Genomic DNA, 72,089 nt, shown 5'->3' with positions numbered 1-72,089 from the left:
TAAAGCAACTCTTTACCCTATCAAGAACGCAGGCCATCTTGTTCAAATAGAGCGACCATTCCTTTACAATCGCCTCCTCAAGAAGATTCTTCAGGACTCTCCTAAAAATAATTAAGACTATATGGTATTATATATAAGTTGTAATTTGTTTGTAATTATTAATCCCTAATTTGTTTGTAATTATTAATCCCTCATTTAGCCCAAAAACTGTGACAGCCTCAGCCTGAAAAATAGTATGTATGATTTATAACAAATATCGACGGTTAAAGTCGGATTAATGTACAAATTATAGTGATGCTCGATGAAAAAATTGGGCAATGTAATTAAGTTTCAATCGATAAAAATCAGTATAAAGTATTTACTTTATTTGAGAATTTTGATAAAAATATGATTGATTTGGATGATATGACTCTTTTGACTAAAATACCAATGAAGACCAAAATAATTGAGAAAGTTATGATTCTATGTTTGTCGCGGTAGTAACTATATTTTTTTTGACGCAGTGATTTTGTTAGTCTTCAAGGGTATTTTGATCGTCCTAGCTTAATTTTTTTTTTTTTTACACTTTATGTAGAATTAGTCATATTTTATCAAAGTTATTCTCATTTATTTTAATAGGTATTGATTTATATTTTTTTTATTATCAATTGTCATAACTTTCGGAGTTAAGATCAGAGGGTTTAATCGAGGAAAAAAAAATTGGAAGTCCTTGATGGCAAGGACTTAAATGTTAGAAAATTAGGAGAAACGCCCTTAATTGCGAAGATTCCCCGCGCTGCTTCTCTCCGTCTCATTATTTCGTCTAACACTTTGAAATTATATATATTGCAGAATCTTGTCTCCTAGCTGACTCCCTCTTTTTCTTTTTCGTTATCAGTTATGGGGCTAGGTGATATTTCATTTTTTTGGGGGATCAATATGAATTTTGTCAATGAAATTCGTTTTAAAACTAATGATGTTTGAGAGGGGTAAAGCTTGAGCTAACTCCATAACTGCTTGTAATGCACTAACTCACTAAGGGTAAAGTCTGAAGCTTGAAACTGAAAGGAGAAAAAAAAAAAAGAGAATCTTGTTGTATCGTTGGTGTGATGTTTTGCGTTAATTTTGTTTCTTCGAAGAATTATAAAGTTTGATGTTTAATAAACCTAGTTATAAGTTATAACTATGTTATGTAAAGAAAATATGACGTCCATTTTTTTAGTAGACAAGACGACGTCCATTTATATTAACATATTTTTCATGTATAAGTGATGATTTATTATAAAAAAAAAAGTTCAATAACTGACGGCATTTAATTTGTCCGGTGACGGGCCTTGACAATAAAAATTTATATAAATTATATGAATTGCCTTATTTTGAGAATAGTAGCTTTTTATGCCTCTTTCACATTATTTTTCTTAGAAATGCAATATATTTAGTATATAAACATATTTTTCCATTAAAAAGAGAATTGATTTGAAAATAAAGATGAAATGAGACATAAATATGTACAGCTAAAAAAAAAAATTGTACAACCGTATCCAAATCCAAAAAAAAAAAAAACACTTTTAAAGCTTTGAAGTAATTTAGTCATGAATCGATAGTTGATACTTGATACTACTGCGAGTTAGTTGCTACGTTGACTTTGTTTCTCCTCAAAGTCAAAGGTCAAAAGGCGTATGCTAATTAAATGTGTTTAGTTAACCAGTGTGTAGACATAAATAAAAGTAGATAGCAGTTAGACACGCATTCATGTTTTAGTCGCTGAAAATAACTCCTATACGTACGTTACGGTAGATATGAAACCAGTGAGTAAAGCTCTAAATGACCATATCATTGAGATGTCTAAACTTCATTATGAATTTCAACCGTGCACTTCCATGCTCTAAAAACGACACCCTCCCCTACAGAAAACGATAGCAATATTGCACCATCACTTCATGTATCTATACATTACACTTTTTGTACGGATTTAGTTTAGTTTTTTTTTTTTTTTGCCTTTTATTTACCCTAAAAATTAATGAATTAGCCCTTTGAACTTTTTTTTTTCCATATTAGCCCTCCCTAATTCACATTATTATTAGTTCCGCGTAATTCAAGCTATTTGATCAAGTGAGTTTATCGTGGTAAGTGTTGATCAGAAATACGCACGAGAACTCAATCATAACTTTAACAATAGCCCCCGGCCACACCTGCCACACTCGAGATCGACACTATGCTTCCCTTCTTCGTCAGGATCATCACCCGCGCCGCGTGTTTCATCCCCAGGAAGACACCTTCCACATTGACCGCGAACACCCTCACAAACTACGCCATGTCAATGCTACGTATGTCCCTACACTGGGGAGCCAAATGTCAAAACTAAATTTTATATATAATTATAGTAATAAAAGAGTTTGACCTCAATTTTCTTATTAAAAGAATTGACCCTCATTCTTGACATTATTAAATCATAATTTTCAAAATAAGGAAAATTTATTAGATTGATAAAAATAAGAATAAACTATATAAATTAGTCGATTAAATCATAGAATAATTATTCAAATATTAAGAATATAGATCAATTTATGCCTATGTCTCACATAATATGCGCATTAATGGCGGAGCTAAAAATTCCAATGAGAGGGGCAAATTTGAAAATAAAAAATCAGGGAAGCAAATTTATAAAAATATATAAATTTGAGCTAAAATTATAAACATTGATTCAAATTTTAGGGTGAAGATTGTAATTTTCAAAATTTGAAGGGGACACTGGACCCCCTAAGCCTGAGGCATCTCAACTTTTAAATATGCGTATGTGTCTTGGTTTAGTTTGAAGTATTCTCTTAATTAATTAAGCTAAAATTTTCCATGGTCTAAATTCTAAAGTGGTAATATGGTCAATTCTCCCTGAAATAATTCGGACTAAAAGACTACAATCCAAACGTACCTTTTCTGATTAAAATGTCTAAGACCAATTAGCCTTCTTTTGATGGAAAAATCTATCAATTTTGTAGGGGACGTTGTTCTAATAAGGACCGGAACCCAAAACTTAGAACTGATGTAAATGAGACTATTTACAACTTAAGCAATTGAGTTTGACTAAACCTAACAATCGTATAGCACATATGGGAAGGAATGCCATCCAAACACTGTTGCATATCTCACAGAATGAATAATTTTCGTATGCCTTGGAAACGGAAAAAAATTCCGACACACTTGCGGAAGTGACAGTGACGAAAGGTGGCAGTAGCAGGGCATTTGTTTCCATTAGGCCGTTACAAAATTTGGGACGTCAACTGATAATTTTTTTATTTACACTTCCAGCCCGTTTCCAAACATTCACTATAAATAGACATCCTTTTAATTCATTTTTCACAACTCATCTCACAACTCACATTTCAATTCTATAACATTACTCTACAATATTCTCTACAAATATATATGTACAATATTGTCCACAAATTGGTCTATAGTTATTATCTAAAAAAACAGTTGATAATTTTGATATAAACTTTCAAAACATTACTACTAAAGAAATGTTGTCTTATTGTAATATTTTACTCTTAATCTTGTTGTAATGTTTTTACTTTTTTTCTAAGTTATTAATAAAGATGAAATTTATTTTACATATTAATACCTTTTAAAAAAAACTTTAACAGTTTAGTCAATTTCATTTACCATTTAAATTTGATTTTTTTTTAATTACTTAATGGAAATGAATAGAAATGCTAATTTCCATTAAGCCTAACGGGGCAGTAAATTGCCTAACGCAAAAATATCTCATGTTACAAATTTAGTTACGTATTAATACTTTCGCCATTAAAATTTATGTTTGAACTTAACGGTGCAAGTAGTTACGGCGTTACTAAATAGTAACATGTGGTATTTTTGCAAAAAAAAAAAAGAGTATATAAGTAGTGTTTTGTCTAAACATTTAATATTTTTGCCACTATTATTAGTTATTTGTCTCCTTAGGAACCACATTTCACTTATGTTTATGAGCTGAAAGGGGGAAGTGGGATATTTTATTTTTTATTATTAGCATGGAAGCACGTACGTATAGTTAAGGACTAAGAAACGCTGTCTTGATCATTTTTCCATACTTCAAAATAAAATCGGAAATAGTATAAGCATGTCAACGTTTTAGCATGCTTCCATTTTTTTTTTCTATTTTTTTTACTGTTATTTGGACTCTTCTTTCATTGTGAACTATACCAGTTTATTTCTATCTAAAGAAACAAAACTACGTTTTGGCATATTAATTGTATATGATTATCTGTTGATGCAAACAAAAAAATTAAAATTTAAAATGATAAATAATCAGGTAGTAAAAACATGAATGTAAAAATGGAATAAAAATAATACTTCATTGATATTGATAAAGAAATGAATGATATATGAGAGGTTGAGCACATCCCAATTAGGTTGGCACCCACTCAACTCTCAACATTTAACATTCAGTTTGTATTTACAATTACAACCATATATCCAATGGAATGGAAACAAACAACACCAAAAAATCTTTTGAACCATATATCAAAATATTACTTCCTTCTTCAAAGTAACAATACATGATATGGTAATATAATAATATTTTGAACCAAATACATAATAAGACAATGCGATAAAATTAACCGTCCTATTAATGAAATATAAATTATACCTTTATAAATCACATAATCAAATCAAGTTGTAGTAGCAGTAGGAGTTGATATATGAGAAGTTTTTTTAATATATATTTATTTTTAATTAAAAAAATCGGTTAAATAACCGATATCCAGATTTTCCCAAAATCAAATCCGATATCCGGTCCAGTTTTTTAAACCGGATCGGTTATCCGAATCCGAATTTCGGTTAGCTGACGTGGCTCCAAATTTCGGTTTCGGTTCGGTTTGGATATCGGTTTTATCCGATTTTCGGTTCGGTTTTATACAGCCCTACAAAAAATCATTCATTTTGATTTTTTTATTGGTATATTATTACCTAGTTAGGTTTATCTAAAAATTAGAGATAGTCCAAATAAAAAAAAAATAAATGAAAAGGCAAATATTAGATGTGAATAGATTTACATATTGAGGTATGCAATTTATATGTAGTATAGCTGTATAAAAAAATTGCTAAATAGATAAGAATTTTGATTATTTTGATGCAAACTTAAAACAATTGTTATTTTGTTAAATAATTAGTTTTATATGATTTTTTTAAATAAATTGTTTTATTTCTAAATAGATAAGAATTTTGATTATTTTGATGCAAACTTAAAACAATTGTTATTTTGTTAAATAATTAGTTTTATATGATTTTTTTTTAAATAAATTGTTTTATTTTGAAAAATAAAATTCATTTTTAATCATGTAACTCAAAGTTAATCATAGACTTCATCGAGATATATTCAAAACAAATGAGTTTATTTTTATAAAAAAAAAAAGTAAATTATAGAATTATGAGCCGCTATATTGACTTTATTCTAGGTTTCAACTCTTAAAAATATACACAACGAACTCGATACATCCAACAAAATAAAACTAAACTCATTTTTTTATGGTGTAAAGGAATATATATTTCTTTCATTAAATCGTATTTCTTTTAAAAAAAAAATATTAGACAAAATAATCGTTATAAATTGATTGCATATTTATATTTAAATTATTCATAAAAAATTTAATTTGTATCGACACTTTTGAATTTTTATTAAATTTATGTACCTAGAACCAATGATTTAAAAGCCGACGAATTTCCAAGAATTTCGTCCGGAAATTCGTTTCCGACGAGTCAACGGCCGTCGAAAGGGTAATATGTCGTTTCGTCGTCGTTTTTCGCCGATTTTCGTCGTTTGTCGTTTTTACTGTCGTTTTTTTCTGCAGTCGTTTTTTTTTTTTTTAAGTATTATATACAATGTATCAAGTATTACAACAAAATATTATATACAAAATATTATATAAAAAATATTACATACAAAATAGCTCAAATTTATAAAATATTATACATTAATAGCACAAATTTATAAAATATTATATATATATATATACAATTTTCTATTAAAAAAGATTATATACATAATGTATTTTATTTATATATGTTTAAAAATTAAAAATATATGTATGTATTACATGTATATATTTTAAATATATTTTGCCACATTTTTTCCGTTCGGTTTTTCATCGGGTTGTCGTTTTTCCATGGAAAACGGCATTAGAAAACTGCAAATTGAATACCCTTTTACACATTTTTTCCGTTCGGTTTTCCATCGACTTGTCGATTTTCCGTAAATCAGGAAGCTCGAAACGGTAACGAAAATGACATTTTTTTCCTTGCCTAGAACTACTAATTTTTCAATGCACTATTATTAATTTTAACAAAGGTCGGATCTCGCTATCTAGAAATGTGGTTTCTTGGGTCACTCAGCCAACTTTTTTTTTTTTTTTTTGTATTTTATGTCAGTGATTTAAAAAGTATTTTATGTTCAGTCTTCAGACGTTTGTCAAAACAACATAGGCGGAGTTAACAATGCAAGAAACCGTTTCTTTTAGGCTTCAGACCAACTCCACCCAAACGTCATTCCCACTGAATGGCGTCAGGGTGGAGTCCAACCATACCCTATATCCCACGCCAAAATGGCGTGGGTGTTTAATTGATTTTAGTGTTGCGCCAAATATGGCGCAACACTATTCATTACATTAAATTTTTTTTTAGTCCTTGTAAAATTTATAATTTATACATTTGCACATATTTATAAAATTATATCATATTTATCCTTAAATTATTCATATTTTATATTTTAAATTTATTTTCAAATACAACATTGACATTTAGAGTTTGAGAAAAACTAAAATGACATTAATAAATATTAAGTTTAGTTTATGTTAATTTGTATTTTGAATTATTTTATGGAGTAATATTTTATTGAATAAAATATCTATCTGCCCCTGGTACTTTGGCACATGATGAAATGTAGTCGCTATACTTTTATTTCTGCAAATTTCCCGTCTAGACTCGGGCTTTGGGCATTTGATATCCTTCTGTCAACTTAGGAGTCACAATTTCTGTTAGTGGTGCTGCACGTGACTTGTGTAAAAAGGGCATTTATGTAATGTTGTATTTAAATAGAAATCTGATGAGAAGAAGAAATCGTTAAAACAAAACTTAAATCCACATTGCACAGGATCAAATCGACATTGCACAATATCAGAAGTTGAAAAAAATCGATTTCAAAAACCCTAGAATGGTACTCGACTGAACAAGCTTGGAACAAAATGGTGAGGGCGAAGGGCAAATCTCCGGTGAAGAAAACACCGCCGAGGTCTGGTCGCGGCAGGAAAAAAACCACTCCATCTTCGTTGACGTCTCGTCAAACCCCAAATCGTCGACGGAGAGATGAATCCACCTCATCACCAGGGTTGCGAAAACCTTATGGGCGTAGAAATAGAACCCCGATTCAGTGTGGCGCTTATGGTAAGTACCAAATATATGTTTTCTTGTATTTATATCTTCGCTTTTTTGGGACCACTTTCTGGTCGACTTAATTTGTCGAATAGTGTGAGAAAACTCTTTTTGTCGACATATTGGTTCTGTATGGGGTCCATTTTTTGTGGGTTTGTCTCGTATATTGATAAAGTGTGGGGTATGTGGTTAGAATAAACAATTTAAAGGACATTTTTGGTGTTGGTGGGTGTTATAACGATATGGACATGTGGTTGGTGTGTTATTTAATGATTTTTTTTTTTTTTGCTGTGTATGTGCTTCTTAGATGAACTCCTAAACTGCTTCACTATAAATGTATACCATGGAGGTGTAATGTCGTTGTCAGATACTGAAGCCAAGTACGTAGGTGGTTCTGTTGCACACTATGACAACGCTGATTTGGACAGGATTTCTATTATTCAGTTGGATAAGATGATAAGAAGGGATTTAGGTTATGCTGATCGTTGTCTCTACTACATGAGGTACCCGGGGTGTAGGAAGATGGAGATTGTGTATGATGACGCTATTTTGCTTGAAAACTTATCGGACGCACTGAAAACCAGCTGGGAAGTTGACGTGTATTGTGATCACCCAGTTAATGTCCCCACTGTCATTGACGAAGGTGAAGAGCAGATTCGTATGATCACATTCGGTGATGATGTTCAAGAAGAGATTGATGTTGACGATCACGGCGTGTTCTGTGACGATGAACTTGTACAGCAGGACCAAGATGAGATAGTGCAAGAAGAAGAAAATGAGGTTGTTGATGAGACTGATGCACGACAACCACAGCCAGAAGCTGATGAGACTGAGGCACCACAACCACAGCCAGAAGTCGAGGCACGAGAACCACAGCCAGAAGCTGATGAGACTGAGGCACCACAACCACAGCCAGAAGCCGAGGCACCACACCCACAGCCAGAAGCTTATGAGACTGAGGCATCACAACCACATCCACAATACGATGCAGATCAGGATGACGACGACGATGAAGAAGCGGCAACAGACACGGCGGTACCAATTCAACAGGATTTTGGGTTTGAGTTGAGTGAAGACGAAGTTATTGTGGACGGTGAAGCTGTAGACAATGGTTTGGCAGGGTTAAAAGATAAAGGCAAAAGACCTATGCGTGAAGATGAAGACTTTACTCACGAGGGCAGTGAAGACGACATTGATGCTGACTTGCCATTGAATGAGTCTTCTTCAGAAGAAGAAGCACCTGATAACGTCAGGGATAGGAGTGTCAAGAAGAAATTGCCGAAGTTCCAAGAGTTCAGGAATGGAACAGATTTCAGGAATGTATCACTGAAGTTGGGGTTAACTTTCCCAAGTGCAAGTATTTTCAAGAATGTGATAAGAGAGTACTCAATTCGAGTAAGGAAGGATATATGGTTCAAGAAAAATGATCGCGACCGGGTCAGAGCAACGTGCAAGGATCCGAAATGCAAATGGGTTTGCTATGCATCACTGCTTGGAGATACTGGTACGTTCATTATCAAGACATATAACTCTCGCCATACTTGTCCTAGAGTCCCTCGGAACAGGTTTGCAACGCCAATGTGGTTAGCTAAAAAGTATCTCCAGGATTTCAAAGACTGTGAGTCATTGACAGCTGCAGACTTCATGAATCGTGTGCTAAAGGATCACATTCTCGAAGTGAGCAGACAGAAGGCGTATCGAGCCAAAAAGTATGCAACCAAAATCATTGAAGGCTCTTTCAAAGAGCAGTATGCTGCATTATGGGACTACGCTGCAGAACTACGACGTTCTAATCCAGGGTCTACAGTTGAGATCCAAACTGAGTTTAGGAGTGATGGCAAACCTGTCTTTAAACGGATATATATCTGTTTCGAAGGTTGCAAGGCGGGTTTTGCTCATTGTCGTCCTGTTATTGGTCTTGATGGTTGCCACATAAAAGGGCACCATACTGGTCAACTTTTAGCAGCAATTGGAATTGATGCCAACAATGGGATTTTCCCTATTGCGTATGCTGTAGTTGAATCAGAATGTAAAGACTCTTGGATATGGTTCTTAGAGTTCTTGAGAGAAGATTTGAGCATCAAGAATGACCACCATTGGACTTTTATTACAGACAAACAAAAAGGCCTAAAAGAAGCATTAAGTGGATTATGGGATGAGGGTTCTGTTGAAGCTGAACACAGGCATTGCGCGAGACATCTACAGGGTAACTTTACAAAGGTAACGTAAATCAGATTATGCTGTAGTACATATTTACTTATTTAGCCCTACTAATTCAGATGGTTTAAAATGCTCATGCATGTATGCTTATATGTCCAGGTTTTCAGGGGTCAATTTCTAAAGGACATGATGATGTCTGCAGCTATGGCTTACTCAATTCCAAAATATGAATCCGAAATGAATATCATAAAGACTGAAATGCCAGAAGCATATGAGTGGTTAATAGAGAAGCACCCTCAACATTGGGCTAGAAGCCATTTCCGAACGACTCCAACGTGTGATATTTTGCTGAATAATCTTTGTGAGAGTTTCAACGGAACTAGAGCAGTTTTAATGGCCAGGTATGTAATTTCAGTGTATGTTCTAGTAAACCTTATGTTTAAGTTATTTTCAACTGAACTTAAGTTAATCGTTTGAATAACAGACAGAAACCAATACTATCATTGTTGGAGCGTCTCAGACTTTACCTTCTTCAACGATTTACTAAACAAAGAATAGCAGGTGAAAAATGGGACTGTGACTTAGGCCCACGAATTTACAAGATATTAGAAAAGAACAAAGAACTAAGTGCAGAGAACATACCCTACTGGGCTGGGGACTCTGGTTACCAAGTGACAAATATGTACGGTAAAATGTACGCTGTGAATCTGATGACACAGACTTGCTCTTGTAAAAGATGGGACCTATCAGGTAATACTCTGATACATTATCATTAAAATTTCCTTGAATTGTTATTGACGTTCTATCAACGTACCAGGTATTCCATGCTCTCATGCCATAAGTTGCATATGGCAAAAGCATGAGAATCCATTGAAATACGTGGCTGACTGCTATAAGAAGGAGACGTACACAAACATTTACGTCCACAAAATCAAACCAATCAATCCAATTGAGCAGTGGCCAAAGACTGGATTGGAACCCATGGCTATGCCTCCGGATAGAGCAAAGCCAGGTAGACCTAAGAAGCTAAGAAGACTACAACATGATGAGGTGGTTCCAAGGAATGGAACAAGAATGACAAGGAAGTATGTCCAGGTAAAATGCTCACAGTGCGGAGAGAAGGGACATAACATCAAAACATGCTTTAGAAGAAAACAACAAACCGAGGTAATACTGGTCTTCATTATTCTTAAACGTTGTTAACTTGGTTGAGAATTCATATATTAATGCCTGTTGTTGTGATTCAGAGAGAGAATAGATCAAATCCACAGCGACGTTCTTCATCAACACAACAAGCCACTGACCATGATGCACCGGCAGCAACACAGTGTCAGTCGCAGTCTCAGCCAGTTCCAGCGTCACAACCATCTCAGATTAGGGTACGTTCATAACATCACTATATTCAGTCTTTAGATTATTATGGTGGTCTGTAACCCTATCTATTTCAATTGCAGACAAGCCCAAGATTCAGGACTCATAACACCAGAAATCTCCGTCCTATGCGTCGTCGAGAATTATTCCGAGAGTGATCGAAATGGGTTGATCAAGGACAAAGATAATTCAGCCTGTCTGTTGTCCCTTGTTTTGTTAATCTTTTGTGTAAATGTAATCTGTATTAGGGGTTTATAAACCTACAAACATGTCACGTGTAAAAAGCTTGTAAAGCTTGTTTTGGTCTATCTACAACAAGTTAAAAGGCTGTGTCACAAACTTAAGTTGTTTTGTGAATGCAGATTATGCAACTATTTATAATTCATGCAACTGAGACATTATACTGATTCTTTCAACTTCTTTATAGTATAAATAGGCAAATACTTCAAATATGCAAATACTAGTACAATGTCGGTATATATAGCCAGTTATTTGAAGACTCTTCTTATTTGAAATACAACACAACAAGAAAAACAACCAAAACAATAACTAGCATTTTAATCTTCTTCAATTCAGAAACAATAAGCTTCTTCAGTTCAATTCCCTCACTAACGTCCTCTTTGACGTCCATAGCTCGTTCTTCGTCTTCAAGTTCTTCATCAACAATACTCGACATTCTTGATTCGTACCACTTCATTTTCTTCAGCAACATCGGAATGTCTTGAGCGGCTGTTGGGCACTTAGGCGGGTCCAGCCACATAAAGAAATCACATCCCGGTGACTCCTTACTCTGACCCAATCAACAACAATACAGAAATCACCAAAAAAAATAAAAGCTTAACAAAACAAATACATAAAATCATCAGAAGCCATATTTTACAGTACAACTACTCGATTAATTTGAAAAGAATCACCTTATACGCTCGACATGATTGAAATCGCCTTCCAGGGTTATCTAAGGTCCACGCAGTTCTCTCGACGACGCTCAAACCGCAGGTACAAGTCGGAACTCGTCGACGTTCTGCTCCATTGTCGCTTCTTGTCAATCGCGACTTCTGTCCACTTGACGAACTAGAGAAACTCGAATCCATAGCAAGATAGGATTGAGAAGAAGAACCCTAGATCGATTAGAACAACAAATTGAGAAGAAGACCTTGGTTTTAGATTTGGGATTTATGTCGATTACTTAGCTAGGGCTTACAAATTTGGGATTTCGTAAACTCAATTTATAATCGACGAATATAAATTGAATAAGGAATAGATCCAATAACGTTAAGGGTAATAACGTTATTTACTATTTTTTACGTTACCACGTGCAATACATGTGCACCACTAACAGAAATCGTGACTCCTAAGTTGACAGAAGGATATCAAATGCCCAAAGCCCGAGTCTAGACGGGAAATTTGCAGAAATAAAAGTATAGCGACTACATTTCATCATGTGCCAAAGTACCAGGGGCAGATAGATAATTTATTCTATTTTATTATTAAATAATGAATAAGTGGTATAATTGGAAGATATGAAATAAATACAAGGGTATGGAAATAAAAAGAGAAAGTTGAATATAAAATTTATATTTCAATTTTGGTGTAGATAAGAGTTGAAGACTTCGTACTCTCCGAACGAAACTCGCTCTGATCTTTCTTCTCTGTGTCTGTTTCCAAAGCTACGATCTCATCTCTATAGCCATGGAAATCTCGCTCGGATCTCGAACCGCCACAATTTCTTGCGTCTTCGGTTTTTCTTCCTCCGATACTCGGTCCTTCGAGCGCCGGAGATCTCTGATATCGCCGCCGAAGGCTGTGGCTCCCCGCGCAAAGTGCTCTCTCCAGCCACGCCCAGAGGCGAAACGTTTCGCGGTGGACGTTGGCGAGAGGAAAAAAACGGCATCGATCGAGGAGCCGAAGGTGGCTACGAGGTCGATGAGTGGGATTTGCGATGAGATAGAGAAGCTTGTTTCGGGGAAGAGATACGAAGAAGCACTCGAGCTTTTCGGGGTTTTGGAGATCGCTGGCTGTAATGGAATCCGGACCAGTACTCTCGATTCACTGGTATGGGCTTGCATCGAATTGAACTCCGTTAGAGGAGTGAAAAATCTCTCTGAATTCGTTTCCAGGACTGGCCTTGAATTGGATTTGCACATGAGGAAGAGGTTTCTTTATATGCACGTGAGGTGCGGGATGATGAAAGACGCACGCAAACTGTTCGACGAATTGCCCGAGAGGGACTTGGTCTCATCCACCATGATGATCGCGGGCCTCGTGGATTCGAGGCACTTTGCCGAGGCGATCAGTCTGTTCGTCGTGATCCACGAGAAATTCTCCGAGATCGGAGACCACACATTCACCCCCGTGATCCGAGCCTACTCGGGCCTCGGAATCGTGACGATCGGACGGCAGATTCACTCCTGCGCGGTCAAGTCCAACGTGGTGGCCAGCGCCTTCGTGGCCTGCGCTCTGATCAACATGTACAGCAAGTGCAACTCCATTAAAGAAGCTCGGCTCGTGTTCTCCAGGCTGGCGGAGAAGACAACGGTGGCTTGGACCTCGATCATCGCAGCGAACGCGCTCCACGGACACACTGAGGAAGCCCTGAGTTCGTACTACGAGATGAGAGACTCGGGCGTTAAAGCCGACCATTTCACGTTCTCCATAGTCATCAAGATCTGCGCGAGGCTCGCCTCGCTGGCGCACGCCAAGCAAGTCCACGCCGACCTCGTGAGCCACGGCTACGGATTCAACGTCGTCGTCAACACCGCGCTCATCGACTTCTATGGAAAGTGGGGCAGCGCCAAGGACGCCCGCAACGTGTTCGACAAAATGCCGTTCAAGAACGTGATCACGTGGAACGCGATGATCGCCGCGTACGGCAACCACGGGCTCGGGAGCGAGGCCATCGAGCTCTTCGAGAGGATGACGAGGGAGAACAACCGGAAGATCATCCCCGACCACGTCACGTTCCTCGCGGTCCTCTCGGCTTGTTCCTACTCGGGCCTCTCCGATCAAGGCTGGGCGATCTTCGAGTCGATGAGCAGAGACCACAAGGTCAAGCCTCGGGCGATGCACTACGCGTGCATGATCAAGCTGCTCGGGAGAGAAGGCTGCTTGGAAGAAGCCCACGAGATGATACTGAAAGCCCCGTTCGAGCCCATGATCAACATGTGGGAAGCGCTTCTCACCGCTTGCCGGGTCCACGGGGATTTGGAGCTCGGGAGAATCGCCGCCGAGAAGATTTACGGAATGGAGCCGGAATTGCTCAACGGCTATCTAGTCCTCTTGAACATATACAAGGCCACAGGAAAGGCAAACGAAGCTTCTTCCGTGCTTCGGACCCTGAAAAGGAAGGGTCTGGGGATTTTCCCGGCGTACACTTGGATAGAGATTAAGAAACGGGCTCACGTGTTTCGGTCTGGAGACAAGACCCATGCGGAAACCGAAAAAATCTACCGGAAACTCGAGGAACTGAAGGCCGAGATCACAGAGCTTGGGTACGTCCCCGAGGGAGACTCTGTGCTCGACGAACGCGAAGAACGGTCGTCGCATCAGAGCGAGAAACTCGCGATCTCGTTCGGGATCATTAGTACTTCCGACGGGATGCCGCTGCAGATCGTGCAGGGCCATCGGGTCAGCGGTGATTGCCACTCCGCGATCAAGTTGATCGCTTTGGTCGCCGGGAGAGAAATCGTTCTCAAGGACGCTAGTAGGTTTCACCATTTCAAAGATGGAGATTGTTCTTGTGGAGATTATTGGTAATTTCTTTCAACAATTATACTACACCTTGTTTCATTTTACTTCTATTCTTCAGTTAGTATCATAAAGATGGGAATTGCTCTTGTGGAGATTATTGGTGAGTTTCTTGTTTTCTTTTTCAAGTACACAACTTTAATGTTAAGATTGTCCATTTAATCATAGCTCAATAGTAAATAAAAATTGGCCTACTCTTGTTATTCAGTTGTGAGTAATTTTTATTTATTCTTTTATTGAGAGGTGATTTGAGACTTACATGTAATCATCCTCATCGGCTTCAACGTTGTTTACATCGTCTTTGCTGAGCACATTTCCTCTCTTTTCTTGCCTCGCTTTCCACTTTTCCACTCTGTCTTTCCATTCCTCATTGGACTCATTGCCATAACCTTCTCTCTCTCCCTCAAATTCCTTACCAGCAACTACACATTCCAATCACAGCAACGCAATTAATTGAATGTCTATATATATATTTCTGATATCGATTAGGAAATCCAATTACCACTTCCTCCAACAGAGAAAGCGTGAACATTGGGCTGCCATTGCTGATTACTGTTATTATTGTTATGGTTGTCTCCACCGTCCTGTAAAATAAATAATTATTTATAATTGCCCTGAAAATGTCTTCAAATAGATCTTCCGGAAAATAATATATATATATATATATATATATATATATATATATATATATATTTTACCGAGTCGTTGGCAAGAGTATTCTGATCTGAGTGATCAAGCTGAAGATGATTCTTAACTGGAAACTCGTCGTCAAAATCTTCTCCATCGAATTCGTCTTCATCATCCCAGCGACCCTGGGACAACCTGAACAGGATAATAATAACTTAGGCCACAAGTTTTCACGAAACTTTCTCAGCGCATAGATACAATGTACGTAGTATCGCTTGTAGTCGTAGCACGGCCGGCACACCGGAAACTTGCACACGTGGCACGCCGAGAACACTTCTCCGTTCTTGTTGCACCCGATCTCGTCCCCACACACACGGCAAGTGCTCTTCGACAATACGATAAAAATTAATTGTCCTACTAATAGACTAGTTTATAAATTTTACATTTGTTAAGAAGCCTCTGTATGTCTTGGGTGATTAATTTACTTTATCATATACCTATACATTATAGAATAAATTTAAATCTTACTTATATTTATCTTTATCATATTTAAAAAGAATATGTCGAACTCTGTAACAGATAACTATTATATTGCTATGAGATAATGAAGTGAATAATGTATTTGTAATTCTCATCGTAACAATGATTTCATTAAGATATTATAAGAATTGCTTGAAAATATATTCGGAATAATTTAAAAGACAAACTCGTTATACATTGCTTTTATATTGCACGTTGAATTTAAAATTTACAATACGAATAATCCAAACTATACAAAAGGATACTAAATAATGTATGATCATAACAAATTAGAAAAATAGTCCTTATGCACTAAGAATTAGGACTGTTTAAAAATATCGTGAATGTTTGTGACCCATTATTTCTGAAGCCCACAACGTGGGTTTGTATGTGTGAAACAATTATGACCCAAGTGTATTAATACCCATTACAACACGGACGTATATACATAGAGTGAGCTAACGCTCAGCGAGAATAACTATAACTCACAAAACATAAGCAATAAAATAAAATGCATGAACCGGTTATTAGTACTTTAAAATTAACCGTGACATGAGATACCCTATTGAAAGTCTATCGTATTTTAGTTCGGGGGTCCCCTAAAGTAGCCGTACCGATTTCAGTGTACACTTTGGAAACGAACCATGGGGCTGCGACCTCTCATAGAACACCCTGTCACATACATAAACATATGAGGAACTCTCAATGTGAGCCCGTAGTTCGGCTCGAGAAATTCCTCTAGCTACCTCCATAGTTCGAGGCGATACGACTCTCTTGCTTACTTAACTTATTAATCGTGTTTATTACGTTAAAAGCATGAGCGACATAAGATAAAAACATACATGATAACATAGCTAGAAAGATAAGACGTGTTATAGATATTCCAATACACAGCATAAGATAACATAAACTCACATATCGTCTTACCATATCATACCAAGCACATTCCGAACAAACACACAAAAAAAAAATTCACACAATACTTAAATACTTCATATCACATAATACTTAGTATATTTTTGAACTAATCCGTGTTGCAGTAAGATTATTCTCACCTTCATTTCTGAAATTACGACCGTTGGTCGAGAACGGCTCGGGAAAACTAGACGGGTCGGAAAAACTACGCGGCTCGGAACCTAATCGATGGAAAAAAAATTATTAAGCTACTGTTGAAGAAGTTCTAAAGACAACTCAGGTTCTGGAAATTTTCAAAAACGACTTTCAACGTGAAATTACCAAAATACCCTTGGCTATTAGGGTTTCGGTGAAAAACTAAAACTCTAAGAAAACTTCTTTAAAAATTCCAGTACGTATAAAACATAATTTTGATCACTTTTTGTAAAGGCACCACGTCCAAAATAAGTTTTTTTACTATTTATTAAAAATAAAGGAAGTGCTAAAATCTAACTTTTAAATTTTCGCCAAAACTGTCTGCGCACCGTTTTTAAAATAATCAGAACATATTCTGTATTTGATAAAAAAAAAAAAACAAATTCGATTAAATGTTTAGATAGAAGACATCTAAAACCTAACTTTTCCAAAAAGAATCAATGCAAAACCAAATTTGTTGAATCCACAGTAAACGTTTAAAGTTTGAAAATCGGGAATAGGTCTCAGGTCTGTGCACTAATTTGAAAATAATCGGATAATATTTTGTATTTTATAAAAATATTTATCGATTAAAGATTTAGATAGAAGACACTTAAATCTAACTTTTCCAAAAAGAATCGATGAAAAATAATTAGTTTTGAAGCCAGGGTAAGCGTATGAAAATCAGTGATTGATTAAATCCGAACCAGAAACCTTTTTTTTTTTTTTTTTTTAAAAAATTGTTGTTCATATAAATGTTAAAGAAAGCCTTAAATTTTCATATAAACCTAAGAGCTACACGAATTTACCTTGATTAGGGATGAAGAAAGAAAAAAAACACTTGTTAAAAGCTTTACACTCTAAACAAGATGGATCTAATTAGTATTTGGTGGGTAGGGTTTTTTTTTTTGTTTTGGAAAAGAAGAGAGGGATAGAGAGGAAAAGGGGAGAGAAGGCTGAGGGATAGAATGGCGTGAAAAGAAGAGAAAAGGAATTATGGGGTCTGGTGTATTTATAAGACTTTTGGCATAAAACCCTAGCAAAAGACTTAGTCAAGAATTACGGCGTCAACCAATTACTTTCCAATTAACAAACTCTACCTAATAAAAATAAAGTACATATATCATATATATAGATATTTTTTTAAAAATAAAAATTGTTGATATTTCTTCCCCATTATAATACGTAACCAATAAAATAATATATTATTATAAAGTATAAAGAGTATCCAACTTTTATATATATATATATATATATATATATATATATATAACATAAAAGTTAAAACATACGTCAGACTCATAATAACATTATATATACGGAAATATAACCATACATAATATATTATATTATATTATTATATATATGGTTATTAGATATATCATGCACTCCTGTTTTTTTTTTTTTAAAGAACTAAAACTAGCTAAAAAGAAATAACTTTTCTTATTGGGCTAAAAAAAACGAGATACCACACAGCCGTTTTGGCAGAGATGCAAAATATTTTTTCTCCTTGCGAGGACGGCGTTTGTAGGGAACTATATATTCATGACTAAGTTTTCAAAAGATGGTTTATATTTTTTAGGGTAATCTAGCAACGTAGCCAATTTCAAACATGGTTTTAAGGATGTAGTCAACGTTTGGTAAATTTTGTAATCTAGCCATTTACAGAAATAAACGGTTAGAAAATATCGAAAATAACCTTATGTAACATAAATCATAGAAACCAAATACTAGTCAACGTTTCAGCCAGCCGAAGTTTATCGTGCGTAAAATAAACGGAAATTAACTGAAATTAACAAAGCAGCGGAGATTAACAAAAAATTAGAAAGAAATAAACGCTCAATAACCAACTTTGCCAAATATAGAGTTTTTTTTTAATTCTAAATATATACACGTGTATTAACTTCGAAAATTCGTATTGAAAATTTGATCGGCTTGTGAATAACACCGTATTAAATGCGTATTAAAGGAAATGAAAGAAATATCAATTGATAACACCATCGACCTCTACCTGCACATATGTAAATTTACCATAATTAACATAAATTAACAAAGCAGCAGAGATTAACAAAAATGAAAGAAATATCAATTGATAACACCATCGACCTCTACCTGCACATATGTAAATTTATCATAATTAACAGAAATTAACAAAGCAGCAGAGATTAACAAAAAGGAAAGAAATATCAATTGATAACACCATCGACCTCTACATGCACATATGTAAATTTACCATAATTAAAAGAAATTAACAAAGCAGCAGAGATTAACAAAAAATTAGAAAGAAATAAGAAAACGCTCAATAACAAACTTTTCCAAATATAGATTTTTTTTTAATTCTAAATATATACATGTGTATTAACTTCGAAAATTTTGGTTGATCAAACGTGGGCTACAAGTTTTGTAAGCAAATTCTAGTAGAAGATATTATAGTAATTAACATCTTACATAATTAAGACACGTCATCATTTTTTGCTATAGTGAAAATTTGGACGAAACGTTGGTTATATTACAATTTCAACGTCGTTTCAGGTGGCTTAGTTTGACTAATTTTTCTATTTTTTAAGTGAGTTTGAGTTTCCTAAACTGTTTCCACCAATCTCTCAACGAGGCGGAGGTAGAAGAGGCGGTAAGGTAGGTATGGGTAAAGACGATGTGGTCAGTGGTGGAGCTAGAAATTGAAGTCAGGATAACAAATTTGAGAAAAAAAATATCTCTCTATTATCTCTCTCTACATAGGTCCTTATTTTATGCAATCTCGTATTTTCCAATTCCAATGTTAGATTTCTATAATGATATCATTATGGTATAATCAGTACTCTCTCTCTCTCTCTCTCTCTCTCTCTCTCTCTCTCTCTCTCTCTGCATGTCACATTCTGATCAAAATACTAAATCGCATTGCAAAATCTTCGGGGAAAAAAACGAAAAAGCAACACAGAACCCGTAGTTCAAAAGCCGTGATTCCAATTCGAAATCGGGATCTTACATGAATCCATGAGTCCCTGAGCGATGATTCGATCAATCTGCGAATTCACAGAAACAATGAGATTGATTAATTATAAAATATTAGCTTTTGAACCAAATAATGCATTCTTTTTCCCACATTTACATAATTGCCAGAATTACCGTTTTTAAGGAAAATATGATGACGTCAAAAAAGGGGAAAATATGATGTGTCCCATGAATTTTAATCAAAATGTAGATCCCTTGAATTTACACATACTTAATTATCTCTTTTTTTTTTTTTTTACAACTCTATAAATCCTTCTTTAAATTTTTGTTGACTTTTTACTAAAATAATTTTCAAATGAAAAATAACTCTCCTACACAATACACAGACATATCATCAACCATTATTTTCGAATTGGTCAAATTTTTTATTATTTTATTTTAGACTAAATTTGAAGAACACATGAAATGAATGGTAGATATTAAAGTGACAAAGCTGTTGACTTTTTTTTTTTAGAAGAACATTATTGACTAAGATTACATGATATATTATAACAGTGCAAGCGCAAGTGACAGTATTGACTAAGATCACATGATACATTATAGCAGTGTAAATTAGAAAATTCATCCGTGTATTTTTTTTAATATATATATATATATATATATATGTTTTTTAAAGATACATTCATATTGTATGATCATATTGTTAGTATTTACTTTCATATAGCTATTATACATTGAAAGATATATGTGGCATAATTAATCAATATTCTATTTATTTTACTATTTCTTTCTTTCAAAATTTGAAAAAATATTTATCTTCATAATTTGGGTTCATTTGTTTAGAAACAAACATATTTTGATTTCCAAAAGACGAAATCAATGAGTACTCGGTTTTTTTTAATACTTTTTTTTTTTTTACAAAAATGCGACTAAAAATTAATAAATAAAACAAATCAAATTAATGTGATTGAATAATTTGTTTTTAAACAAACGAGCAACATAAAATTCATGAAAAAACAGAAATTTCAAAACACAATACTACTTTACTGATCAACAAACCATCATATAATTTATATTTTATATATACATATACAATTTACCCTTAAAACTTCTTTTCAAATTTACCCCCTGACCATCATCAAATTTGCCCCCCCTTAAAACTTCTTTTCAAATTTACCCCCTGACTTCAATTCTGGCACCGTCACTGGTGAATACACTGGTGAATAGCGACACTTAGAAGAAGGTTCTTTAGACTCAACTTTAAATATTCTTAAGGATAATTGGATTGTCTTGAAAAATTTTATCTACACGTTTTTTAGGTGTGGTTTCTGAATTATGGGCAATTAAACGTAGCCCAATAACTCATCCTTCTTTTAAAAAAAACCAAAGTTTCATTTTTTTTTTAAAATAGTTTATCAGTCCGCAACAAATTAAATTAACTAAAAAATTTAATTTAATTTAATTTAATGCGGGCTTATGATTTTTTTTTAATAAAATGAAACTTGGACTAAAATCTAAAAAGGAGCTAGTGAAGTGACTAGTTGCAACAAATTCTTCAATAAGTAAATGGTAGATGGGTAAATAAAATATGCATTAACTTTAGAAAAAAAAATTACTATCTGTAGACTAAGTTTAAAATATTATCGATATAAATATTACTCAAATTACTAGGACGTCAATTCGTTAATTAAATCATTATCTGGATGATGACTTATTGATTTATATTTATTGCAGAAAAAATGATATCCATATTCGCCTAGTAAAACATATTTATTACAGACTTTTTTTTTTTTTTTTTTTTTTTTTTTTTTTTTTGCTTATTAGTGCATTTGGTTATATTCCTACAGTTTGACAAACATTGGCTAAAACCAAAAAATAAGGTTTGTTTTTTACCATATTTCTTCAACGCCCATAATTTATTAGTTTTATTATTTTTTTTACTTAGCGCTGTTCTTTATAAGGTCAATCTATTTATTTAACATGGTCAATAGTTTCTCATAAATACCACAAAACGCAAAGAAAGAAAAAAAATAAGTTGAACCATCAACTTGTTTAAAGCATCTCTTGATACAATGAAACAATACAAGGCATAGCTGTAATTCCCCTTTTTTTGGGATGCTATGAGAACTAAGTACTAATTCTTCAAGTCAATTATTGTTTAAGAAAAAAAATTGCCAAAAATGCTAGTTGATAAATTTTGCGACATGTGAATATGGCAACGTAGTAGATGCTTTATCAAACTCATTTGGTTGGTTGATGCCATCGCTTATTTATCATAATATGCCCATTCATTCAATGATATTTATTAATTGTTTGGATTTTGGAGTGTCAAGTAATCTTACTATAAGTATCGTAAAGAATTTATGCAAAATGCTCATCCTTTTAATATTCTAATTTAGAAATAACAAATGCATTTATTTATGCGCTATATATAAATCGTTAGAAATTTTCAAATAACCAACGTTTTGTTAATTTTTTTATAAATAGTCACGGAAATATATTTACGCTATCAAAATGATAAATAAAAAAAAAAACGCAGAGTAAATTTATAGTAATTATGTGCAAATAAAGTTGGTTACGTCAAAATTTACTACTTACGAAAAATTTACTAAACGTTGGTTAAAACGCAAACGTTTATGTAGTTTATATCGCTAAATATCTGTTTTTTAATTTTATTTTTAAAGAAAATAGCCTCGTTAAAATTTGCATTAGCAAATCCGATACAATTATAATCTTGGTAGAAGAAAGAATGTCCATGAATCTCATTAATTAAAAGTTTCCGCCTTAACAATCTTCCAAATACAATTATAATCTCAGGCCACCAAACTTTGTTGGAATCAACGAGCAAACAAACTTAACAAGATCATGGGTAGCTTCGTTAATAACACTAGAGCATGCAATCAGAAATTTAAACTTTGCGTACGTTGTTAAAAGCAATAAAAATGTTATTAAAAATCAACTCAAATTGATGAGTCATATTGTACCCATCATTGAAGTTTCTTGATGATCCCTTGACAACCAGACTCCAAATTAATCTACAACAAACCCATCTTATAGAATGAATCCAAATGAACATCTTGATCTTTTGGCGGCATATTAAGAGCCCATCTTTTTTACCAACCCATCTCATAGAATGAATCCAATAAATGGTACGAGTTTAAAATCAACTAGATACTTGGACTGAGAATGAGGGAAGGAGAGTATAAAATTTTGTCTCACAATAGTTTTGTTCCATGTGATCACGAGTGTAAAGTGATCAAATATCAGGGACTTGAACCATAAAAAGAATAAAATAAAGAATAGATCATTACAAAATTACACATAAACTTCAAGGATTTCGATTACAACTCATGCATTTTTGGGGATAATTAACATTTTCCTACATTTTATTTAGATTACTGAACGAATTTTGGGGATAATATCGTTACTAATGAATTTAATTCCACGATCTCTATATGTGTTTTTTTTTGTTTTTTTGTTTTAATCTTATCTTCTGTTTTTTATCAGAGCTTATTTAATTATGAGAAATTTCATAAACTAAACCACTACTATAAGGATTAATAAATAGTCATAATTTCCATATTTTTAAATAACTAGTCAATCTAAATTATTTAGGTTTTTTTTTTTTTTTTGGTCTTTCTATTATTTTTTGGTTTTTATTTTGATTTTAATATGGTTTAATAAGTTGACTTTCCTATTTTAAAGGATTTTAGGGTATTAATAAATGGTATGTTATTTCCCGTTTTAAAAATAATGAATACTCAGTTTTTTAATTCTATATTTATTAAATAATCATTTTGACATTTTTTATAGTGTTGAATTTCCTTATTTATAATTCTTTAAATTTTTAACGTTTTGCTATATTTAATTAAAAAAAAAAAAAACTACTGGTTTGTTTACTTACAAACAGTCATCTTTAGTTATTAAATTAATTATTTTTAATTTGATTTTAATTTTAAAATAAACATCTCAGATGAAAAAACGTATAAATGGAGTTCTTTTTTTATTTGTAAACCAAATAATAACTTTTATTTCCACAATTATCTCAATGAATGTGTATTAAATATTTTTATTATTTAAATTAACAGGCTGATTTCGAATTTAAAGCTTTTAATTAAATTTTTGTAATAGATGCATTGACGTTTGATTAAAATTACGCGGATCATTCATAAGTAGAACATTATGATAAAGAGTAAGTGATGCGAATCTAATATTGCTGATCATACGTACTGTTATGAGGCCGCGACACTGTCGTTGAAGACACCTTCAACGATCAAGACGAGCGAGATGCGCCGGAATATATCCCATTGGGACCCGAGATGAAAGACTCGGACCAAAGTCCCAACAACGACCACAACCCTGAAGAAGAAGACCTCGAGCCCCGCCAAGAGGTTAGCGATGAAGCCCCTGACCCGAGTATTCGTGACATTAGGCACATCGTCCTCACGGAGACAAGAGAGAATCGTGAACGTCACCAAAATCACGAGATGCATGAGGCTCGCCGAACGGCAGTTGATCCAAGGTCACGAAACCATCAAGCCACCTCGCGAAGCTTTCACTCATTCTCCGGGTCAAGAACAAGACATTCGCGTCAATCCGCTTTCGATCGCATAAGCCACAGAGAAGACATGGCAGATAGCACAGACGCTCGGAGATTCACGCCACCAAGACGCGTCCACGACCCAAGGCCCGTGCCCCGCCATGACGAGGACCTAAGACAACGACTAAATGCTCGGTGGGAGATTCCACGAAATCTCCCCCCTCCCGAACCAACAAATCTTCGAGCGGGAACGACACCAATCCCGGCCAACCCGACTCCACTACACATTGCACCTCTCGACCAAGCGTCAAATGAGAGAGGACGCACGACAAGAATTGACCCCACAACGACTCCCCTCGACAACACGGATATGATGACCCTCTTCCAAGAGTTGAGGGACGAAGTGCGAGTTCTACGAGCTGCTCAAACATTGACACCTGACATCCGCGGAATGATGGAGGACGTCACCTCACCTTTCACCGCGGAAATCCTGGCAGAGGAATTTGCGCGTGACTTTCGCCTCCCGATCATGTCAACCTATGACGGGAAAACCGATCCTCTTCCTCATATCCAGCATTACCAGATGTGGATGAAGGTGGGGAGACACTCGTCGGCAATCATGTGTCAGGCATTCTGCCTCACCCTGAGTGGCCCCGCCTATCAATGGTTTCTCAAACTGAGGCCTGAGGCCATCCAATCTTTTGAGGAGCTACAAAAAAGCTTCCTTGCTCGTTTCAGCGGCTCTAGAGAACGAAAGCTTGGAAAGAACCATCTCCGCACCATCAAGCAGAGAAGGAATGAGCCTCTGCGCGAATACCTCTCGCGATTTACTGAGGAATCAAACAAGGTCGATAGGTTTGAAGACAACGACGCTATTTCGGCGATCGTAGATGGACTCCAACTTGGAGGCTTCCTCGACTCTATGATCAAGAAGGAGCCGAAAACAATGACTGAACTCACTGCCCGAGCCGGAAAGTACATTACTCTTGAAGAGTTCGTTCATGGCCGGAGAGTTAATGACCACGGAAGCCGTAGAAGGGAAGAAGATGAATCTGAGGACCAACGAAGGAAGAAGGCGAGAACTGATGCCAATGGTCGCCCCCCGACTGACCCAAGGCGTGGCCTAGTACACAAATTCCAAGATCAGGCCAATTTCACTCCGCTAAACACGAGGCCTGAAAGAATCTTAGTACTAGCTCGTGAGAAATTCATATCCCCCGAACCTTTGAGGATGGAACCGGGTAAGAGAGACAGGACAAAGTATTGCGAGTTCCACAAGGATCACGGACACTTAACCTCCGAGTGCTTCCATCTGAAGAGGCAAATTGAGGCCCTCATCCAGCAAGGAGAACTGAAAGAGTTCGTCCTTGACATGATCAACAACGCCAGAGCCTCTACAAGCCAACAAACTGCGACCACCAATGGAGAAACACATGGCCGTAACAACCGAGCGCCGACTCCTCTCAACATCGTCAACTGAAGAGCCGCCTATCAAATTAGAGATCCGTGCCATATATGGATCCCATGACCTAGATCACCTATTTTGAAATTTGAATTCGCAACCCCCACTGGGAAATGTTTTTATTTTTCTTTATGTCTTTACTTTTGTAAACCCTTAAGAGGGCCTGACTTTTGTAATTCGCATCGCGAACGCCTCTTTTGCAATGGAATAATATTTTTCCGCTCACATTGTTGCTTTTGAATAATTTTCAAAACTTACGCATTCAGAGAAATAAAAGAGTTAAGAAATAATTAGCCTTACGAGGTCGCGTCTTACGAGACACAACCCCACGGGGTCATCCTTACGAGGTCACGTCCCACGGGACCCAATCCTACGGGATCAAGCCTTACGAGGCCACGTCCCACGGGACCCAATCCTACGGGATCAAGCCTTACGAGGCCACGTCCCACGGGACCCAATCCTACGGGATCAAGCCTTACGAGGCCACGTCCCACGGGACCCAATCCTACGGGATCAAGCCTTACGAGGCCACGTCCCACGGGACCCAATCCTACGGGATCAAGCCTTACGAGGCCACGTCAACCGAGACCCAATCCCATGGGATTAGCCTTAGAGGCCACGTCCCACGGGACTTAATCCTACGGGATCAACCCAACGGGGTTAGCCTTACGAGTTCACGTCCCACGAGACTCAATCCTACGGGATTAGTCTTATGGGTCATGTCTCACGGGACTTAAATTTTGCAAAGACACGTTCCATGAGACGTACCGCTACAATATACGTATCAAATTCATAAGACCAAACAGTCCAAAAATATCAACGATAAAGCTCTCGGGGAATTCAAATTAAATTTCTCGCACGACAAGTCGCTCAAGAAACTGGGGGGTTAATGTTATGCCGTTATTTTCACATGGTGCAAATAACACCCCGAGAGCAAAGAAGAAACGAAACATCAAGCCCATACACAAGGCCCAAGCCTACAAGCAAATTCACGCGCCAATCTCCGAGTCAACTCTCATGAAATGTCTTTCAAAAGACTCTCAAAGAATGTTTTCAAACTAGGCTCCTTGAGAAATCTTCAAGACAAAATCACGAGAATGACCACCCGGTCGGTCAAAAAAGAAGACCACCCGGTCATTTTTCACCCGGCCAAGACCACCCGGTCGTCTTCACTCGGCCAAGATCACCCGGTCGTCTTCACTCGGCCAAGATCACCCGGTCATCTTCACCCGGCCAAGACCACCCGGTCATCTTCACCCGGCCAAGACCACCCGATCATCTTCACCCGGTCAAGATCACCCGGTTGTCTTCACTCGGTCAAGATCACCCGGTCATCTTCACTCGGCCAAGATCACCCGGTCATCTCCACCACCAAATCAAGTAATACTCATCAAACCCCTTGGCTCCTATAAATACCCCACTCACTCACAACACAAAGTAAGTTTCTCTCAACTTGTCAAAACTCTACAAAAATCACACCACCTCTTTCTCTCTCTAGAAAACATAGAGACGAGTACAAATCGTTCACCAAGAACATAATACAACACGGCTAATGTTGAGCGTCGGAGCGCGCGCCGAGGGTAAACCCTCCGCGTCCCTCTAGATTCTCATTTTCTTGTAATTAGGTGAAGGTGCAAGGATTCGAAGACCCGGCGAAGAACACGAAGAACCTGGAAGATCCAAAGACCCGAATACTCGAAGATCCGAAGACCCGGACACTCGAAGATCCGAAGAACATGATGAACGCGAAGAACACGAACATGTGAAAAACACAGAGAACGTGAAAGAATCAAAGGGTTGAAGACTCAAATAAGTAAAGACTCAAGAACTCAACGAAGAACGCGAAGAACACGATGAACGCGGAAGATCCAAAGACCCGGAAACTCAAGAACCCGGAGACCCAAATATCCGAATAACACAAACACGACGAGAAGAGAAGAACTTCACCAAACTCAACCTACGTGCGGTCATAGGGTCCGGCCCTAGATCGAACCACGGACGGTTCTTAGTGCTAATCCAAAAACGTGATTAACACGTACAACACTAATACTATAACAAAGTTCATGAAAAATGAATGCATTGAATATTTTTTTATTAGATATGTATATTAATACCACATTATAGAAAGAGAGAGTTCAGTTAAATTAAATTTAGTGGTAATCTCACACATACATTGGCTAAGAGATCTTGAATTCAAATCTCTTGAACTAAAAAAAAACTGTATGTTCTTTTTTTAAGTGGAAAATTTATCATTTTTCAACTTAATGCTAATTTTGGCGAATAAAAGTATATTAATATGATGTTGTGCAAAATGAATAGCATTGAATATTCTCAAACGGAGTAGCTATAGTAAATTTCTTGTGCATATATTTGAAATGAATGACAATGGATATGTCACATGATAAATTCGGAATTAAATCCCAAAAAAAAAAAAAGTTTCCCCGTTTGTTTTTTTGTTTTCAATAGGTACCTCCCTACTCTACCCCTACAAAAATTAGGCCGTACCTCCCTAAATTAGGGACAAGAAGTAAAGACAAATTAAGAGACAACACAAGAATATACGAACACATATAAGACGAAAAAGAATGTAAGATAAATATCAATTTATTTTTTAAGAACAATTAATGGATATTTACACAGAAATTTATTTCATCAGGAGATGCGATCATATGCACCGAATCTCATCATGTTTGGACGAAAATAGTACTGAAATGGATGAACTCCTGAGAAATTTCCGTGTTGCATCGCTCTTTAATTTTTTACAAATTTTTTTTTTTTTTTTTAATTTCATTACAGTAAACATATTCATTAACTGTGCCAGTTCTATGTAGCTCATTTATTCAAAGCATATACACAAAGAGCCAATACTTTAAATTTATACCACCATGGACTATAATTTTTACTTTTATTTTTTATGAACAGCATGGGCTCTATTAATGGTAAAATTTATTTAGTATTATTGTGAATGTTTAGGTTGTTGCCCAAAAAAAGACAGCCTACCAGTTTGTAAAGATTAAATAATTGTTTGATACTTGCTCTATTTTTTCTTTCTTTCTAGAGTATTATGTGCAGTTGAGAAAGATTAAACAGTCCACCTTTCAACTTTTGCGTATGTTTTGTAATTTTCACAAGAGAAGTAAAGTGGCATCACTTACACATCCCTCATGTTTACACTTTTCCTTGCTATAAAAGATCAATTAGCTTAAGTTAAACATATATATAACCTCTTGTACGGAAAAATGGCAAGTTACACAAATTAGACCCATTAATAAATTAAGTCTACGTATGTAAAACTAGATCCGTTAATAAATCAATTATAGACTTGATAATCTAAATTAGTTAATAAGTATAAAGAAGTACTAAAATTAAAGGCCCTAAAAACTATAGCCGGTCCTGCTTGAGAGAATAGCTAGCTAGCACTTCAATAATGTCAAGGCAAGGCAAGCTTATCATGAAAATCCCAGATATCAAATCTACAAATTTGTCATAATGGAGTCCTCTAAAATTTGACACAAATATCTTGATTATGAGGATTGTGTCCTCTTGCATCGCTACTATCACGAGATTACAGCAGATTATATAAAAAGGAAACTAACATGTAACAATGAGGTAACAGACGCCCAATCTTTCTTTTTTTTTTTTCTTTTTTTCTTTTTTTCTCCTATTGTTTCTATGTCACCACTCAAACTTGAACCAAAATAAAATTCTAAGACTGTCTAAAATATGTGAAGTTTGCTGAAATCAAAATTCGATATTCATGTCTATATCGATTAAATTTGGGCATCAAAGATAATCAACATGAATATAGCCGTTGAGACCAAACTGTACGGACGTACATTCAATTTCAATTCTCTTACTCAAGCTTACTAACGCTTCCTAAAATACCATATATAAATAATAATTAGAATTGAACTTTTTGTGTCCTAGGAAACATGATTATGTAAAATACCGAGAATTTAACTCTTAGAATATGTGGGTGTTAAGGAATATATATAGGGGTATATATTATATATATATATATATATATATATATATATATATATATATATTCAGTGGTCTCAACTCAAATCATATGATTATTTTCATAATACATGTATTATGTAACAAAATTACCAGGCATGCAGATATGGATTGTGATGTGTACGATTATGTGAAAATCATTGCCTTAAGCTGTATAACAATACCTAAGCAATTATAATGAATTATTCCCTCAATATCTACATGTACGGTGTATGGTACGAGTCGTGGTTGTAGTAGTTGTATCAACTTTCAACTTCCCTCCAAAACCTCTTTCCCAACATCAACGCTCACACTTCTTACCCTAATACACACCATGATTTTAATATATATATATATATATATATATATATATATATATATATATATATATATATACACTTGATTAAAAAAGATTTATTTAGTGTACATAATGCAGTTTTTTTATTAACAATTGAGGCACAAAAAATAGATTCAATATCAATAATAAAACAAATTAACTACAATTTCAAAATTGAAGATATAACGTAAAAACAAAACAAATGCATATGCAACATATTGAATATTTGAAGATTGAGGAACCATCTTGATATCTGATAAATAAATCGTAAAGACGATTAAAAAAAATATGTAAAAATGTACAATATAAAGAAGTCATTGTGTACACACTAAACATCAAGAAAGTTGGACCCCCGAGATCAATAGGTAGAGGAATGGTAACTTTAAATATATAATGGCAAAGTTAATTAAAAATAATGCATATTTGTTATTGAAATTACCTAGTTCTGAGTAATATGTTTGCAGAACTACATTTGAACGAGTTTTAATGTATTCATCAATATATTAACGCAACAAGAACCTTACAAAAGAAAAGAGCATATAGAAATTTCATTAGCAATCTACGACCTCAACACCATCGCCTGTTTCATGCCTCCCTCGCTAAAGAGCCCTCCTCTCCTCCCTCGCTCATATTTCGCCTCTTCAACGTCGTGGCGTCTCATCTCATCCCTTAAGATTATAAGTGGCATATGTATACCAGGGGAATCAACTGTGAAGACGGCACATAGTAATGAAGAGAAAAATCCAACCAACAAGCTGCACGCAACCGAACAAGATGGAAATTTCGGTACTTTGCTCCTCAACTACTTTACCCACTTAAATAACTGCACTTCACAATACTCTACCGATTAATATAGATAGATGTTCTCGACTATATATATATATATATATATATACATATATATATATACATATATATATATATAAGCTATCCTCGTGTCCATGTACATTCTCTCTTTTTTTCCCTACGTGAATGCACTCTGGGCATACTATATGATATAGTCATTCATTTCTAAATTTTCAAGGAAAGTAATAAAAAATAGGACACCGAAAAAAAAAGAGGCATAAACTCACATCAGTCACATGTGGATTGGACAGATTAAATAAATTAAAAAGAGAGAAAAAAAACCAAACATGAATTTGCAGGAGCTTATTTAGAAAGTTTCCAGATTTAAGCAAGAACGAATAGGACACCGAAAAAAATAGTCATTCATTTCTATATGATATAGTCATTCATTTCTAAATTTTCAAGGAAAGTAATAAAAAATAGGACACCGAAAAAAAAAGAGGCATAAACTCACATCAGTCACATGTGGATTGGACAGATTAAATAAATTAAAAAGAGAGAAAAAAAAACCAAACATGAATTTGCAGGAGCTTATTTAGAAAGTTTCCAGATTTAAGCAAGAACGAATAATGTTCTTGTTTCTCTCTCTAGCTGTTTGAATGGCCATCAACAGAGTGAAGAGCGTCGAACCTGTTTAAAAAGCCACTTCAACTTCAAAGCAGCAATCATGTGTTCTTCGGCGGTGCGCTTCTAAAAAACATGCAGACCATATGAGGATTTTACATGGTCTTAAGGTTTTGACGCAGATCATCATAACTGAGGGACAAAATTTTGTGAACTCGGGTTAGCTCGGAGCTCACTCCGACCTTGGAGTTAAGATCACGAAGAACTCTTTCCCATTCAAAGACCGTCTTCTCTTTCGTTGCCAACAGCCCAGCGATGGCTGAGATAACAAGAGGCGGGCCTTGGCATTTACTAACCCTATATACCTTTTGCATTGACTCCCATAAGGCATTCATCATATGACCTTCAAAGAAGTTGACAATGAGTCAATGAAAAAATGTAATCGGACAAACCAAAACATTAGCTTCGAAAAGAAAGAAAAAAAGTTACCTACCTCAATGATATGTGGCTCTGCTTTGTTCATAGAATATGTGTGAAAGCCTTCTCACCAGTCTCCAATTTGTTCTCGCCCACCTTTATACAATGATTTCACTCACACAATAATCTTGTCGTGAAATCGGCATGGAAGTTTGAATCTCAACAGCATTTTTCCGTAAGTTCCGCTCTGATGCACTTTTTTTTGGCTCCAACCACATGATGTTACTGATATATAGGGGTAAATGGACCCTTAAAGAGAGGAGAAAATGTAAGCTTAATGTGAGATTATTCGTAAGCTAATTAACTATATCAGCGAGAAAACAAAAACACTCACGAGGGCAGCGATGTCATTCTCTATCAGCGCGAGTGATCACCATTCCGCAAGAGAAACTATTTCAAAAATCTCAATTACCAAGTCCAATTAAAAAATAAGTCTTAACAAAAGAAACCCAAGTAAAAACTTTATATATAGATACAATTTCTTTGTACACTCTCTTTTTTATTTTTCAACAGAACAGTAATCTGATACATGCACAGAGCCAATAATCAGTTTTCTATATACTTCTAAAGAACTATAAACAAAGATTTTAACATCTCTACTTGTTTTTCCATTCATTCATATAATCATCGAGACAATGAGACACAAGCTTAACAACAAAATATTATGTGGTCCTTTTGAGAGCTTATAATAGGCCAACCAAAGTAGAAGTGATAAATCAAACACTTAAATAGAAAGCGGTGAAAGAATCCACTTTGACTCTCGACACCAAAAATAAAAAAACCGCTCAGGTTTGCAGAACCAAGCCTATCCATATAATCAACAATAAATCTCTTTATTCAATCCTCACGAGGAAACAAAGATTATAACCTTCAATTTTCATACAAACATAAGGAAAAATAGAGCATTTGAAACCCACTCAGCAATGGAAAGAAACCGAGTTTGAAGAACCAAGCCTATCCATATAATGGACATAATTTTTTTTATAACCGTGGTGTCTAGGTTAACCCGACATAATAAATCTCTTTACTCAGATCATCACGAGGAAACAAAGATTATAACCTTCAATTTTTCATCCTAACATTAAGCAAAAATAGAGCATTTGAAACTTCACTCAGATAAGGAAAGAAACCAAGTTCTTAGAACCAAGCCTATCCATATACTCAACATGATAAATCTCTTTACTCAGATCATCAAAACGAAACAAAGATTATAACCTTCAAATTTCGTACCAACATAAAGGAAAAAAAAGAAGAAAATATCTAGCCCATAACTGAGGCTCAACACCGCTACATTCTCTGATCAAGATTGGTAATTTAAGGTTCAGCGTTTTTAGATCCGTGTAATGGTCATAACAGTAAACCCAGTTCTTAAGCTCTCAAACCTAACGTTTTACTATCCCAGTCCTTCAATCCCTAGATCAAGCACTTCAAATTCGAGAATCACAATTCAAATCGATTCCACGCACACTCAGTAAGTTTATCAGCTTTATATAGTTACGGAACTTCAAAACCAAAATCAATCAATTCAACAAAAGAAACACTGAAGTAAAACCCCAACCCATACTTGATTCCAAAAACGTCAATTGACGAATCCAATTCTAAAAATCACTGTATACATAAGATACCCAATCAATAATAAAATCAGAGTAGTCGTAATAATAAATCCAGATCTTAAGTTCTCAAACCTAGCATTTTTATCATTCCCGTCCTTCGATTCCCAGACCAAGCACGTCAAATTTAATAATAATAATTCAAAATCGATTCCACAAACCTTATCGTTAATCATGAGAATCATCGACACCACGTGCTGGAACGTTCTCCAAGTACTGCTGGACCTCAAGAACCATAACACTATGCAAAGGCACGGGCTTCCTTTGTCCCTTTACGAACATAGAAACCAGCATTAGAGTCTAATAAAATTTAAATGGTAGGGGAGAGTCATAGCATGTATATAACTTATCAGACAAATTGAAAAATAATAAATGAATAATTAACCTTTAATAAGATTCAGATGTTGCTATACTGGAACTTGATTTCAGGGATGTGGGCAATCTTATGCCAATCTTGCCATTTATCTTTCTCACACCGTTGCTTCAACAAAGGAGCCAATATGTGGATTGATAAAACAGAGAGAGAAACGGGTTCAACAACCACCTGATCATCACCAAAGATAAAGAGTGATTAATAGAATAAAGACTGGAAAAATATATTTTACATTAAGATCAAATCATTAAATTGTTGAGAAATTTGATTGCTTTTCCCCACCTATGAATAGCATTCCAAGAGCGTTCTTGCTCCAGATGATACAATGATATTGCTGCTCTGAATGGCTGGGAATATACAGAGTGAACTCCTTGGCTACGAATTACGGCCTAAAATCTGTTTAAAGAGAGATCGAATCGGGGATGATTGAAGATGAGCCAGATAGTACGATAAAAAAAAACTTTGTTTTGCAACAATGGTGGGAAAGCATACCCATTCTCGCGAAACTGTTTGTTCACAAAGAAAAAAAACATCAACACTTTCATTATGAATAAAGAACAAAGCGAAACATTTAGTTAACCCACTTCTAGAAGAACAAAAGAGGCTCAAACCCTAAAATCTCCGACTTTAAAATTCGAAAGCGAAGAGAGGCTTACCATAAACAACTCAGGCATAGTGTACCGCCTATCTCTCTCTCTAACACAGACGGTTTTTTTTTTCCTCTTTGAATCGGTTTGGTAATCAAATGGAAGAGGTACGAAAGTAAGGTGGGCGAGAGTGGAGATGAAACTGGTTTGTGACGATTGGAAATGTGCTGAGCGAACTAAAAGCCCCCGGTTATTGAGCGAAAAAAAAAACAAAAGGAAAAGAAAAATAAAGCTTACGTGTCTTATTATAATTGGATAAAAACGTTATGAACAGTGATTTCGGATTCTCACTTATAATATTTTATATAGATATAGATATATACACACACACGCATATATAGATTCATTCCATATCTATAAAAATAAACTACAGTAATCTCTCACTCACTAAAAAAAAAACATGAACGATCACTCAACTGTTCATCAGAGCCAAATCACAAAACACATCAGACTCGTCCGTGACTACCGAACCACAAACTTCATAACCCTAATCCTCGTCCCCTTAACGGTAACCATCCTCGCCGAGCTCTCGAGGCGGAGGAGAAGCTCCGGCGACTACCTCGCCGCCGCCGGTTTCGCCGCGGCGGCGATCTCGCCGGTGATATACCTGGCGAGGCGTCCGCGGCCAGTGTACCTCGTCGACTTCGCGTGCTTCAAGGCGCCGCCGCACCTGAAGGCGTCCACGGCCAAGTTCCTGAACCACTCGCGGCTCGCCGGCCGCTTCGACGAGGCCTCGATGGAGTTTCAGGCGAAGATCCTGTCTCGTTCGGGGCTCGGGGACGAGACTTACCTCCCCGAGGGAGTCCACCGCGTCCCCGCCGACCTCTCTATGGCCAACGCCCGAGCCGAGGCCGAGTCCGTCGTCTTCGGCGCCGTCGATGCCCTTTTCGCCGGAAACCCTGGCGTCGTCGCTGCCAGGGATGTCGGGATCGTCGTCGTCAATTGTAGCCTCTTCGCTCTGACCCCGTCCCTCTCCGCCGCTATAGTCAACAGGTACGGCCTGAGAGGCCTCCATTTATTTTTTTCAAAGTATGTTTAGTTAGTTTAGGCAAACAGCAGCTGTGACATTGGAATTATTGACTGACAAATTTTGAAATATATGGATAACAAACTTTTTTTTGATTGTTTGTCAAAATGTCAAAAATTCAGAAAACATCATTAGTTTGACCGAAATTAGTAGCAAATATTATAGTACTACACCTCACTGCCCAAAAAAGAAGAAGAAAAAAAACGGACTATATAGTCATAATTTTTAATTAGCTTGGTCAACAATATTTGGCATAACAAGTCATATTTTTCGAATTTAAGTGTTATTGGTCATATTTTTAGATATATCTAAATTATAATTCAATTGATAAACTGATCTTCAAGTAATTAATTATTTTGGAAAAAATGAATTATAATGTTATTAATTATAAGTAATTTTTTACAGTTAATAATATAAAACATAATTAAATGATGACAAATTAAATAAAACATGCATGTAATTGCCACAAGTAGTTGGAATAATAAATAATAAAACCATAGCTAAAGTTCAAAGGACCTAGCTAATATAATCACTAATATAACTTAATATATAGGTAGCAGCTAGGGTTCCCAATTCACCTCATAGGATTTACTTTACATATAGTAACATTAAATCTTCCATCTACATCATTTTTTTTTTTCCATAAGCATAATATATGGTCTATATCTACATGCCCTATAGGTACCGGCTGAGGAGCGATGTCCGGACATTCAACCTGGGCGGCATGGGGTGCAGCGCCGGAGTGATCGCCGTTGACCTGGCAAAGGACCTCCTCCGAGTGCTCCGCCGCGAAACCCTAGCCCTAGTCGTCAGCACCGAGAACATCACCCAGAACTGGTACTTCGGAAACGACAAGTCCATGCTCCTCCCGAACTGCCTCTTCCGCGTCGGCGGCGCCGCCCTCCTCCTTTCCTCATCCCGCCGGAGCGCCAAGTACAAGCTCCACCACGCCGTCCGGACCCACCGCGGCGGCTCCGACGACGATAGCTCGGCCTTCTCGTGCGTCGTCCAGCGCCAAGACACTACTACAAATAAGCCTTTCTGGTGCGGAGGGGCATTAGGTGCGACTTGTCGCACCTAAAAGTCGCACCTAAATGGGCAACCGGTGCGACTTGTCGCACCCAAAGGTCTCCAAAAATGAAAAAAAATTCGCTGATTTTAAGTGGTATTGGGTGCGACTAGTCGCACCCAATAGTTTTGAAAACTTTCAGGTGCGACTAGTCGCACCTGAAAGTCTTAAAAAAAAATAAGCGCTCAACTTCTCCCCCTCATTTTTTTCATTTGTCTGACGTGGTATTTATTTATTTTTTTTTTTTTACTTTCAGGTGCGACTAGTCGCACCTATTATATTTTTTAGGTGCGACTAGTCGCACCTATTTGAGTATCAGGTGCGACTTGTCGTACTTGATTACTAGGGTTAGTTTTTAAAGCTGCGTCTTCTTCACAACAGCCCCAACACCCAACAGCCCCTCTCTCTCTCTGCGACTCTCCCTCCCTCTCTCTCTCCCTCTGCGACTCTCCCTCCCTCTCTCCCTCCCTCTGCGACCTCGCTCCGTCTCTCCCTCTCTCTTCTCCGAGCCACCACGCGTACCGGTCTTCTCCGACGTCCAAGTCCGCGCCGGTCCTCTCCTCCGTGCCGGTCCTCCACAGCCTCTCTTCCTCGCGCGCCACCTATTCCCGTGACCGAGCGCCGTCGCGCACGTTCGCCGCCAGCCGCCAACCGGGGAAGGAACGACGGGGAAGAGGTGAGAACTGACCAGGGAGGGTTGATTTCGTGGATTGAGGTGAGGAATCCATCTCTCTGGAATTGATTTTAAAGGTTAGGGTTTGTGGATTTGAATTTGGGGCTTTCTTCTCCCAGCTTGATTTCATGGTTTAGATGTGGCTTTAAGCTCGTTTTGATGCTTGTTTAAGTTGTGAATTGGTTTGATTTTGGAGTTGGTTTGGAATTGTTGGTTTTTACTGCTTATTTGCACAGCCTGTAGAAACGGACGTGGACAGTCCGATCCTCCGCAGCCGTGCCCTGTGAAGCTCCGCCGCCACCTCACCACCACCATCTTTAGTCGTGCCTCGCCAGCCCCGGCCATCATCCCGTCCTCTCCGCATCGCCTCAGCCTGGTCGAGCGCCGCGTCGCCTCCGCGTTGCCGCGCCTTGTACCTCGCAGCCCCGTCGGTGAAGGTTAGTGGTTATTTATGTTAATTAAATTAATTGATTAGTTATAGTAATTAGTTAGTTAAGTTCATAAATTAGGTAAATAAATTTGTTAAGTTGTTATTTATGTAATTAATTCACATGTTTATAAAAATGCTAATTAGTTATTACATTTTAATAAGTATGTTAATATGTTAGGTTAATAAGTAGTTAATTTAATTAACTTGTTGATTAATTTGTTAATTTAATGAATGAAGTATATTTGTGTTTAATAAGTACATGTATTAATTAATGTAATTATAATTGTTAATATATATAGTGTTTATAATTAGTTTAGTTAACTAATTAATTTGTAGTGGAAATCAAATTGGTTAATAAGTTGTTAGTTTAGTTAATTAATTAATTTGTAGTTTAATTGTTAACAATTTGTACTTAATAATGAAATTGGTTATGTAACTAATTTAATTTTTAAATGTTAGTTTAATTAAGATTGAAAATTCTTAATTGTTTAAACTATAGATATTGATAAAATGTTGTGATCGAACCACAGAGGCTCGGTTTAGGACTTAGTTAATTAATATGATAGTTTCTGGATGGATTTTAAATGTTTTTAAAAGCAGTTTGCAGGTTTTTGGTTTAGCAATATTATAGGGGAAACTCTGCCAAAATTTCGTTAGAGTTTTGAACCAATTAGAATCGAAATCGACTAGAAACAGTCCATTTAAAAAAATAAGATACCTTTCACAGTCTCTCTCTCAGTCTGACGCTCTCCCAATTGAGCTATCCCCGCTAATACCTTTCGGTTCAAATAATAAAATATGTTTCTAAAGACAAAAAAAAAAGTTCTGACTTCTAGAGTTTAAAATATTTCTTTATAGCTTACAGAATATTTCTAGAGTCTAAATAAAATATTGAATTCCAAAGCTTACAGAATTGAGTAAGTCAAATTTTAAAATGAAATTCACTTTTATTAGTCGTAATTTCCTTCTATCCCTGCCCTCTATTTATAGCTTGCCCTCTATTTTTGGCTTTTCAAGATCCTTGAATCTAGAAAAAATCTAAGATTTAATTAACCACTTTATTTTTATATTAATCCTTATAATAAAAAGAATCATAACAACTATATTCTATTTGTTATAATAAAATAGTTAATATTTTCTTTTATTTAAATAAAGTTTATTATCTACCAAATCATATTTGTAAATTATTTATTTTATTTATGAAATATCCCAACCTCCAAGGTTGTAAATAAAACAAAATTCAAAAAGTTTTGCGAACTAATTTGAGTGCTCTTTATATCATTGGAGGCCACCCGGCAGAACAATACCGTGAGCCTTCCACAATTTATCTTTAGCTCCGAATTTGTTGGTCCCCTTAGCCGAGAAAACCAATTATCATACATTAAGCTGATAAGAACATATACTACACTTGGTCATAGTCAAAAGGCCAAAAATCTCCCACACTTGTGTTTAATACGCCCCCTCAAGCTCAACCTGGAGACGCAAGGTTATGCTCAGTGGTGTCGTCCACGTTTCTTTGTTTTCTAATTTTGTTTTCTTCTTATAGGATGTCGACTGGAGCAGGTGGAGGCGAGGATCCACCACAGACGCCGGGATCCTCCGGATCGAAGAACACACGTGGACCAACGAAGGGTCTCGTGTCAGCGAGAGCAGGGGTAGGGACTCCTAGTGCGAATGTAGTTCGCTACGATCGGCAACACATGATGTTCTACCAGGACATCAGGGAGCAAAATCCCTTGATCGGCACCTTCTCGAACCGTCTTGGAAACTTGATCAAGGCGACGTTTCAAGCACACGCAAATGACTGGAATGAAGTCGAGCCTCAGCATGTGACGGCCGTTATGACCGCAATCCATAACGAGTACCGTTTTGTGTACGAGGATCCTGCAACTGGCGAGAGAGTGCCAGCTGATTGCATTCGCAACGAGATAGAGTCTACAATCATTCGCGAAATGAAGCGGTTGCGACGCAACCAAAAGTCAAAGTTATCATCTAGATTCTTTAACAAGTTTTGCGGGAAAATAGAGCTCGCCAGAGAAGAAACACCAAAGGGCTATACGCACGAGGCTTGGTTGAAGGCAATAGAGGTCTTCAACACACCGGAACACAAGGTACGAGTTGAACATGATTTTTTTTTCTCATCGAATCGAATTAAATGAATTTATGTCTCGCAGGCAAAGGCTGACCGCAACCGACAAAATGCGAAGAAGAAGCAGACAAAGACCAGACAAGGGTCGATACCTTTTTTCGCTCATCGATAGAAGAGCGTAAGTTGCTTAATTTTTATTAACATTAGACGCATTAGTCTTATTTTGATGATTAAAACTTGCAGAGGAAGGAGGATGGGACATTGTCCTCCGCATTAGCGACGTGAGAGAAAAAACATCAAGATATTAACGGCAACTGGACAACGCCCTTCGCGAGTCAACAATTTGTAAGTTATTTTATTTAATTACTTAATAATAATTATATAATAATTTTATTTGGTTTTTTTGTAAAGGCGCGAATCAACGCCCAAGTGGCAGATATTTTGCGACAAGCGGAGGAGAGAGGCGAAGAGGTGAGCCTCGAACGCGCAGAGGGGTATATGATGCATGACGTTCTCGGGCCACGCCGTGATTGGGATGTCGGGATAGGACCCACGACACCAGTTGGGGCTTTGAGTGTGGCTCGAGCTCAAGATGGAAGCTCGTCTGGTTCGTCACCTCAGTCACGCGCCGATCCAGTACTGTATACCGAGTTGCAAGCTCAGTTGGCAGCACAACAAGCTCAAATGGCGGCACAACAAATGCAGATGGAAGAGATGCAGCGACAGCTGCTTTCGTTTACACAAATGCATACTCAGGCTTCCCCTACGTCGACATCAGCGGCAATGGCTGATAATGAAACGCCAGGTTCTGCGGAGTATCAGCGTGATCGTCCTAGCGGTAGCGGCAATGGCCGAGGAGGAAGCAGCAGTAGTGGCCGCGGAGGCAACTTATTTGGAGGAAGAGGAAATTCCTCTATAGATAAGTTTTATAGGCAACAACGAAAATAGTTGCACTTGTATATTTTTATATTAGCGAACAAACTCGTATTAGTTGCTTGTATATTAAAAATATTTTAATATGAAATATTAATTTCTAATTCTAATTATAATTCTATTATAATTCTAATAATATTAATTTCTAATTCTAATAATATTATATTTTAATTCTAATATTTATAAAAAAAAAATTAAATAAATTGGGTATTGGGTGCGAGTAGTCGCACCCAATCAGTTGGCGGGTAGGGTATTGGGTGCGACATGTCGCACCCAAAAGTCAAATTCCCGCCTTATACTTAAGTTCCCATGGAAAAATAGGCGCGACTTCAGGTGCGATAAGTCGCACCCAATAGTGTCGCACCTAATAGTATACTACTATTGGGTGCGACATGTCGCACCCAATAGTATTAGCTGCGGACTATTAGGTGCGACTTAGTCGCACCTAAAGTCACACCCGATAGTACTATCGGGTGCGACTTCTTGGGCATCAGGTGCGACTTTTGTCGCACCTGATGCCCATATTTGTAGTAGTGAGATGCCGCCGGCGAGACCGGAGTCTCGCTCTCCAAGGACCTCATGTCTGTCGCGGCTCGGGCCCTTCGCCGGAACATCACCGAGCTCGGCCCCCTCGTCCTCCCGGTCTCCGAGCAGCTCCGGTTCGCCGCCGCGCGGGTCTTCCCCTCCGGGAACAAGCTCCGGCCGTACGTGCCGGAGTTTGGCCGGGCCTTCGGGCACTTCTGCATCCACGCGGGCGGGCGGGCGGTGATCAAGGAGCTCGAGCGGAGCCTGAGGCTCTCGCCGGACCAGACCGAGGCGTCGAGGATGACTCTGCACCCGTTCGGGAACACGTCGTCGAGCTCGATATGGTACGAGCTCGCCTACGTGGAGGCGAAGAGGAGGGTGAAGAGAGGGGATAGGGTTTGGCAGATCGCGTTCGGGAGCGGCTTTAAGTGCAACAGCGCTGTTTGGGAGGCGATCAGGGACGTTGAACCGTCGAGTGAGAACCCTTGGGATGACTGTATTCATGATTATCCGGTCACTGTTGTTCAACGATGATATGTATGTATATAATATATATGCGTGTGTACTTTGTGTGTTTACGTACGGAGGAGAGTGAGGGTGGTTTGTTTGAGTTGTGAGTGGTATGATAAGTATTGTTGCTTGGTTGGTTTGGTTTGATTTGATTTGATAAGTATTGTGTGTTTTTTTTGTGTCAGTGCTCTAACTTCTAATAGTTGTGAAATTTAATGCAAACGTGGGAAGGAATAGAAATATTCCAACTTGGTAGTTGATAACATGGGAATGAGAGTATTTTCGCATTATAATACAAAGATCTATACAATGTGATATTGCAGGGATCAATTATACAAAACAGATTTTGTTTTACTGATCTCAATTTTTTGGAGTCTCGTACTAATTTAGAAGCGAAAACGAGATCAATTAAGATGACGAAAGAGATGGAGAGTAAATACAGAGTTAAAAAATTAAATAACTCAAAAATCAAAAAGCATCAAATAGTTTGAGGTTTAATTATAACATTTTATTTCATCAAAATGAAAATACAGTTTTTAAACTTGTTAAATTAGTTTTTTTTTTCTAATTCTTTGATAACTTGTTATATCTCTAGTTCAAAAAAATTCTCTACATATTTAACGGTTTAGAAGCATACATAATGACATAATCTTAAATATAACATGTTAGTGATACAAATATATATTCTATGGTACTATAATCAAATTTTGAAAAATTCGCTGATGACTTATTTTTTTGTCATGCTATATATATATATATAAGTGGTTGGTATTTGTATCAAATATGACAAATCATGGTTGTATTTAATACTAAAAAAGGCGTGAACAAACGTGAATTTTTGTTAATGTTTGCATGTTATGAATATCTTTATTATTCTACCTAATAGTACTTCTGAAAGTTCAAATGTATATTAAACATACAGTTCTAAGTAACCTAGATAATCAAAGCTCCATAAATCACTTTATGTTGGCAGCTTCCGTACAAATCTTAGGTACGTAATATAATACAACATCTTGTACATGCATTGAAACAGTAGCGTGACAGATCCTTATAATAATTAAGATTTAAGATACAAAATATGTCATCAACAGAACACTTTACGCTTCGATTATACTTTTGGTCATATTTTTTATTTGCATCATGCGTTTAGAAATTACGTGAGAGCTCTACTTTTTGGTAATATAATATGTCAATCCGAACAGTAAACCAGTCAAACATATAAAAATTGCGAAACTCTATATATAACGTACGGTCACTAGTATTCTATTCCCGTGACGCAATTAAAATCCTGGGTTGGGAGAAAGGATGAAAAAAGAAGTCATATCCCCAAAACTTGTTGGGCTATTTTCTTACAGAGCCATCTTTGTTCAGTGTTTTCCTTCAAATTGGAATGAATGAGCTATATATATATATATATGAACATATATAGGAAGGCTCATCACAACCCTTCAAAGTATCCTTAAAACAAAACCCATAGATGATTCAACCGATACGGTGATTGGGCTTAATAACAAATACAAAAACATTATACATTGGCAATCAGATTCAAACAAGAAAGAATTTTAGTCATGAATAAAATCTGAAATTGTACTATGCTCCAGTCCAGAAACTCCCATAATAATGGCACGTCTTCATTGTTAGTGCCGTTATAGCTGAACTATCTTATCCAGTATAAACTACCCACGCACATTATTTTGTGTCTTGAATGATGTAGAGTTAGAAAAACATATTAAAAAAATGAAAATGAGATGTGGAAATAAAAAATAAAAAAAATATATTTAAAGGACTAGCTATTTTAAAATTTCATTTTAATTTGTTTTTGCTTGTTTTTTGTTTTATACAAATTCAAATGACCTTAAGTAGCAAACTCAGTGCACAAGCCCAAGCTTCGTAAAACTTTGCACCGACAACGAATTAAATGTCTGATGACAATTATTAACGGAGACAATTCGTTGGTGCGTTGGCAAATTTACACAACGTGCGTGAACTGTACATAGAGAGGTATGGCATACCGTCTCATTCAATGCGGAAATGAAATGAAGATAAATTTGAAGATAATAATTTGATTAAGTCAACTTGTTCGAGACCACACCGGAGAGGTGATCGCCTCGCAGACGCTTTTCCTGGCTAGGGGGTTCTCCCCCCAGCTTGCGGAAGCGTATGCTGTCCTCCATGGCATAGAGCTAGTTCGCAGCGTCGGTGGCATGAGAGCGGAGATCCAGTCTGACTGCTTGGGGGCGTGACGCCTGCGACAGAGCTTGGAACGATCCTGCACCGCATCTTCAGAGAGGTGAGGGAGCTTGAGGTTTTTCGCATTATGCATATTTCTCGTCTTTGTAATGTTGCTGCGCATAATCTAGCGCGCTATGCGGTTAACCATCACTCGTCCTCGACCTGGCTAGGTTTAGTCCCGCCTTGTTCGGAAGAGGCCATTAGGGCCGATGATCGCGAGTTGCGGTCCCGCACGGCCTCCTAGGGCCTTGTTGTTTGAGTTTATTTATGTTCTCTCTACCGTTGGTTTCTGTTTCATTCTTATCTTTGTAACCACGGTTTTCCTCAGCCATACGTGAGGGCTTTTATGTTATTTCGTGGCACCGACCACGTTTCCTCAAAAAAAAAAAAAAAAAAAACTTGTCAACTTGTACACACCAAACAACCCTATAATAAATAATACACATATATATATACCTAATGTAGGATAGGACTGAAGAGAGAACCTTGGGTAGTAAGCAAAAAAAATAAAACACAAAAGACCTAGCTATGGTGAACCTCTTGACATCAGTGACCTATGTGGTGGAATTATATTTATCAAAAGTCTGCGGGTTGAGTCCCCACACCGTAGAAATCGAGCCCGGGACGGTGATCCGCTTCTGGTCACCGTCCCGAGACTCTAAAGAAACGACGAAATCGTCCTCCGATAAGCCAGTTCTGTTGCTTTTGCACGGCTTCGGGGCCTCGGCAGAGCTGATGTGGATATTCCAGATAGCCGCGTTCTCGCGGCATTTCTCGGTGATCGTCCCGGACCTCCTCTTCTTCGGCGGGTCGTTCTCGCGGGACCCGGACCGGTCCGTGGCCCGCCAGGCCCGGTGCCTGGCGCGGGCCCTCGGGGCGGTCGGTGGTGGTTCCCGGATTGGGCCTATAAACACTTCCTACAGGTGTATATATACATATACATATATACATATACATATACATATATATATATATATATATATATTTGCGGAGCTCGATTAGGGCCAATTTGAAAAAACATATATAAGTTAGGGCGAAAAATATAAAAATTTAATATAAAATTTTTAATTTTCAAAAGTTAATTAAGAGACATCTACCGTCCGTCCTTTGTGTATATATAAGGTGGGACCAAGGTTTTAAATATAGGCGATATCTAACTATATTTAGCCAATATCTAAGTTTTTGAAGAGTTTCGGCTTGATATGTGTAATATAATTTATAGTTTAAAAATATCGTCCAATTTTTTTTACAAAATTTGTGAGTTGAATAGTTAAAATTTGGTAAAATTTTGTTCAAATTTTATTAGTTTTATTTTTTAAATAAAAAATTGAATTATTGTAAAATATGTTTACTAATTTTATTTTTAATTTTTGAATTATTGTTGACAGAGAGCATTTATAGTACACGTACACATGTTATTATGCATAATAATTTTATATCAAGTCTTGTCCTTGTAAAGAAAAGAAACATAAAAATTGTAGGAAATATGAAGATCATTTGAAAAGAAAATAGAACTAATATAAGTTAAGATTTTTATTTTGAAATATATATATATATATATATATATATATATATATATGATTTTATAGAATATTCGTCGGTATCTCTGTCGATAATCGGTATCTCGATAAAACTCGGATCGGTACATCAATAGCGGTACTTTAAATATCTATAAAAATTTTGTCGGTATCCGATATCTCAATAAAATCAGACCGATGACGGTATTTAAAATTTTGGGTGGGACTAGGGGGCTTTATATCAATTATTTAGAATTATTACTTTCTTATAAAATATATATTTTTCATTTTATATATGTAACATTTTTCTCATAAAACCCTCCAACACATGGAAAAGAATTATCGTTATACTACTTGAGTATTTAGTCCCAAGGACACTCGACGATTTATTAATTGAAAACATTGGAAAACGATTGTTTTTTATATATATATTTTAATGTTAAAGTGAAAATTAGCTAAGGGTCTTGAATATGTACACGTGTGAAGTGATGTATGGACTTTACAACAGTTTTTTGTTATTTACGAAAAATTTACAAATAACGTTGGCTAAAACGCAAACGCTTATGTTTATGTGACTTATATCGCTAAATTTTTGTTAATTTTATATACACACCACCATATGGTATCAGTCTGACTCTGAGACATAAATTGTTTGCGTGTGTTTTGTTGTGGTATATAAAACTGCCGACTTTTATTTATTTGTTATTATAGTAGTTGATAGATATAATATCATATACGTACGTGAGGGTACGTCCTAATGAAAAATCAGTGTCGTAGCTTAGATCTGGGAGCTTGTTAACCTCCAGTTAGTAGTGTGTGTGTGTGTGTGTGTGTATATATATATATATTATGTATATCGTATAAATATATCCGTGCGTGCATTCAGCTCAGTTAGAAATTGTTGCAAGAAAGCGAGTGCCTATTATTAGCTAAAAACGAGCCCGACACGAAATATCTTAAACTTAATTACTATAATGACCTTGTAATTAGTGTACGAACGTGATATATATTGAAAGAAATTGCACAGTGTAATTGAAGGACACTCTTTGGAAAGGGATAGATAGATGGAGTCAGGCTACATATAATTAGAGAAATTTCATTTTATAAACCTACAAGTTAACAAAATATCGGGATTAAACCTCACATTTTAAAAATATCTAAAAATTGACTTTTGTCCCAATTTCGGACACAAATACCCTTTTGAATAAATACACTCATTTCACTTTCACTCTCTATCTTTTCAATCCTTCATTCGATCTTTCACGCTCGATTCCGACGAGATATAACTAAATTCAATGAGATATGAAGGAATCCGACGAGCTATGATAACATAGAATGATAAAATTTCACGTGAATTTGACTTTTTTCGCTTAAAATGTTAAAAAAAAAATATGAATTTTATCGTATAGCATATCGTGCATTATCGTATGACATCGTACGTTATAATTATAATGTATATTATAATTTGTATGAATTTTATCGTAATTTGTATGAATTTTAATGTACGATAAAATTCATACAAATTATGATGTACATTATATAACTCAATTTTAATATTAATAACCCATAATATACCTAAATGGAGTTCATTGGTACTGCGTGTAAAACTAGCGTGTGCAACGTTATAGATGATAGATGTTTCCTTTTTTTCCCTTTTTTTGTGTGTGGCAAATTTTCAACTTCAAACCCTACTGTATCTGTGACAGATCTTCAACTTCAAGTTCTTTTTTTTTTTTTTTCACCACCAATCTGATTCTCTTTCAATTCAAATTAAAATAAGATAAAATTAGTCGAAAAATGTTAGAAATTAGAAGGAAAAAAAACAATGTTAAGTTTATAAAATATGGTTAGACTTTTATGATTTTTTTTAATACAGAGTTTAGGTGGTTATTTAAATCGTTACTGTTGTGGGAGATTTTCCCTCACCCGAAAAAACATCGAAGCCCAACCCAAAAAATTGAGAAGGCAATCCCAGTCCAAGAGGAAGGAAAATCCCGGCCCTGTCATGAGGAGGGAAAGAAAAATCCCAGCCCTGCCAAGGGCAAGGAAGGAAGGACCTGACCCGGCCGAGGGCAAGAAAAATCCCAGCCCTGTCATGGGCAAGCGAGGAAAATCCCGGCCCTGTCATGGGCAAGGAAGGAAGAATCCCAGCCCCGCCTATGGCAAGGAAAGAATGGTCCGGCCAAGGGCAAGGAAAATCCCGGCCCTGTCATGGGCAAGGAAGGAAAGACTTGGCCCGACCAAGGGCAAGGAAAATCCCGGCCTTGTCAAGGGCAAGGAAGGAAAAATCCCATCCCACCAAGGGCAAGGAAAATCCCGGCCCTGTCACGGGCAAGGAAGGAAAGACTTGGCCCAACCAAGGGCAATGAAAATCCCGACCTTGTCAAGGGCAAGGAAGGAAAAATCCCATCCCGCCAAGGGCAAGGAAAATCCCGGCCCTGTCATGGGCAAGGAAGGCAAAATCCCAGCCCCGCCGAGGGCAAGGAAAGAAATGTCTCGGCCTTACTAGGGGGGAGGGGAGGGGAGACGTCCCGGCCTCACCAAGGGGCAGGGAAAGAAAATCCCGACCCATCCAAGGGCAACTCCAACCCGACCAAGGGCAAGGAAGGTTTAAGCATTGTGCAAGGCCGGCCCCTACAAAAATCAAGGGAAAAATGAGATGACCGTTCTACCCCGACTCATCACACTTCTATAAATACCTTCAGATTCCTGATTTGGAGGTGAGTTCTCTCACGACTTACAAAACCTCTGCCTCTCCCTCATCTGAGACTTTCTCTCTCTAGAACCTTGAACCAAGACACTCGTACTAATGTTGAGCGTCGGAGTGCCCGCCGGATTAAACCCATCCGGGGTTCTTTAGCTCACGTTTTCTCTCTTTTTCAGGTAAAGAGTCGTCGGAAACCCACTTCCGGCACGGCGGAGGCGACGAGTGTGGAGACAACTTCCCCGTTCGACCACCGCGCGGTCATAGGGTCCGGCCCTAGATCGAACCGCGGACCGGTTTTCGTGTTGATCCATTTTCAGGCATTAGCAGTTTCCAGTGTGTAGTACTCTTCCATGTAAAAAAAAAAAAAAAGAGGGATTAAGAAGGGTTTTTTTTCATAATATATTAGGAAAGGCTATGTTAAAATTGGCAATTAAGCCAGTAGTTTAATAGATTACTCTTATTTTAAAAAATATCCAAATTTTCATTTTATTAAAAAAATAGTTCACCACGCTCGTAGTTAATAAATTAACTAAAGAGTAAATTCAATTTACTTTTTAGTTAATTAATTTAGTGTGGTCATGATGAGTTTTTTTTCCATATAATGAAAATTTACCTATACTTGAAAAAAAAAACTAGTTGTAACAAATTTTACATGTTAAAATATATATATTTACGAGCAATTTAAAAAAAAATGTTTGTGATAGCTATCTTGGTTTAGTGGTAATCTTACACTTACCTCGACGGAGAGGTTATGTGTTCAAGTCCCATGGGCTGAAGAAAATGCATGCCCCTTAGGATTTATTCTAAAGTAAGTAATCTTGACCAATAATGTCACTTCTAAAAAAAAGTTCTTGAAATAAATTGTCACATTGGATTTGTCATTTTCTATCACATTACTAAAGGCTTTGTAGGATGGAGAGTAAAGGCTAGAGATTTTTTTTAAAGAGAGAAAGAGAAAATGCATGCCTCCTTAATATTTATTCTAAATTAAGTAATCTTGGTCAATAGTGTCATCTGCGCTTTGCACTGTTAATATATCATATAATCTTGGTCAATAGTGCCACTTCTAAAAAAAAAAAAAAAATTCTTGAAATAAATTTTGTCACATTGGATTTGTCATTTTCCACATTATATGCTAAAGGCTTTGTAGGAAAGAGAATAAAGGTTAGAGATTTTTTTAAAGAGAGATAAAGAGAAAATACATGCCTCCTTAGGATTTATTCTAAATTAAGTAATCTTGCCCAATAGTGTCATATGTGTTTTGCACTGTTAATATATCATGTAATCTTGGTCAATAGTGTGACTTCTAAAAAAAATTTCTTGAAATAAATTTTGTCACATTGGATTTGTCATTTTACACATTATATGCTAAAGGCTTTGTAGGATTGAGAATAAAGGTTAGAGATTTTTTTTAAAGAGAGAGAAAGAGAAAATACATGCCCCTTAGGATTTATTCTAAATTAAGTAATCTTGATCAATAATGCCATATGCGCTTTGCACTGTTAATATATCATGTAATCTTCGTCCATAGTGTCACTTCTCAAAAAAAAAAAAAAAAAATGCTTGAAATAAATTTTGTCACATTGGATTTGTCATTTTCTATCACATTATATGCTAAAGGCTTTGCAGCATGGATAATAAAAGGCTAGAGATTTTTTTATAAAGAGAGATGAGAGAAAAATAAAATAAAATTCTTTTAAGGGACATACTTATTATGGTTTGTTGAGATTCTTGAGAGTATACATGCTCAGACTCATATTGCTTCAGCTATTCTATTCTTTGTAGATGCATTGCTTTATTCTATGATATAACATTGCTTGATCTTTTAAAACATGGCTTTTATTATTCTTTTGTATATTAGTTCAAATTTAAAACCTGAAAAGAGAAATTTAGTTAAATATGTAATGAAGCACGTGAAAGTGTCAAAAATTGAATTTATGTATCTTTTATTGATGGGCAAAAGTACAAATAATAATGAAGAAAACAACATATGAACAAGTGGGGAGGGTGGATCAGCGGCGGCGATAACGAGAGAGTTGAGTTATGGTTGCCGTTTTCGAAAATAAAAGACTTCCGCTTTACTTCCAGTTTTTCAATAATCCGAACCCAAGGTTTTATTTTTCATGGTTTAAGTTATATTTTTCAATTCCGTTAAAGGTTACGACTTTATTTATGGTATTTATCTACATCACTACCACTATAAGCTAACCGGTTTTTAAGAGCAACTAAACGTTTAGAGGATAGATGTCCCAGCCTTTGATGCCAAGTGTGTGTTGAGACTTGATTCACACGGATAGTTGGGTTGATGAAGCTATTCTTGGTTAGGATGTAGAGCTCATCTTTTCCTTCACCCTTGCCAATCGTCTTCAAAGACTTGGCCTCCTGAATCATGAAAGTAGTATCCGAAAAAGTCACAACAACATTAGAGTCTTTGGTTAGAGCTTTCACAGATATAAGGTTAAACTTAAAAGAAGGTACATATAGCATTGTGCAAAACCAAATTATTGTGAAGCCTAACAGTCCCTATAAAACTAATATCAATGATAGTATGATTAGGGAGAGTAACTGTCGAATTTTGTAGAGTTCTTAGTTCTGAAAAAAAAAAAAAAAAAAAAAAAAGAGATTTCTTAGCACATATGTGCCGTGTAGCCCCTGAGTCCAGAATCCAAGAATCATTAACAAAATTCGAAGCAAAAGTAGAGTTGATCAAACCATATAAACCTGTATGGAATGAAGTCATGTTGACTTCACCAGATGTGCCAGGACTTGTCTTGTTGGAAGCTGTGAGCTGACTGGACAAGTGGTTGATCAACTGGTGGATTTAATCAGAGGAAAGGTGAGAAGTGACCGTTGATGCTGAATAGTCTGGACCTCCTCCATGGCCATTGCTTGATCCTTCAACCGTGTTGGCTTGGTTCTTGGATTTGAACTTGTAACCAGGGGGATATCCATGCACTTTGTAGCATTTGTCCACTGTGTGACCAAGCATCATGCAGTGTGTGCACATACTTCTCTTTTCCTCTGAGCTTCTTGTTGTCTTCACGAACCGCCATGGCAAGAGAGTTGGATTGATCATTGGAGGACAAGGAATCCAAACCAACTTATCTTTGAGTCTCTTCCTGAGACAACATGGCGTAGACTTTGCTTATTGGTGGAATCGGCTCCATGAGAAGGACTTGACCCCGAGCATGAGTGTAGTTCTCATTCAATCCCATGAGGAATTGCATAACATATTCCGATTCAGCGAATTTACTCAATTTTGCCTTTCCTCCACAAGTGCACGGACACGTACAGTCTGGTTTGAAATCACAAAGATCTTGATGAATAGCCTTGAGTCTTGTGAAGTAAACATTGATGGATTGTTGATCTTGTGATAGGTTGATGAATTCACGCCTTAATTGGAAGATTCTTGGCCCGTTGCTTTGTTGAAATCGATCCTTCAGATCGTTCCAAATGTCTCTGGCAGTTCCTCCAAAAAGAATGCTCGAAGCGATTTCCTTGTTCACAGAATTCATGATCCAAGCGATAATCGTGCTATTGTTTCGACTCCACAAGCAAAGAAGATCTGGATCTTCAGGCGAAGGCTTCAAGATCGTGCCGTCGATGAACCCTAACTTGTTCTTTGCTTCAAGGACAATGAGCATCGATCGACTCCATGGCATATAATTGGTACCTGTCAAGACATTGGAGACAAGGCTACCTCCAGAAGAGTCTGAATGATGAAGATAGTACGACGAGGATTGGTCTTCAAAGGTCGACCTAAGGCGAGGATTTCCGGTGATTCCGGTGGAAGGCATCTCTATCGTTGAGGATTGATTGTCCGCCATTGAAGCAGAGGATTAAGAATCCAGGAACCGGACGAGATGAGAAAAGAAGATCAAGATTCTCAGAGATCACAGAAAAGCTCTGATACCATATTGGATTTGAGAATCCGATCCAAGAAGGAAAGAAAAAAAAAATACTATTTCATTGATTCAAAATAACCAGAGTACAAAGGTATTTAAATACAAAAACTATCAGCTTTAACAAACGTCAATCGACTATGTCCACACGACAAGTCGTATTGCAATTCATTAAAGCCTCAAACTAAAATTACAACAATAACAAACAAAGAGAAATTAAAAACAGAAACACGCTAAATAAAACCAACGAAGAAACACAACCAGCCAAAGTCCCTCATCTGAGTCATCTCCAATACTCTGCGTGTGTTTCCAAAGCTACGATCTTATCTCTATAGCCATGGAAATCTCGCTCGGATCTCGAACCGCCACAATTTCTTGCGTCTTCGGTTTTTCTTCCTCCGATACTCGGTCCTTCGAGCGCCGGAGATCTCTGATATCGCCGCCGAAGGCTGTGGCTCCCCGCGCAAAATGCTCTCTCCAGCCACGCCCGGAGGCGAAACGTTTCGCGGTGGACGTTGGCGAGAGGAAAAAAACGGCATCGATCGAGGAGCCGAAGGTGGCTACGAGGTCGATGAGTGGGATTTGCGATGAGATAGAGAAGCTTGTTTCGGGGAAGAGATACGAAGAAGCACTCGAGCTTTTCAGGGTTTTGAAGATCGCTGGCTGTAATGGAATCCGGACCAGTACTCTCGATTCACTGGTATATGCTTGCATCGGATTGAACTCCGTTAGAGGAGTGAAAAATCTCTCTGAATTCGTTTCCAGGACTGGCCTTGAATTGGATTTGCACATGAGGAAGAGGTTTCTTTATATGCACGTGAGGTGCGGGATGATGATCGACGCACGCAAACTGTTCAATGAATTGCCTGAGAGGGACTTGGTCTCATCCAACATGATGATCCTGGGCCTCGTGGATTCGAGGAACTTCGCCGAGGCGATCAGTCTGTTCGTCGAGATCCACGAGAAATTCTCCGAGATCGGAGCCCACACATTTGCCACCGTAATCCGAGCCTGCTCGGGCCTCGGAATCGTGACGATCGGACGGCAGATTCACTCCTGCGCGGTCAAGTCCAACGTGGTGGACAATGCCTTCGTGGCCTGCGCTCTGATCAACATGTACAGCAAGTGCAACTCCATTAAAGAAGCTCGGCTCGTGTTCTCCAGGCTGGCGAAGAAGACAACGGTGGCTTGGAACTCGATCATCGCAGCGAACGCGCTCCACGAACACACCGAGGAAGCCCTGAGTTTGTATTACGAGATGAGAGACTCGGACGTTAAAATCGACCATTTCACGTTCTCCATACTCATCAAGATCTGCTCGAGGCTCGCCTCGCTGGCGCACGGCAAGCAAGCCCACGCCGACCTCGTGAGCCACGGCTACGGATTCGACCTCGTCGCCAACAACGCGCTCATCGACTTCTACGGAAAGTGGGGCGGCGCCGAGGACGCCCGCAACGTGTTCGACAAAATGCCGCTCAAGGACGTGATGACGTGGAGCGCGATGATCGCCGCGTACGGCAACCACGGGCTCGGGAGCGAGGCCATCGAGCTCTTCGAGAGGATGACGAGGGAGAACAACTGGAAGACTATCCCCAATCACGTCACGTTCCTCGCGGTTCTCTCGGCTTGTTCCTACTCGGGCCTCTCCGATCAAGGCTGGGCGATCTTCGAGTCGATGAGCAGAGACCACAATGTCAAGCCTCGGGCGAAGCACTACGCGTGCATGATCGAGCTGCTCGGGAGAGAAGGCTGGTTGGAAGAAGCCCACGAGATGATACTGAAAGCCCCGTTCGAGCCCAAGATCAACATGTGGGAAGCGCTTCTCACCGCTTGCCGGGTCCACGGGGATTTGGAGCTCGGGAGAATCGCCGCCGAGAAGATCTACGGAATGGAGTCGGAATTGCTCAACGTCTATCTAGTCCTCTTGAACATATACAAAGCCACAGGAAAGGCAAACGAAGCTTCTTCCGTGCTTCGGACCCTGAAAAGGAAGGGTCTGAGGATTTTCCCGGCGTGCACTTGGATAGAGGTGAAGAAACAGGCTCACGTGTTTCGGTCTGGAGACAAGACCCATGCGGAAACCGAAAAAATCTACCGGAAACTCGAGGAACTGACGGCCGAGATCACAGAGCTCGGGTACGTCCCCGAGCGAGGCTCTGTGCTCGACGAACGCGAAGAACGGTCGTCGCATCAGAGCGAGAAACTCGCGATCTCGTTCGGGATCATCAGTACTTCCGACGGGACGCCGCTGCAGATCGTGCAGGGCCATCGGGTCAGCGGCGATTGCCACTCCGCGATCAAGTTGATCGCTTTGGTCGCCGGGAGAGAAATCGTTCTCAGGGACGCTAGTAGGTTTCACCATTTCAAAGATGGAGGTTGTTCTTGTGGAGATTATTGGTAATTTCTTTCAACAATTATACTACACCTTGTTTCATTTTACTTCTATTCTTCAGTTAGTATCATAAAGATGGGAATTGCTCTTGTGGAGATTATTGGTGACTTTCTTTTTCAAGTACACAACTTTAATGTTAAGATTGTCCATTTAATCATAGCTCAATAACCTTGCTGAGCACATTTCCTCTCTTTTCTTGCCTCGCTTTCCACTTTTCCACTCTGTCTTTCCATTCCTCATTGGACTCATTGCCATAACCTTCTCTCTGTCCATCAAATTCCTTACCAGCAACTACACATTCCAATCACAGCAACTTAATTAATTGAATGTCTATATATATATTTCTGATATCGATTAGGAAATCCAATTACCACTTCCTCCAACAGAGAAAGTGTGAACATTGGGCTGCCATTGTTGATTACTGTTATTATTGTTATGGTTGTCCCCACCGTCCTGTAAAATAAATAATTATTTATAATTGCCCTGAAAATGTCTTCAAATAGATCTTCCGGAAAATAATATATATATATATATATATATATATATATTTTTTTTTACCGAGTCGTTGGCAAGAGGATTCTGATCTGAGTGATCAAGCTGAAGATGATTCTTAACTGGAAACTCGTCGTCAAAATCTTCTCCATCGAATTCGTCTTCATCATCCCCAGCGAACCTGGGACAACCTGAACATGATAATAATAACTTAGGCCACAAGTTTTCACGAAACTTTCTCAGCGCATAGATACGGAAATGTACGTAGTATCGCTCGTAGTCGTAGCACGGCCGGTACACCGGAAACTTGCACATGTGGCACGCCGAGAACACATCTCCGTTCTTGTTGAAAGTCTATCGTATTTTAGTTCGGGGGTCCCCTAGAGTAGCCGTACCGATTTCAGTGTACACTTTGGAAACGAACCATGGGGCTACGACCTCCCATAGAACGCCCCGTCACATACATAAACATATGAGGAACTATCAATGTGAGCCTGTGAAATCCCAAATTTTAAGCTTAATCAAAAAGCTAAAATATTGGTGTTCAAGTGATGTTAGTATTTTTTTTTTTTTAAAGTAGTATGGAATGATTTATTTATATGGTAGTTTTTGAACTTTTATTTTTTATATGTGCTTTAGAGTGTTTTTGAATTTTAATATACTCTTTAGATTAGAAATTATGGATATATATATATATAGTATATAAATTACATATTATAACTAAATTATATATATATGTTATATATATATATATATTATATGATTATATATATATTTAAGATATGTACGTATGTTATATATTATATTATATAATATAATATAATATTATATATATAAATATAGTAGTCATGTTAGTGTTTATTAGGGTATATGTACATAGGTGATAATTAGGGCATATGTACGTATATATATTTATATATAATAATAATTATTATTATTATTATTATTTTTAAGAAAATAAGTAGGATTAGGGTTTGGGCTTTTATGTTTTGGGCTTTTAGGGTTTAATTAAGTCATATTTAAACATTCCCTCATCTTCTTTTAACGCCCTTTCTCTGCTCTATCTCCCTTATCCCTCTCTTGGGTTAGAAATTCGCAGCTATTTTTTATGTATGCTTTCTTTTCTCTCTGGTTCGGATTCCTTGAAAACGGTTTCTTAAAACGCTTGTGCTGGTTTCAAAAAAATTGTTTTTGCGTTGATTCTTTTTGGAAACGTTAGTTTTAAGTGTCTTCTATCTAAATCTGAAATCGAAAATTATTTTTATCAAATACAGAATATTTTCCGATTATTTTCAAATCAGTGCACAGACCTGAGACCTATTCCCGATTTTCAGACTTTAAACACTTACCGTGGATTCAACAAATTTGGTTTTGCGTTGATTCTTTTTGGAAAAGTTAGGTTTAAATGTATTCTATCTAAACCTTTAATCGAAAAATATTTTTATCAAATAAAGAATATTTTCTGATTATTTTCAAAACGGTACGCAGACAGTTTTTGACAAAAAATTTTAAAGTTAGATTCTAGCACTTCTCCTATTTTTAATAAATAGTTAAAAAATTATTTTGGCCGTGATGCCTTTACAAGAAGTGATCCAAATTATTTTTCATACGTACTGGAATTTTTACAAAAGTTTTCTCAGAGTTTTAATTTTTAACCGAAACCCTAATAGCCAAGGGTATTTTCGTAATTTCACGTTGAAAGTCGTTTCTGAAAATTTCCAGAACCTACAGTATGTCTTGAATACTTTTCTCAGCTGATCTCAATAGTCTTTTTCCGATTAGGTTCCAATTCTCTTAGAGCGTACAATTCTTTCGACGATCCACGATCGTAACTCCCGATATCCAGGTGAGAATAATCTCACTGCAACACAGATTAGTTCAAAATAAATTTGATGAGTGTTTATTCATGATATGACTTGTTTATAGATTTATATGTTGAGTATGCGATTTGTTATTTGATTGCGTGACTAGTTGAAGTAGTTTGTGATTTATGTGTTGTATGTCATGTGGTGTTATGTTAAAGTATATTTGAGATATATGTTTTATTCTAGTCATGTTTTTGGTATGAGAATATATATATAAAAGTTTTTATGCTCATGTCATATCAGTATGTAACGTAAGATTCAAAGTGAAAAGATAAAGTTAAGCAAGGGAGTCATATCGCCTCGAGCTACGGAGGTATTATGGAGAATTTCTCGGGCCGAGGCTCAAATGGGGAAATTTCTCGGGCCGAGGCCCTAATAAGTTTATTAGCTAGATTGAGCGAAGTGTGGGCTTTGCAACCCCATATCTTCGTCTCTAAAGTGATCACTGACATAGGTATGACTACCCTAGGGGAACCCCGAACTAAAAGTTGATAGAAGCAAGAAAATAAAGATCAAGTCATCAATTAGTTTAAAATACTAATAACCGGATCATGCATTGCATTACTCTTTTTTGTGAGCTTTATATTATTCTCGCTGAGCGTTGCCTCTATGTATTTACGTCCGTGTTGTAGGTAAACAACATATGAGCAAGTGAGGAGGGTGGATCAGCGGCGGCGATAGCGAGAGGGTTGGGTTATGGTTTCCGTTTTCGAAAATAAAAGACTTCCGCTTTGCTTTCAGTTTTTCAATAATCCAAACCCAAGGTTTTATTGTTCATGGTTTAAGTTATGTTTTTCAATTTCGTTAAATGTTACGACTTTATTTATGGTATTTATTTTACGATGGTATTTTGTTGGTTTTAAATTTCCATTATGCAACTTCGACTTTTTGGTTGTTTTCGTTCATCAAGTTTAAATGAAAATTTATTTTTAGGTTATGAGTTTTCAAACTTTATATTTTAAGTTATGTTTTTTTAAAAAAAATTTAACTCAAATTTTCTTAAGGTTTAAAAAGTACGATAAGTAAGACGGTCCGAAAAGTCGGGTCGTCACAGAGCCCATAGTTCGGCTCGAGAAATTCCTCTAGTTACCTCCGTAGTTCGAAGCGGTACGACTCTCTTGCTTACTTAACTTATTAATCGTGTTTATTACGTTAAAAGCATGATCGACATAAGATAAAAACATACATGATAACATAGCTAGAAAGATAAGACGTGTTATAGATATTCCAATACACAACATAAGATAACATAAACTCACATATCGTCATACCATATCATACCAAGCACATTCCGAACAAACACACACACAATACCTAAATACTTCATATCACATAATACTTAGTATATTTTTGAACTAATCCGTGTTGCAGTGAGATTATTCTCACCTTTGTTTCGGAAATTACGACCGTTGGTCGAGAACGGCTCGGGAAAACTAGACGGGTCGGAAAAACTACACGGCTCGGAACCTAATCGATGGAAAAAAAAAATTATTAAGCTACTGTTGAAGAAGTTCTAAAGACAACTCAGGTTCTGGAAATTTTCAAAAACGACTTTCAAAGTGAAATTACCAAAATACCCTTGGCTATTAGGGTTTCGGTGAAAAACTAAAACTCTGAGAAAACTTTTGTAAAAATTCCAGTACGTATAAAACATAATTTTGATCACTTTTTGTAAAGGCACCACGGCCAAAATAAGTTTTTAACTATTTATTAAAAATAAAGGAAGTGCTATAATCTAACTTTTAAATTTTCGCCAAAACTGTCTGCGCACCGTTTTTAAAATAATCAGAACATATTCTGTATTTGATAAAAAAAAAATTCGATTAAAGGTTTAGATAGAAGAAATCTAAACCTAACCTTTCCAAAAAGAATCAAGGCAAAACCAAATTTGTTGAATCCACAGTAAACGTTTAAAGTTTGAAAATCGGGAATATGTCTCAGGTCTGTGCACTGATTTGAAAATAATCGGATAATATTCTGTATTTTATAAAAATATTAATCGATTAAATATTTAGATAGAAGACACTTAAATCTAACTTTTCCAAAAATAATCGATGAAAAATAATTATTTTTGAAGCCAGGGTAAGCGTATGAAAATCAGTGATTGATTAAATCCGAACCATAAACCCTTTTTAAAAAAAAAAAAAAAAATTTGTTGTTTGTATAAATATTAAAGAAAACCATAAATTTTCATATAAACCAAAGAGCTACACGAATTTACTTTGATTAGGGATGAAGAAAGAAAAAAAAACACTTCTTAAAAGCTTTACACTCTAAACAAGATGGATCTAATTAGTATTTGGTGGCTAGAGTTTTTTTTTTTTTTTTGTAAAAGAAGAGAGGGATAGAGAGGAAAAGGGGAGAGAAGGCTGAGGGATAGAATGGCGTGAAAAGAAGAGAAAATGAATTATGGGGTCTGGTGTATTTATAAGACTTTTGGCATAAAACCCTAGCAAAAGACTTAATCAAGAATTATGGCGTCAACCAATTACTTTCCTATTAACAAACTCTACGTAAAAAAAATAAAATACATATATCATATATATAGATATTTTTTTAAAAATAAAAATTGTTGATATTTCTTCCCCACTATAATACATAACCAATAAAATAATATATTATTATAAAGTATAAAGAGTATCCAACTTTTATATATATATATATATATATATATATATATAACATAAAAGTTAAAACATACGCCAGACTCATAATAGCATTATATATAGGGAAATATAACCATACATAATATATTATATTATATTATTATATATATGGTTATTAGATATATCATGCACTCCCGTTTTTTTTTTAAGAACTAAAACTAGCTAAAAAGAAATAACTTTTCTTATTGGGCTAAAAAAAACGAGATATCACACGGCCGTTTTGGCAGAGATGCAAAATATTTTTTCTCCTTGCGAGGACGTCGTTTGTAGGGAACTATATATTCATGACTAAGTTTTCAAAAGATGGTTTATATTTTTTAGGGTAATCTAGCAACGTAGCCAAATTCAAACATGGTTTTAAGGATGTAGCCAACGTTTGGTAAATTTCGTAATCTAGCCATTTACAGAAATAAACGGTTAGAAAATATCGAAAATAACCTTATGTAACATAAATCATAGAAACCAAATACTAGCCAACGTTTCAGCCAGCCGAAGTTTATCGTGCGTAAAATAAACGGAAATTAACTGAAATTAACAAAGCAGCAGAGATTAACAAAAAATTAGAAAGAAATAAACGCTCAATAACCAACTTTGCCAAATATAGAATTTTTTTTAAAATTCTAAATATATACACGTGTATTAACTTCGAAAATTCGTATTGAAAATTTGATCGACTTGTGAATAACACCGTATTAAATGCGTATTAAAGGAAATGAAAGAAATATCAATTGATAACACCATCAACCTCTACCTGCACATATGTAAATTTACCATAACAGAAATTAACAAAGCAGCGGAGATTAACAAAAAGGAAAGAAATATCAATTGATAACACCATCGACCTCTACATGCACATATGTAAATTTACCATAATTAACAGAAATTAACAAAACAGCGGAGATGAACAAAAAATTAGAAAGAAATAAGAAAACGCTCAATAAAAAACTTTTCCAAATATAGATTTTTTTTTTTAAATTCTAAATATATACATGTGTATTAACTTCGAAAATTTTGGTTGATCAAACGTAGGCTACAAGTTTTGTAAGCAAATTCTAGTAGAGGATATTATAGTAATTAACATCTTACATAATTAAGACACGTCATCATTTTTTGCTAGAGTGAAAATTTGGACGAAACGTTGTTTAGATTACAATTTCAACATTTTAGGTGGCTTAGTTTGACTAATTTTTCTATTTTTAAGTGAGTTTGAGTTTCCTAAACTGTTTCCACCAATCTCTCAACAAGGCGGAGGTAGAAGAGACGGTAAGGTAGGTATGGGTAAAGACGATGTGGTCAGTGGTGGAGCCAGAAATTGAAGTCAGGATAACAAATTTGAGAACAAAATATCTCTCTATTATCTCTCTCTACCTAGGTCCTTATTTTATGCAATCTCGTATTTTCCAATTCCAATGTTAGATTTCTATAATGATATCATTATGGTATAATCAGTACTCTCTCTCTCTCTCTCTCTCTCTCTCTCTCTCTCTCTCTCTCTCTCTGCATGTCACATTCTGATCAAAATACTAAATCGCATTGCAAAATCTTCGGGGAAAAAAACGAAAAAGCAACACAGAAACCGTAGTTCAAAAGCCGTGATTCCAATTCAAAATCGGGATCTTCCATGAATCCATGAGTCCCTGAGCGATGATTCGATCAATCTGCGAAGTCACAGAAACAATGAGACTGATTAATTATAAAATATTAGCTTTTGAACCAAATAATGCATTCTTTTTCCCACATTTACATAATTGCCAGAATTACCGTTTTTAAGGAAAATATGATGACGTCAAAAAAGGGGAAAATATGATGTGTCCCATGAATTTTAATCAAAATGTAGACCCCTTGAATTTACACATACTTAATTATCTCTTTTTTTTTTACAACTCTATAAATCCTTCTTTAAATTTTTGTTGACTTTTTACTAAAATAATTTTCAAATGAAAAAATTACTCTCCTACACAATACGCAGACATCATCAACCATTATTTTCGAATTGGTCATATTTTTTATTATTTTATTTTAGAATAAATTTGAAGAACACATGAAATGAATGGTAGATATTAAAGTGACAAAGATGTTGACTTCTTTTTTTTTTTTTTTTGAAAAGTAACATTATTAACTAAGATTACATGATATATTATAACAGTTCAAGCGCAAGTGACAGTATTGACTAAGATCACATGATACATTATAGCAGTGTAAATTAGAAAATTCATCCGTGTATTTTTTTTAATATATATATATATATATATATATATGTTTTTTAAAGATACATTCATATTGTATCATATTGTTAGTATTTACTTTCATATAGCTATTATACATTGAAAGATATATGTGGTATAATTAATCAATATTCTATTTATTTTACTATTTCTTTCTTTCAAAATTTGAAAAAAAAAATTATCTTCATAATTTGGGTTCATTTGTTTAGAAACAAACATATTTTGATTTCCAAAAGACGAAATCAATGAGTACTCGGTTTTTTTAATACTTTTTTTTTTTTTATTTATAAAAAAGCGACTAAAAATTAATAAATAAAACAAATCAAATTAATGTGATTGAATAATTTGTTTTTAAACAAACGAACAACATAAAATTCATGAAAAAACAGAAATTTCAAAACACAATACTACTTTACTGATCAACAAACCATCATATCATTTATATTTTATATATACATATACAATTTTAAACTACAAATTGTTCCCATATGTAAAATAGACACACATCTTTTTTATTAGTAGTATTATATTACAGAAACATAGAATAGCATCAACTAAACATTTAACAGACAAACATGATATTTCGTTTTTTTTTTTTTTTTTTTTTTTTTCAAAAGAACACTTTACGTCAGCTTGAATTTTGGTGTCCTCCTTTTTTTTTTAACGTGCATTTTTTTTCACTGTTTATTAGGTTTCCATTTGTGTGTTTGTTACTCTTCCCTATTTACTTGGTCAATCAAATATTCATTTTTAATCCCACAAATCTATCATTCAATTTGTAATAAATAAATTTATTTTTGGAAAATCTTGATTATTACGGAGATAGAGTTCTATTTATTAATTATTATTTTTACTCGAAAATACTAAGAGTATACTAGTAAACTTGTCCACACTTATTAATAGGGTAAATGGCTATTTATTTAAAAATAAAGAAAGTGTGGCTATTTTGTAATAGTCCAAACTTAATTAGGCTATAATGCTTCATTGTCCTCATAATTATCAATAAACAATTTATCTATAATGGAAATAATTTTACTTCTAAATCCGAACTTAAAATCGAACGACAAAAATTCGTAGCTAGAACAACATTCCAACTCAACAATATTTAGAAGAATTACTCTATAAAAGAAGAAAAAACTCACTAATATTGCAGTGAGTAGCAGTGGCAGAGCCACACGGGGTCTGAGGGGGCATTGACCCCACCTGAGCTTTTCAAAATAACAAATTTTATCCTAACATTTTTATATTTTTTTATATTTTTAGCTCAAATTTATATAATTTTTTCAAATTTTCCCACCCTTAAAACTTCTTTTCAAATTTACCCCCTGACTTCAATTCTGGCACCGTCACTGGTGAATAGCGACACTTAGAAGAAGGTTCTTTAGACTCAACTTTAAATATTCTTAAGGATAATTGGATTGTCTTGAAAATTTTTATCTACCCGTTTTTTAGGTGTGGTTTCTGAATTATGGGCAATTAAACGTAGCTCAATAACTCATCCTTCTTTTAAAAAAAAAAACCAAAGTTTCATTTAAAAAAAAATAGTTTATCAGTCCGCAATAAATTAAATTAACTAAAAAATTTAATTTAATTTAATTTAATGCGGGCTTATGATTTTTTTTAATAAAATGAAACTTGGACTAAAATCTAAAAAGGAGCTAGTGAAGTGGCTAGTTGCAACAAATTCTTCAATAAGTAAATGGTAGATGGGTAAATAAAATATGCATTAACTTTAGAAAAAAAAATTACTATCTGTAGACTAAGTTTAAAATATTATCGATATAAATATTACTCAAATTATTAGGACGTCAATTCGTTAATTAAATCATTATCTGGATGACTTATTGATTTATATTTATTGCAGAAAAAAGGATATCCGTATTCGCCTAGTAAAACATATTTATTACAGACTTTTTTTTTTTTTTTGCTTATTAGTGCATTTGGTTATATTCCTACAGTTTGACAAACATTGGCTAAAACCAAAAAATAAGGTTTGTTTTTTACCATATTTCTACCACGCCCATAATTTATTAGTTTTATTATTTTTTTTTTACTTAGCGCTGTTCTTTATAAGGTCAATCTATTTATTTAACATGGTCAATAGTTTCTCATAAATACCACAAAACGCAAAGAAAGAAAAAAAAATAAGTTGAACCATCAACTTGTTTAAAGCATCTCTTGATACAATGAAACAATACAAGGCATAGCTGTAATTCCCCTTTTTTTGGGATGCTATGAGAACTAAGTACTAATTCTTCAAGTCAATTATTGTTTAAGAAAAAAAATTGCCAAAAATGCTAGTTGATAAATTTTGCGACATGTGAATATGGCAACGTAGTAGATGCCATCGCTTATTTATCATAATATGCCCATTCAATGATATTTATTAATTGTTTGGATTTTGGAGTGTCAAGTAATCTTACTATAAGTATCGTAAAGAATTTATGCAAAATGCTCATCCTTTTAATATTCTAATTTAGAAATAACAAATGCATTTATTTATGCGCTATATATAAATCGTTAGAAATTTTCAAATAACCAACGTTTTGTTAATTTTTTTATAAATAGTCACGGAAATATATTTACGCTATCAAAATGATAAATAAAAAAAAACGCAGAGTAAATTTATAGTAATTATGTGCAAATAAAGTTGGTTACGTCAAAATTTACTACTTACGAAAAATTTACAAAACGTTGGTTAAAACGCAAACGTTTATGTAGTTTATATCGCTAAATATCTGTTTTTTAATTTTATTTTTAAAGAAAATAGCCTCGTTAAAATTTGCATTAGCAAATCCGATACAATTATAATCTTGGTAGAAGAAAGAATGTCCATGAATCTCATTAATTAAAAGTTTCCGCCTTAACAATCTTCCAAATACAATTATAATCTCAGGCCACCAAACTTTGTTGGAATCAACGAGCAAACAAACTTAACAAGATCATGGGTAGCTTCGTTAATAACACTAGAGCATGCAATCAGAAATTTAAACTTTGCGTACGTTGTTAAAAGCAATAAAAATGTTATTAAAAATCAACTCAAATTGATGAGTCATATTGTATCCATCATTGAAGTTTCTTGATGATCCCTTGACAACCAGACTCCAAATTAATCTACAACAAACCCATCTTATAGAATGAATCCAAATGAACATCTTGATCTTTTGGCGGCACATTAAGAGCCCATCTTTTTTACCAACCCATCTCATAGAATGAATCCAATAAATGGTACGAGTTTAAAATCAACTAGATACTTGGACTGAGAATGAGGGAAGGAGAGTATAAAATTTTGTCTCACAATAGTTTTGTTCCATGTGATCACGAGTGTAAAGTGATCAAATATCAGGGACTTGAACCATAGAAAGAATAAAATAAAGAATAGATCATTACAAAATTACACATAAACTTCAAGGATTTCGATTTCAACTCATGCATTTTTGGGGATAATTAACATTTTCCTACATTTTATTTAGATTACTGAGCGAATTTTGGGGATAATATCGTTACTAATGAATTTAATTCCACGATCTCTATATGTGTTTTATTGTTGTTTTTTTTTAATCTTATCTTCTGTTTTTTTATCGGAGCTTATTTAATTATGAGAAATTTCATAAACTAAACCACTACTATAAGGATTAATAAATAGTCATAATTTCCATATTTTTAAATAACTAGTCAATTTAAATTATTTAGGTTTTTTTTTTGTCTTTCTATTATTTTTTGGTTTTTATTTTGATTTTAATATGGTTTAATCAGTTGACTTTCCTATTTTAAAGGATTTTAGGGTATTAATAAATGGTATGTTATTTCCCGTTTTAAAAAGGGGAATTTACGCAAATAATACCAAACGAATGAGTCTTACCGTATTTAGCCCAAAACCCAAAATTTGACACATATAATACCTAGCCTAATGTGCAAAGACTATTATATCCTTATTATTCATTTAAACTCAACCTAACCCATTTAACCCATTCATCTTTTTTATTAAAAAAAAAAAAAAACTACGCTCGCCAAAAAATCTTCTGCTCCAAAAACGTCTGCTCAAACCTATGCTCAAAAAACCCTCTGCTAAAAAAACTCTTTCTCGCTCAACCCTCTCGACGCCGTCAACCACCACGGTATTTCTTCTCGCCGAAACTCAAGAGTCTCTTGCAGGTCATCCTTTTCCTCTTCTCTTATTCTCTCTGTATTTCTTCTCTTCGCTTCATGGTTTTTATGGATGTTTCGGATTTTCTAGGGTTAGGATTTTTGTGTGATTTCGAGTGTGTGTTCGTCTGGGTTGATTGGGGTACGGCTTTTGTATGATTTCGAGTATGATGATCTGGAAATGGTTGATTGGGTTAGGGCTATGTGCCTCTAATTTTTTTTTTTTTTTTTTTTTTTTCTGGTTTTGTTCACACATAGTATGAAATTGGGACTTTGCAAGAATGGGTTGGTAATGGTAAGTAGGTACATATGGAAATAGGGGTGTTGAGATTTTTTTTGTGTGAACCATTAAAGTCGGTGTTAATAGCTTTGTGATATGATACCGTGTGCTTATTTTATGCCCATTCGTTTTCATAAAAAAAAAGGATAAGATAATAGCACAGATTTGATTCTCTTCTATATTGTAGCTGTTATGTGGGGTGAGAAAGAGAAAGCATTTAGTCATTTATAATGTTCATTTTCTTGGAGGGAGTGATGGTCTTCTCTGCTCCTGGAATTCGTTAATGATGGTCTTCATTTTTCATACTATCTATAAGCTATGTGCCTCAGATTATTTTTTTCTTTTTTCTTTTTTCTTTTTCTGGTTTTGATTACACAGAGTATTATGTTCGTGTTTGATGCCTTGTTTATTGGTTGGGCTCGGGTTCTATTTGGTTCTGAAATTGTTTCTTCTGGCCGAGTGTAATTTTGGCATTTTGACGTTGTTGATGTTCTGGTTGTTTATCATGGTTAAGGAAATTCCTTTGGAAGATGTCTGAGAATCACGTGATAGGTTTGAGTCTGGAAATTTATTTGGACGAGTTTGGGTTTGATTTTTGGGTCTTGGCCGTGTGATGATAGATTTAATTGTGATGTTGAATTGTTGATGATTCGAGACTGTTGGTGTTGTGTATTGGCTGAAATTGTTAAGCGTTTATTGTGCTTTGGACTGAAATGATGTGAAGCTGTTTTGTGACGATGGTTAGAATCTGAGAATTTTGTTTACTAGGAGTTAATGGTTGTTTTCGTTGGTGTGCGTGTGAGTTGTGATGGTCGAGAATTTAGGCTCGATTTAGGTAACTGTACAGGGCTCGGGGCAGCGGGTTCGGGACGGCGAGGACGCTGTCCGAGAGGTGGCAGAGCTGCCGCGCGAGGCGGGGCCGGACCAAGCCGAGGGTGGGCCGAGTAGGAAAGGCCTTCGGTTTTTGTTCGGAGACTCGCAAAGTCTCGGTTTAGTGTTTAGTATTAATTTATTATGATATAGTTGAACATTTAAAATAAACGACTTGGTGGGTATGAATTTGAGAGTTTGTTTTCGATGATGACATAAATGAGTTTTTGATTTATGTTCGTGTTTGATGCCTTGTTTATTGTTCTTGAAAGAAGAGGTTACCAAGCTCGTCCAATGTTTGTGTATTTGTGTGTTATTGCATAAATTATTCCTTGAATTATTGAAGTCTTTTGGTCTTGAATTATTGATGTATTTTGTGTTCTTGGATTGTATTTTGTGTTCTTGGTAACCTCTCACATAATTCTCGTCGAGTAAAAAAAAAACAAATGCATTGAAGCTCGCATATATAACAACACTCTAGACTTAACAGTTACATACCAAATCACACACCCAATTCAACAAACTACATTTCCTTCACAGAGAAAGAATCAAGAAAGAATAGTTTCATCATCAACAATGGCGTTCAAGAACCATTCTTTCTTCTTCTTCCTCATCTTCTTCTTCTCATTTTCTTCTTAGCGCCAAAGATCGTATCTTTCTTGGGTATCATAAACACATATTTCACTCATTATTACCCACTTCCCGCTATGCTTAGCATATAAACATATTTCCGCCATACATGTATACGTTCACTCGTATTAGATATGAGTATTAAAAAACGGTTATTAACATAGAAAAACATCCAGTTCGTGACACTAGTGTCACGAAGTGAATCCAGTTCGTGACACTAGTGTCACGAAGTGAATCCAGTTCGTGACACCCTGGAAAAACCTGGAAGTGTCACAAACTGGATTCACTTCGTGACACCCTGGAAAAATCGGGAAGTGTCACGAACTGGATCCACTTCGTGACACTAGTGTCATGAACTGGATTCACTTCGTGACACTAGTGTCACGAACTTGTCGTCCGGTTTCTTGCTCTTCTTGGCGTCATCGTCCTGCTTCTTCTTGTCGTCCTTGTCCTGCTTATTTTTCTTGTCGGCCTCGTCCTTTTTCTTGTTGTCGTCATCTTTTTTTTTCTTGTCGGCCTCGTCCTTCTTATTGTCGGCCTCAACAACAGAAAATCATCAATAAATCACATACCCAATTCAACAGAACCACTTTATTCTCACATAATTCTCGTCAAGTAAAAAAAACAAATGCATTGAAGCTCGCATATATAACAACACTCTAGACTTAACAGTTACATACCAAATCACACACCCAATTCAACAAACTACATTTCCTTCACAGAGAAAGAATCAAGAAAGAATAGTTTCATCATCAACAATGGCGTTCAAGAACCATTCTTTCTTCTTCTTCCTCATCTTCTTCTTCTCATTTTCTTCTTAGCGCCAAAGATCGTATCTTTCATGGGTATCATAAACACATATTTCACTCATTATTACCCACTTCCCGCTATGCTTAGCATATAAACATATTTCCGCCATACATGTATACGTTCACTCGTATTAGATATGAGTATAAAAACGGTTATTAACATGGAAAAACATCCAGTTCGTGACACTAGTGTCACGAAGTGAATCCAGTTCGTGACACCCTGGAAAAACCTGGAAGTGTCACAAACTGGATTCACTTCGTGACACCCTGGAAAAATCGGGAAGTGTCACGAACTGGATCCACTTCGTGACACTAGTTTCACGAACTGGATTCACTTCGTGACACTAGTGTCACGAACTGGATTCACTTCGTGATACTAGTGTCACGAACTTGTCGTCCGGTTTCTTGCTCTTCTTGGCGTCATCGTCCTGCTTCTTCTTGTCGTCCTTGTCCTGCTTATTTTTCTTGTCGGCCTCGTCCTTTTAGGAGAGAAACATATCCAATGCATTGACATGACAATGTAAGGGGAATTGTAGTCAGCAAAATAGAACCATCTCTTTTGTATTTTTGACTTAAGCAATACTAGTCTCTTTTTCATTAAGCACACTCAAACCCACCATACACACTATACATTCCAATTACCAATATTTATAAATCCACTGTAGCATTACACAGTCATTCCCATTATAAATATCATGCTCTTCAGCAGCCATTCCTGACCAAGATCAAAAGATTCCAATTGAACCCGAATCTCCTATATCTTCTCATTCTGAAAAATAATTGCATTATGTGCATTGCATTCATCAAGTTCTCCAGTAGTTCATTTCTTCTCCTTAGATTTGTTACTCAATGTTGAATTTGAAATCAAACTCAATAGACAGAGAATGTGAACCAAACTAATATGAATTGACTCGGAACAAAGCCATACAATTAGCTCATTATCACTTAGTTTCGTTTTTAAGCGTTAATGTCACTGATCCAACTTCCCGAACAGACAAACAAAAGTATACAGTGGATTAATTAGTGTGAAGATTAAAATAACAAATTAAAAAAAAAAACCTTGGAAGCCTGAGCAAGTTCATCTAGCTGAGCCGATAGTTGAAAGTATTTCTTGTCCTTTGAATCGTGTCTATAAAGTCCGAATTTCAGAAGCTTCCCGAGCGGAGACTTCATTTCTATATCTCCAAACCCTAACCTGGAGCCGAAATCGAATCGGTTCTCTGAATTCCGAATTTACGCGACAAATCGAGAAACGAGCGAGACAAATCTGCAAGGCGAGAGAGATTAATTGCGCAACTTCGACGGCATTGAAGAGTAGAGACCACCAGGAACGAGCGAGGACGAAGAAGAAGAACGAAAAGAGAAAAGTTTGCTGCGAGAGAGAGAGAGAGAGAGAGAGAGAGAGAGAGAGAAAAACACAGCTTGTCGGGTCAAAACGACTCGTAACAGATCAACGAAAAACAAAAGAGAAAAGAGAAATCAGAGAGACGAAAATCAAATACGAATAATAATAAAAACTCATTTAATAATACAAGTAAAAACTCAAAAAAGCTTTGGAACACGTTCAAACTGAACGAAATCACTAAAAATAGCTCTTAGTTGTTAGAAGAACAAGCTACTTACCCAGATTTGACGCCAAGATTTGACGGTCACCGGAGAAGACACTCGACCCAGATCTGACGACGGTGACTAGAGAAGACTTGGACCCACGCTGAAGAGGGTGAGCGATTGAAGAGTGAGCGTGAATGAGAGAGATGCTTGGAGGGAAATGAAGATCTGAGGGGTTTTTTTTTTCAGAAAAGAGAGAGTGAAGATGAGAGAGAGAGCAAGAACGAATTATTATTTATTTTTTTAGAAAATGAAAGAGAGTGAAGATGAGAGAGAGAGAGCAGTCAAATATGAGTGTAGGGGTTTTGAGCGGGAGAGAATAGAGAGAAAATGAGGGGACAATATAATAATAAAAAAATTAAAAATATTTTTGGCTGCTTAGGGTAATTGAGGAAATTTTTATTTCTCTTTCCTAGTCAAAGTAACATATGTGTCAAAATATTGGTTTTAAGCTAAATATGGTAAGTGACAACAAGATGATATTATTGCTGTCAAAACCCCTTTTAAAAATAATGAATACTCAGTTTTTTAATTCTATATTTATTAAATAATCATTTTGACATTTTTTGTAGTGTTGAATTTCCTTATTTATAATTCTTTAAATTTTTAACGTTTTGCTATATTTAATTTATAAAAAAAAATAAAAAAAAAACTACTGGTTTGTTTACTTACAAACAGTCATCTTTAGTTATTAAATTAATTATTTTTAATTTGATTTTAATTTAAAAAAAAAACATCTCAGATTAAAAAACGTATAAATGGACTTCTTTTTTTATTTGTAAACCAAATAATAACTTTTATTTCCACAATTATCTCAATGAATGTGTATTAAATATTTTTATTATTTAAATTAACAGGCTGATTTCGAATTTAAAGCTTTTAATTAAATTTTTGTAATAGATGCATTGACGTTTGATTAAAATTACGCGGAACATTCATAAGTAGAACATTATGATAAAGAGTAAGTGATGCGAATCTAATATTGCTGATCATACGTACAACACTAATACTATAACAAAGTTCATGAAAAATGAATGCATTGAATATTTTTTTATTAGATAATGTATATTAATACCACATTATAGAAAGAGAAAGTTCAGTTAAATTAAATTTAGCGGTAATCTCACACATACTTTGGCTAAGAGATCTTGAATTCAAATCTCTTGAACTAAAAAAAAAACTGTATGTTCTTTTTTTAAGTGGAAAATTTATCATTTTTCAACTTAATGCTAATTTTGGCCAATAAAAGTATATTAATATGATGTTGTGCAAAATGAATAGCATTGAATATTCTCAAACGGAGTAGCTATAGTAAATTTCTTGTGCATATATATGAAATGAATGACAATGGATATGTCACATGATAAATTCGGAATTAAATCCCAAAAAAAAGTTTCCCCGTTTGTTTTTTTGTTTTCAATAGGTACCTCCCTACCCTACCCTTACAAAAATTAGGCCGTACCTCCCTAAATTAGGGACAAGAAGTAAAGACAAATTAAGAGACAACACAAGAATATACGAACACATATAAGACGAAAAAGAATGTCAGATAAATATCAATTTATTTTTTAAGAACAATTAATGGATATTTACACAGGAATTTATTTCATCAGGAGATGCGATCATATGCACCGAATCTCATCAAAACTTCAAAATTAATCATGTTTGGACGAAAATAGTACTGAAATGGATGAACTCCTGAGAAATTTCCGTGTTGCATCGCTCTTTAATTTTTTACAAATTTTGTTTTTTTTATTTCATTACAGTAAACATA

The 72,089-nt window shown here is 35.9% G+C and overlaps 1 protein-coding gene, 1 long non-coding RNA gene and 4 pseudogenes across 3 annotated transcripts; 3 read left to right on the top strand and 3 right to left on the bottom strand.

Annotated features, from left to right (window-relative positions):
• The first annotated feature begins 12,621 nt into the window (after positions 1 to 12,621).
• On the top strand, positions 12,622 to 14,723 carry LOC149387533 (pentatricopeptide repeat-containing protein At5g50390, chloroplastic pseudogene; annotated as a pseudogene).
• A 16,733-nt stretch (positions 14,724 to 31,456) lies between these two features.
• Positions 31,457 to 34,944, bottom strand: LOC149387532 (uncharacterized). 2 transcript variants are annotated; one of them, XR_016300686.1, is made up of 7 exons: positions 34,728 to 34,944; positions 34,354 to 34,577; positions 34,084 to 34,242; positions 33,860 to 33,968; positions 32,423 to 32,478; positions 32,105 to 32,313; positions 31,457 to 32,014 (listed from the first exon to the last, which is right to left on the bottom strand). It is a non-coding gene; the product is annotated as an uncharacterized LOC149387532 (long non-coding RNA). The 2 variants fall into 2 exon arrangements; XR_016300685.1 differs by having other exon boundaries at positions 31,458 to 32,014; positions 32,105 to 32,337.
• A 174-nt stretch (positions 34,945 to 35,118) lies between these two features.
• Positions 35,119 to 42,084, top strand: LOC149387530 (3-ketoacyl-CoA synthase 4 pseudogene; annotated as a pseudogene).
• LOC149387531 (U2 spliceosomal RNA) lies at positions 39,194 to 39,355 on the bottom strand (annotated as a pseudogene).
• Positions 42,085 to 52,625: 10,541 nt separating the features above from the next.
• LOC149387529 (pentatricopeptide repeat-containing protein At5g50390, chloroplastic pseudogene) lies at positions 52,626 to 54,878 on the top strand (annotated as a pseudogene).
• On the bottom strand, positions 54,879 to 55,531 carry LOC149387528 (cellulose synthase A catalytic subunit 4 [UDP-forming]-like). Its single transcript, XM_089622175.1, has 4 exons — positions 55,471 to 55,531; positions 55,283 to 55,407; positions 55,096 to 55,177; positions 54,879 to 55,015 (listed from the first exon to the last, which is right to left on the bottom strand). The coding sequence occupies exons 1-4, from the start codon at positions 55,529 to 55,531 to the stop codon at positions 54,879 to 54,881; spliced, it is 405 nt and encodes a 134-aa protein (XP_089478301.1).
• Positions 55,532 to 72,089: the final 16,558 nt, after the last annotated feature.

Source organism: Urtica dioica, chromosome 8, assembly GCF_054948205.1.
Source record: "Urtica dioica subsp. dioica isolate 48M chromosome 8, U.dioica_male_clone48M_v1_H2, whole genome shotgun sequence".
Lineage (NCBI taxonomy): Eukaryota > Viridiplantae > Streptophyta > Magnoliopsida > Rosales > Urticaceae > Urtica > Urtica dioica.
The sequence above is the reverse complement of the archived record's forward strand: the minus strand, read 5'-3'. Positions and strand labels throughout refer to the sequence as shown.

Excerpts from the sequence above, each read along its gene's own strand:
- LOC149387528 (XM_089622175.1), bottom strand. The coding sequence starts at position 55,531 with ATGTGCAAGTTTCCGGTGTACCGGCCGTGCTACGACTACGAGCGATAC. Across the intron at positions 55,408-55,470 it reads GCGATACTACGTACATTTCC|GTTGTCCCAGGTTCGCTGGG; the intron begins GTATCTATGCGC and ends TATCATGTTCAG. Across the intron at positions 55,016-55,095 it reads TTTCTCTGTTGGAGGAAGTG|TTGCTGGTAAGGAATTTGAT; the intron begins GTAATTGGATTT and ends TGGAATGTGTAG.